General features: G+C 39.9%; 8 protein-coding genes across 8 annotated transcripts in view; 4 read left to right on the top strand and 4 right to left on the bottom strand.

Moving 5' to 3' along the window:
• The first annotated feature begins 10,525 nt into the window (after positions 1–10,525).
• On the top strand, positions 10,526–16,566 carry LOC116131267. The gene is made up of 16 exons (XM_031416927.1): positions 10,526–10,737; positions 11,976–12,097; positions 12,237–12,325; positions 12,423–12,458; positions 12,643–12,736; positions 12,876–12,918; positions 13,002–13,102; positions 13,373–13,437; positions 13,594–14,090; positions 14,174–14,261; positions 14,357–14,503; positions 14,737–15,311; positions 15,463–15,601; positions 15,686–15,754; positions 15,864–15,983; positions 16,149–16,566. Exons 1-16 carry the CDS (start codon positions 10,526–10,528, stop codon positions 16,260–16,262), a joined length of 2,511 nt encoding a protein of 836 aa, XP_031272787.1. The 3' UTR covers positions 16,263–16,566.
• Positions 16,567–17,172: 606 nt separating this feature from the next.
• Positions 17,173–19,099, bottom strand: LOC116131255 (reticulon-like protein B1). The gene is made up of 5 exons (XM_031416917.1): positions 18,739–19,099; positions 18,133–18,313; positions 17,909–18,050; positions 17,694–17,763; positions 17,173–17,587 (listed from the first exon to the last, which is right to left on the bottom strand). Exons 1-5 carry the CDS (start codon positions 18,950–18,952, stop codon positions 17,418–17,420), a joined length of 777 nt encoding a protein of 258 aa, XP_031272777.1. The 5' UTR covers positions 18,953–19,099; the 3' UTR covers positions 17,173–17,417.
• Positions 19,100–22,710: 3,611 nt separating this feature from the next.
• LOC116131276 (50S ribosomal protein L25) lies at positions 22,711–25,856 on the top strand. Its single transcript, XM_031416936.1, has 3 exons — positions 22,711–23,212; positions 23,305–23,434; positions 25,395–25,856. The coding sequence occupies exons 1-3, from the start codon at positions 22,793–22,795 to the stop codon at positions 25,607–25,609; spliced, it is 765 nt and encodes a 254-aa protein (XP_031272796.1). The 5' UTR covers positions 22,711–22,792; the 3' UTR covers positions 25,610–25,856.
• Positions 25,857–26,994: 1,138 nt separating this feature from the next.
• LOC116131225 (glycosyl hydrolase 5 family protein-like) lies at positions 26,995–28,810 on the top strand. The gene is made up of 3 exons (XM_031416867.1): positions 26,995–27,585; positions 27,690–28,290; positions 28,377–28,810. Exons 1-3 carry the CDS (start codon positions 26,995–26,997, stop codon positions 28,808–28,810), a joined length of 1,626 nt encoding a protein of 541 aa, XP_031272727.1.
• A 3,875-nt stretch (positions 28,811–32,685) lies between these two features.
• Positions 32,686–34,782, top strand: LOC116131280 (probable membrane-associated kinase regulator 2). Its single transcript, XM_031416939.1, has 2 exons — positions 32,686–34,096; positions 34,196–34,782. The coding sequence occupies exons 1-2, from the start codon at positions 32,782–32,784 to the stop codon at positions 34,285–34,287; spliced, it is 1,407 nt and encodes a 468-aa protein (XP_031272799.1). The 5' UTR covers positions 32,686–32,781; the 3' UTR covers positions 34,288–34,782.
• A 3,332-nt stretch (positions 34,783–38,114) lies between these two features.
• On the bottom strand, positions 38,115–38,753 carry LOC116131224 (late embryogenesis abundant protein At1g64065-like). Its single transcript, XM_031416866.1, has one exon. It carries the CDS (start codon positions 38,751–38,753, stop codon positions 38,115–38,117), a length of 639 nt encoding a protein of 212 aa, XP_031272726.1.
• A 2,343-nt stretch (positions 38,754–41,096) lies between these two features.
• Positions 41,097–41,732, bottom strand: LOC116131222 (late embryogenesis abundant protein At1g64065). Its single transcript, XM_031416865.1, has one exon. It carries the CDS (start codon positions 41,730–41,732, stop codon positions 41,097–41,099), a length of 636 nt encoding a protein of 211 aa, XP_031272725.1.
• A 14,781-nt stretch (positions 41,733–56,513) lies between these two features.
• LOC116131233 (respiratory burst oxidase homolog protein A) overlaps positions 56,514–60,948 on the bottom strand; it is a 6,713-nt gene continuing 2,278 nt past the window's right edge. Inside the window, exons 5-14 of the mRNA XM_031416877.1 lie at positions 59,991–60,413; positions 58,739–59,122; positions 58,555–58,650; positions 58,240–58,355; positions 57,883–58,050; positions 57,611–57,770; positions 57,282–57,476; positions 57,061–57,189; positions 56,847–56,925; positions 56,514–56,762 (exon numbers count right to left, since the gene is read on the bottom strand). Of these exons, the coding sequence (XP_031272737.1) occupies positions 56,653–56,762; positions 56,847–56,925; positions 57,061–57,189; positions 57,282–57,476; positions 57,611–57,770; positions 57,883–58,050; positions 58,240–58,355; positions 58,555–58,650; positions 58,739–59,122; positions 59,991–60,413 (1,860 nt within the window). The 3' untranslated portion in view covers positions 56,514–56,652. The remainder of the gene's footprint in view (positions 56,763–56,846; positions 56,926–57,060; positions 57,190–57,281; positions 57,477–57,610; positions 57,771–57,882; positions 58,051–58,239; positions 58,356–58,554; positions 58,651–58,738; positions 59,123–59,990; positions 60,414–60,948) is intronic.

Raw genomic sequence — 60,948 nt, 5'->3', positions numbered from 1 at the left:
AATAACATACGCATTTGGAGTGAGCTGCATTGGCGCTATCCCGAAATGGTCCAAGACTTCGTGACAAAAGGGTGGAATGGGATCAATCCCCCACCCTTGATGATCTCTTCGGAGATCGCGGCCAACCCATGGGATGGGTATCGCAACGAGTGGGCCACGTCGAGGAAAACGTCCTCGTCGATACCATGCTATTTTATCACCCTATCGAGCTCTTCCCCGGTAAGTACCGAGTAGACCTCAGGGGTCATACTCGAAGCACCCTGTGAGGACGAACCGGTTCCTTCCTCGAATCTGGTCATTGAGGGATCCATTCTGCTGGTCTGCAAAAGCGACAAGCAGGAGGGTCATTTAGCCATCGTACGCTACTCCGTACGATGACATGGAAGAAAACTCCCTAAAACCTAAAGAAAACCCTAACAGCATGATTCGAGTCACCATTCATGGCTTGAACGCGACATGGGGGTCTCGTCTCCAAAGAGTTATTAGAAGACTAACACCATTTAACCATGGGAAATAAGAAAACAAAAACAGAGGAAGATTCTTACCTCTCGGAGTATGAAAATGGCTTCTGCTTCGAATATCGGAAGAACGCTGGTTTGGAAGGCAAAGACTCCAAGCTTGCGAAAATCTCTTTCTCTCTACGAAAAAGACGAGTGTGGTGACATTGCCTGAGATATGAGTTTTTACAACGCTTGAAATGACGTTTGCTTTTTTTGGAACCAAAACGACGTTTGGGCGGCAAAATTTCTCACCATTGATCACGACCATGTGTCGCAAATCAGTGAGAAAGAGTGAAGGTCACGATTGAAGAAAATCAAATCTTCATCTTTTCCGTTGAAAAGCTCAAGTGACAGCACTCTTTCCCTCACAGCATTAATTGCACTCCAATTTGCATTTAATGCTCTGATATGGTTTGTCGTTTCAGCATGTCACACATTTAATGTTCTAAAAAATGGAACCGTGTCAACACGCAACGCATTTAATGCGCCTGGTTGTCACTTTCCACGCACAGGACACGTCTGCCAGCGTGGACTGCTTCATTAAATGCACCTGTACTAAAAGTACAACAAATAAAGTCTGACGAAGTCAGGTTGCTCGTCCTTAACAAGCATTGACCATGCGAGGTCGTGTTCGCAAAATAGCGCTACTCCGACCTGTTTTTAAACAGGTTGGGATCACCAGAGTTTCACAAAAGCATCCAGCCATGGCATGACTTGTAGTTTCCAAGGTTCGATCCTCAAACCTTAAAAACTAGGGGACTTCTGTTATGCCCAAAAAATATAGAGCTAACGTAAGGTCTAGTCAATGTACAAAAGTCAGAACATGGGTTCACTCGCAGCCTGCTTCTGTTAGAATAATGGGTGCGCGCCAGACCTGCCAGGAGCTGTGGTGATCCCACGTGTCCAATCCCTGCACCAAATCGCACAAATCACTATAGAAGATGGGCAATGTGACATAAAAAAGGATTTGCACGGATAATCCCACTAACTCACAGATTCAGTGATGATTGCCTTAATCCATCCCACTATAAATTGAGAGCTCTTCTCTCATTCAAGGGATTCGTACATTTTACTCTTGATTAGCTATTTTCTCTGTAAAACGAAAGCTTTCTCTTTCTTGTACCATCATTTGTAAGTCAGTCAGCTCATGCGACCTGACCTCTATCATTAATAATATCACAGTGGATGTAGAACTTGCTTCCTTAGCATCCGAACCACTTTAGAAACGCTTGTCTTATTGCATTTACTCTCATTATCCTTTATATTCTCGTGTGTCTTCTAGGCCAGCTCGACATTTCACACGTGCGTTTAGTTGGTGTAAAAATCACGCATCAACACTTCTTAACCATCACCACCCATAAAAAACTAGTGTGGCAATATTCTTCCTAAATTGTGCAAGTTATGGTGTTCATGAATTATATTCGTTGATCAATAAACGCAATTATCAAAAACATGCAATCTACTGCCAATTTTTTTTTTTTTTTTTTTACTGAACTTGTTGGTGTTATGGCCGGAGACTTACAAAGAAAGAAAGGAAAAATTGGAAGAGAAGTGGAATGCATTTCAGTACAGAGGACAGAAAATATATACATTAGTGCAACCTAAACTCTCACTGTTACAACAACTACAGCAGAGACAAATTACAAATTTAAATTTGAACTCTAACAACTAATTAAAGTATACTCAAAATAAATCAATTACAAGTACTCTTAATCACACCTAAACCAAGATTCAAAAATTGCACCAAACTGTAGCTCACACACACACCCGTTGCAGCAACAAATTCATTGGCGCCAAAATATTTAAACTGCAAACTTGAACATAATGCATTTCCAGCAAGGTATCACTTCAGCAACACTCCTCCTTGATACATTTGCTGGAAACACCAAGTTTGAGCCTAAGATGTTCAAACTTGGCTGAACAATGCTTTGGTCATAATGTCAGCAGTTTGTTCTTCACCGTTGCAATGAATTAAGCTTACTTCACCATTATACTTAGCTTCCCTCACTGCATGAAATTTTATCTTGATATGCTTGGTCCTACCGTGAAGCATTGGATTTTTTGCCATGGCAACTGCAGACTGGTTGTCACACAATATTGGAGTTGAACTTCTCTGGTTTTGCTTCAGGTCTGCCATAATTTTTCTAAGCCAAATTGCTTGGTTCATGGCTGCTACAATAGATACATACTTTGCTTCTGTTGTGGATTGAGCCATAGTTTCTTGCTTCTTTGACAGCCAACAAATTGCACCAGAGTTTATGTAGAACACATAACCTGAGCTATTTTTCATATCATCAAGAAAACCTCCCCAACCACTGTTGGTATATCCCAACAACTTTAGGTTTCAAATTTTCTGAACCAAATGCCAAGCCTAGTGCTTCCTTTCACATACCTCAACACTCTTTTGGCTGCCCTAAAATGCAACTTACTTGGATTACTCATGAACCTGGAAAGGTAGCTGGAAGCAAACATAAGGTCTGGTCGTATGGCTGTCAAGTACAGCAAGCATCCAATTAGGCTTCTAAACAGTCCCTCATCCACTTTCATTGCACCATCATCTTTGCATAACCTCAAATTTTGAACCAATGGAGTATGCACTAGTTTGCAATTTTCCATGCTAAACTTCCTAAGAACTTCATTTGCATACCTTTCTTGACACACAAAGACCCATCATTAGACTGATTTATTTCCATGCCAAGGAAATATCTCATCTCCCCCAAATAAGTCATTTCAAATTCCCTTTTCATGGACTTCTTAAACTGGTTTAATTGTTCAGTGTTGGTCCCTGTGATCAACAAGTCATCCACATATAGAGAGACTACAATCAAGTCACTTTAACTCTCCTTAACATAGAGTGTATGCTCATTAGGACTTTTAGCATATCCAAGGTTGTTTAGATATTCATTTATTCGGCTGTACTAGGCTTTAGGTGCCTGCTTCAGGCCATATAAGGCCTTTTTTAGCAAGTACACTTTATCCTCTTTACCCTTGACTTGATAACCTTCAGGTTGCTCCACAAAAATTTCTTCAATCAGTCAGCCATTCAGGAATGTAGATTTAACATCAAGCTGGAAAATTTTCCAGCTAAATTGAGCTGCTATAGCAAGGAGTAACCTGATGGTGTCATGCCTAGCCACCAGAGCAAATGTGTTTGAAAAATCCACCCCATGCTGCTGTGCAAACCCCTTAACCACCAACCTTGCTTTCTGTTTGTTGACTGATCCATCAAGATTAAGTTTCTTCTTGTAAATCCAATTTACTTGGATCAACTTCTTGTTTCCAGATCTATCAACCAGCTCCCAGGTCCTGTTTTTCTCTATCATTAACATCTCCTCCTGCATTGCATTTCTCCAAGCTCCTGACTCAACTGCTTTAGCATAATTCCTTGATTTAAGCACAACCATATTACTTCTTGCATAAATGTCAGCCAAGGTCTTGGTCCCTCTGACTGAAGGCTCTTCATCCTCTTCAGTTTCAGCTTCATCAACCAGTCTCTCGGTTGGTTGTTGCAATTTGCAATCTTCATCAATCCTTTTCTCCTCCCAATTCCAGATTGCTCTCTCATCTACCTTTACATCCCTTGTAATCACTACTCTTTTAGATTCAGGGATGTAGACTCTATAACATTTGGACTGATTGCTGTACCCTAAAAATATCCCAACTGCTAATTTTTCATCCAACTTGCTCCTCTTATTTGTTGGGATCATTACATAGGAAATACTCCCAAACACTTTGAGATGACTTACTGTCGGTTTGGCTCCACTCCAAGCTTCAAATGGAGTCTAATTTTTGACAGCCTTGGTTGGGAGTCTATTGAGAATGTAGACTCCTGTGTTCACAGCTTTAGCCCAAAACTTCTTGGCATTTTTTTCTCCACAATCATACACCTAGTCATCTCCATGAGTGTCCTATTTTTCCTATCACTAACTCCATTTTGTTATGGAGTATATGGAGTACTGAATTGATGCTTGATCCCAGCTTCTTTGCAAATGGAATCAAACTCCTTAGAGGTATAATTTGTCCCATTATCACTCCTTATAGTCTTAATTCTCAACCCTGTTTGATTCTCCACCAGCAGCTTGAAACCATTAAATACAGCAGCAACCTCATTCTTTTTCTTTAGGAAATACACCGAAGTCATCCGTGTGAGGTCATCAATAAATAGTACAAAGTACCTGCTCCAACTCATGGATTCAGCTTGCATAAGGCCACAAACATCAGTATGGATCAGCTGGAGTTTTTCAGTTGCTCTCCAGACCTGATCCGTGGGGAAGGGTGGCCTACTTAGCTTACCAAGTTGGCAGGCACTGTATAAGGTCTTCTTTTCTTCAATCTCAGGCAGGTCTAGAACCATATTTTTGTTCTTGAGCTCTTTGATGTCATTGTAATGACAATGACCAAGCCTTTTGTGCCAAAGTTCTGAATCTTCCAGCCTAAATGATAAGGTTAAATTTCCATAATTCTTCTACTCAATTGGGAAGCTTTTTCCCATCATTTTCACACACATTAGTTCATTTCCATCAGCATCTAAAATGACATAGGTCTGATTTTGAAAATGTAGAGAATAACCCTTCTCTAGCATTTGCCCAACACTTAACAAATTTTGACTGATTTTAGGTACATACAAAACATTAGAGATGATTTTAGTACCTGATGGTGTTTGGACAGCCACATCACCTAGGCCTTTGACCTCCACAAAATCACCATTTCCAATTTTAACTCTGGAGCTATATGTGTCGTCCAGGTTAATGAATTTTTGCAGGTCTGCAGCCATGTGGTTGGTGCAGTCACTGTCAATCAGTCAAGCTTCATTGCTGATCCGAGTTGTGTAACAAAAGGCCACAAAGAGCTGCTCAGCCTCTTGACGTTACGGCTGATCTTCTCCAACTTGAGCTTGCTGTGGTGGTTGACTTCCCTTGTTCTTGCAAACCTTTTCTATGTGCCCAAATTGCTTACAACCTCTGCATTGAATCCCTGGTCTGAACCAACACTTCCTCTCTGAATGCACCTTCTTTTTGCAGTGAGTGCAGGCTGGATACTCCTTCACTCTACCTGTTTTTTCCCATTGATTATTGCTCCTTTCTTTCCCCTTTTTATCTCCAACATACCTCCTGTTATATCCTTGTGCAGGCTTGCCCTTTTGATTTGCTATCATTGCTCCCTCACTTGTATCTTCTTGCCTCAAGAGTCTTATTTGCTCTTGAGCTTGGAGTGCATGAACAAGCTCAGTTAAGGAGATCTGAGACATGTCCTTAGAGTCCTCTAGGGAAGAGATTTTGGACTCAAACCTTTCGGGCAAACTTACTAAAACTTTCTCCACCACCCTTCTATCTGTTAACTCTACCCCTAACAATTTGATTTTGTTGACCACATTCATAAGCCTGTCAACATACTCCTTCATTTTCTCTGATTCTTTGTAACACCCCACTTGAGATACGTAGCCATTGTTTATGGTATGGCCTAAAGGGTTACTGAATTGCCTCTAAATGAGTTCGTATATTATTCATGTTGTTTGGTTGGCCCTTGGTTGAGCTTATGTTTTGGGTTTGGTTGAGTGTTTACCCTAGAATTGATCAAGACTTGACAGATTTTGGAGTTGCACTCTTCACCGGGGCGAGGGAGAAGCTTCGCCGCGGCGACGTTGGTTCTATGTTGGCGATGTCGGTTCTGGACTGTTTCGCCGAGGCGACAGAAAGTTCTTTGCTGCGGCGACGGGACGGCAGAAAAGTTCTTGAGGTTTCTAGAGAATTCTCCATAGGGGTAAAATGACCTTTCTACCCTTAATTAGCAGTAAAATTGGGGAGTAAAATGTAAGGAAATTTCATGGAGAATAGTGTAAAATGGGGGTGAGTTTGTAAAGAATTAAAGGATAAAGGTGGAATTTTTAAGAAAGAGTAAGGGCAAAATGGGAATGTTTGTGTATAAGTTGAGCTAAAAAGGGGTTAAGTGTAGAGAATCCCTTGATTTCACCCATTTCCACCGTCTCTTCATCTCCCATTTTCTCTCAATTCCTCACTCAATCTTCCAAGGGATTTTTGAGAGTTTGAGTTGGAATTTGACAAAGAAGTGATCCTAAGCAAGAAGAGGTAAGAATCCCTACTCTAGATATGAGTTTTATTTATGTAAGGGTTAAGTTCTTACTAAATTTATGCTTAGGAAATAAGGGAAAGCTATGGTCCAACAAGAGTAGAGAGCTTTAGTGGAGGCTACTCAAGTATGAGGTAAGTAAATCCCAACCCAAGTTGAGATTTGAGAATTCTTTTGAGTAGAGATTTAGTAGAAATGATGTATGCATGTTTTATGTATGTTATTGAGAAATTGAGTTGAGATATATGTCTACTTGTTGAGAAATAAATTGAGATAAGTATTCATGTTGAGTTGTTGACTACTTTCCCTTTATAAGAAGTGTGGATGTGTGATGAGTTGAGATGAAGTTAGATGAGAATGAGTATATTTTGGGAGTGTTCTTCTATGGAAGGGATTATGCCCATGGAAGGGAGTTTACTTCCAATTTTGGATGATTAAAAAGAGAAATAGAGTTGTAATTAGATAAGAAGTTTGATATGCACATGAGTTGTTTGATGAAATGCCTAAGAGAAGCATGAGAATGAGTTATGAACCCTAATTATTGCAACATTGCATAGTGGCATTTCCTAAGTGCATTAATGAGCATGAACCATCCATATGTATTGAGTGTGCATTGAGAAAGAACTTGAGAAAAAGTTGAGAAAAAGTAGAAAATTACCTTAAGAGTTAAGTTACATTATGATGAGTAGCTAAAGAAAGAGTAGAGGTCTTGTGCACAAGAGTTCAAGAAGAGAATAGAGTAAGTTGTGCGATGGGAAACCTGTGAGTGATGAGTAAAGTCACGAGAGTAGGTGCTTTGTGATCCCCAGTTGTGCCTCCGGTTAAATGAGGTCGTGACCGTCACGTAGAGTAGAACATGAGGTTCCAGCCGTGCCTCTGGTAAGAAGGGGTCGTGACATTTGAGAGAGATAGAGAGAAAGCATGTACACTCACATGGCCAAAGGTTCCGAATCCATGCATGACTAAACCCGATCGGTAGAGAAATAAGCGGAAGCCACGTAGAGTGGTAGCGCCCAGTCGTGCCTCCGGTTAGATGAGGTCGTGACATTTTAATGAGTAAGAATGAGAAAGAACAGAAATAGAAAGTACAGAGATGAGAAAAGCTAAGAGTTAAGCTATATTGAGAAAGGGATGAGCAAACATGAGAAAGAATAAAAGAGAGATAAGAGCATAGAGTAGGTTATGCGATGGGGAACCTGTGAGTAATGGGTAGAGAATTCCCGCATGTACGCCGCATTGAGAGAGTGGCATGAGTATGAGAAAGAGAAGTGGTGTAGCCCATGAGGGTGCATGCGGATGAGGGCTATGCCCGAGAGTACCCGAGAGAGAGATTATTCACTCACACGGCCAAGGGTTCCGAATCCATGCATAACCAAGTCCGATCGGCTAGAATGAGGAGAAGTCACATAGAGCAGGAGTGAGTCCCGGCCGTGCCTCCGGTAAGATGAGGCCGTGACTACTAAAGAGAGTTAACAGAAAAGAATTATGAGAAAGAGAAACAAAAATGAGAATGAGATAATAGAAAGAATTAAAGAATGAGAAAGCTTGAGAAAGAATGAGATAGAAAGAGAGAGAGAGTATGCAAAAGTTTGAGCTAATAAGAATAGAGAGTAAAAGAAAGAAACATGCAGTTCTTTTGTATTAATTGCATGTAGAGCTTATACAGCGAGAACCATGATTTTCCTTCATGGCGAGTATGATGAGAACAAGAGAGAACCATGATTTTCCTTCATGGTGAGTAAGAATAAGGGAAGGAGAACAGAGAATAAGAACAGAGAGAAAGAAAGAAAAAGAGCAGAACAGAGTTAAAGGAGAATAAAAGTATTAGAAAGAAAAAGAAAAACAGTGAGAATTAGAAATAGAAGAACGGTAGAGTAAGGAAAGAACCAAAGAGTGAGTTGTGGGGACAGGTAGTAGAGGATTTACTTACTGAGCATTGTTGTGCTCACCCTACTGTTCTTTCTTGCTTTGCAGGAATTAGGAGTAGCGGTCGGATGGACGTCTAGAAGCGGAGAGTATTGGCACTACTATCCACCAGTTATGATATTTTGTATTAAGTAGCAAGTTTTTAATACAGAGTATTTTGTATATGTGAAGAATTATATTTTATGAGTAAAGAAAAGTTTGAGCCCATTATCTTCCATATGCTATGTATATCTATAATTTGCATAGTATGCATTATCTGAATAGTAGTAGAGAACAGGTGTTACATTCTTTCATCCTCAACAATTCAAACTCTCTTCTCAAGTTTAGCACTTGCATGTTTCTTGTTGTATTGCTTCCCATGTATTCCTCTCTCAACTTGTCCCACGCCTGTTTTGGAGTTTCAAATGTCATGATCCTTGTGAACACAAGGTCGATTACAACTGCATGGATGTGAGATAGGGCTCTTGGTGTCTTGGCAGCTTCCTCTTCATGCATTCTAATCTGGTTCAAAGTAGGATTTGGCCCCAAGGATGCTGGCTGCCTATTCTCCTCTACATACTGCCACAAGCCCTGACCTCGGAGGAAAGCCTTCATTTTTACTGCCCATATGTGATAATGTTCTACATTGAAAATTGGAGGTGACATTAAGGTAGATTATGCAGCCATGTTCAAGTAGATGGTCTGAAACAGGAGAGTTTCTGGATGTCGGGTGGAGTTCTTGAAAATCAGAGTGAAGAGCTGATCTTGTGAGGAAGAGTTTTTAAATTTCTTAGGTTGGCTCTAATACCATTTGTTGGTGTTATGGCCGGAGACTTACAAAGAAAGAAAGGAAAAACTGGAAGAGAAGTGGAATGCATTTCATTACAAAGGACAAAAAATATATACATCAGTGCAACCTAAACTCTCACTGTTATAATAACTACAGTAGAGACAAATTACAAATTTAAATTTGAACTCTAACAAAAGATTAAAGTATACTCAAAATACATCAATTACAGTCTTAATCACACCTAAACCAAGATTCAAAAATTGCACCAAATTGTAGCTCACACACACACCTGCTGCAGCAACAGATTCATTAGCGCCAAAATATTTAAACTGCAAACTGGAACATAATGCATTTCCAGCAAGGTATCACTTCATCAACAGAACTCATTTCTAAATAAAAACGTTGTTTTACAATATAAATGTTCCTGGTTATTTTTTCCAGGCGGGATGTATGGGCAAAATCATATAAATTCCAGGGAGAGTTTCGGTAAGGAATCTTTGAACCCTACTTTCCAAGGCAAGAAATCTTCTGGGTCCATTGGTCTACGACACTGTAACAACAGTTCCCATCATCTAGACCATAAAGCGTCATCATATCTGTCTCTCTGATTTATGATGAACGGCTCAGATACATCTGAGCACGTGCAGTGTGTAAGCTTATCCGATTCGTATTTCGGCGCAAACAACGGTTTCTTTATGTTTTGTTTCGTAAAATCACGCCAAGTTCACTTAAGAGAGAGACTCTACATATGTTTGTGTGTCAAGTGCATTGTAAAAACTGTCCAAAACCGAAACATAAACCACCAAAATCCCGACACGTTTGCAGATTTGTAAGCACCCACCAACCCCTTTATGTCTTTAAAAACTCAAAAACCGAGGAATAGTCCATAAAAAGCGGGAACGATCACCACCTGTCCTTCCTCCTCCCCTTCGCCGCCTTCAGATTTATCAAAATTTCTCCCTTCTCTCAACTGTGTTCCGGCGACTCTTTACGTGTCGTTTGATCCCCTTCTTTCGCCCTTCTCTAATAACTCACCGTATAAGAACTTCCATAACAGAAACTAATTGTATAATAGCGGTTGTATGATAGTTCGCTTAAATCGGAGGACTTTCAGTTTAATGTCTGAATAAAAGATCAAATATATTTTTTCTTTTTGCGAAAATCTTGATATGAGATGTTAAAGAAATAACTTATCTTTATATTATTTATAAGACTCTGTGTTGGTAATTTTTGTTGAATAAAAATGGAGGCAAAAAACGTAGTATTGTCAGCATTGGGGGTGGGTGTGGGGGTGGGGCTAGGATTAGCGTCTGGACAGGCCATGAGCAAATGGGCTGGAAAAGATTTGTCTTCACACGCTATCTCTCCTGAGAGGATGGAGAAAGAATTGCTGCGACAGATTGTTGATGGTAGAGAAAGCAAGGTTACTTTTGATGAATTTCCTTATTATCTCAGGTCAGATTTATTTGCCCTGTAGTTTATTTTCATATTCATTTTTCTTTCTTTTTTTTCAGAGCCTTTATTCAACTTATACGATCTTCTTTTTGAACGGATAAAACTGCCTGGAAATTGATCAAAATGTTTTTGTTATCTTTTTTTCTTGTTTTCTCAGCAGGAAGTCCTGTAGTCAGTTTTCTTCTTTGGTTATGGCTTCGTTTTTGTTCTTGCACTGGTTTCATTTTCCTGGTTTTCTCTTTGTTTTTTGGCGTTGATTATTACGTCTTAGAAACCCCAACTTTGTTATCATTTTTTTTCCCTGCAAGTTAAAACGTAGAACATTCTAAAAGATTATAGCTCTGTTTTTGGTTACTCAACGTTCTTCAGGATTCTTTTTCCACCTTTACTTGTCTCCCTGTTTTGTTTATTTGTCATAGAAACTGCTTTTCTTGTTGCGGAAACTAAAAAGCATAATCTATAATGAATTAAAAAATAAATCTTAAGTTAGATAACTTCACTTACACCGCGAGGCCTCGGGAATGGAAGTATGGACTACAGATTACATTTACAGGGGCACATACGGAATTGTGTTTTGTTGGGATGTTTTGGTCATCCCTTTGTTACGAACCGAAACTTCTGACTGTCACGTGATTCGCTGATTTTTAGGTTTATGCATTGAATTTCTTGGTTTTCTTGCCTGTCTTTTATAATTCTATACATCCTTCTAGTGAAGTATAATATATAATTTTCCTTCCTCATATGGTAATTCCCTGTTACCAATATCAGTTTGGTCGTCAGAGAATTACATCCTCTTCGAAAATAGTTAACGTGAAGACTAGAGATTAACAGCGTTCAAAGACTTCTGTATAAATTCCGCTTGATGTCTTTATTTCTAGATCCACAAAAAAATTGCAAAGATAATGAGAATAATGAATGCAAATTACATTCTTTGATCATAATCTAAAAGCGTAGTCTTTGACTCAGTTTGTTTCGGGCCATCAACCTTTAGTTAAGAAAATTTAGGATGACTGGGGTTAAGTGGGCTACTGCTGATTTTATACAGCAACTGTGCTGAACTTAAGAATCGGGAAAAAAAAATGAAGGGTCTTTATACAAGGACTCCACGATGTAGCCAGTGTCTGAGATATGACAAGAAGACATTTGCAATATTGACTGTATAATGTTGCTGTTGATGATGATGGTCTATTGAATTGATGCATATTCTGATGTCATTGTCTTCTTGATTGCAATAACAGTGAGCAGACTCGAGTATTGCTAACAAGTGCTGCCTATGTCCACTTGAAGCATGCAGAAGTTTCAAAATTTACTAGGAATCTTTCCCCTGCTAGTCGGGCTATATTGCTCTCTGGACCTGCAGGTTGGTTCTCTCTCTCTCTCTCACACACACACACACACACACATATATATCTGAACTGCCATGAATTAATGATATCCTCCCATTCTGTTCTTGAAAATAATAATAATAACAATAACAATCGTTGCATTGTTTCTTGAAGAGCTTTACCAACAAATGCTTGCCAAGGCTTTAGCCCATTTCTTTGAAGCAAAGTTGCTGCTGTTAGATGTAACCGATTTTTCCCTGAAGGTGAGAGTTTGTGCAACTGCATTCTGTTCCTTTGTGTCAATGCTTTTTTTTTTTTCTAATTTCTTTGTAATGATTGAAAGGGATTATTTTGGTGCAGATTCAGAGCAAATATGGTACTACCAACAAAGAATCTGTAAGCTTTTCATATCTTCTTGTGGACTCATTTTTCTTGTTTGTGCATGGAACCTGAAGTTACTTCTCTTGTCATGATGATGCCGATTATTTATTTATGAAAATTTTGAACTGATTAAGTGAAATGAATTATCACTTCAACTTGGTGCTATTTAATTTTTAACTTACATGATATTGTTTTGTAGTCTTTCAAAAGGTCCACTTCAGAGACAACCCTGGAACGACTGTCTGGCCTTTTAGGTTCATTTTCACTCCTTTCTCCGAAGGAGGAACTCAAAGGTATTGTTGAAAAATATTTGCTTTTGGTTTTCAATCACTGGACATCAACTATATAATATTTTATTACCATTTTTTATTGAAACATCATGATTCTTCAATCTACCTAGAGCTTTTATGTAATAAATAATTCTAATTGCAGGCGCATTGCGGAGGCAAGGCAGCAGTGTGGACCTCTCATCATGGTTTGTTAGAATAGTTTTTTTGACTAATCATTGGAAATATGTAGATAGAGTTTCCTAATTTTCAGTTGTTGTTCTTGTTTCAGGGGATTTGAAGGTTCTAGTAATCCTTCACCACTACGTAGGAATGCCTCTGCCTCAGCTAACATCAATAACCTCGCTTCACTAAGCACCCCTGGAAATCCAGGTTTCTTTTCCCTTGAGACTCATATTATTGGAAGTTCTCATTCATAGATGTTAGACATTGTAAATCTGGTGCTACAACCGGAACTGGGGAGGCACTGAATTATGAGAATGTTTTTATAACATGTACCTTATATGATACCAATAAAAATAAGTATGCGTACCTCTTGATAATGATTTGTTGCTTGACTGCATTCCCTTAGAACTTCTCAATGTGGATGTGAAATAAGATCCATTTCCTTTTGAATCTTATGGTTTTTCTACACTTTTTCAGGTTCACTCAAACGCACAAGCAGCTGGTCTTTTGATGAGAAGCTTTTGATACAGTCTCTTTACAAGGTATTTGTCACTTAGGAATACATGGTGCACACACTCAGTTGAGTGAGTGCTCCTGCACATTTTCAATAATTCCTTTATCAGCATTAGAAATGACCTAATCAAGTGTATCTCCATGAATATTGTGATGGGTAAATTTAAATTCTAAATGACTTGCAGGTTTTGGTTTACGTATCGAAAACCAGTCCCATTGTGCTATATCTTAGAGATGTGGAGAAGCTCTTATCTAGATCGCCGAGAATATATAACTTGTTTCAGAAAATGATGAAGAAACTGTCTGGATCAGTGTTAATCCTGGGTTCACATATTGTAGACCTTGCTAATGACTCTAGAGAGGTGGATGAGAGGCTAACTGCTCTTTTCCCTTACAACATTGAGATTAGACCTCCAGAAGATGAAACCCACCTTGTCAGCTGGAAGTCTCAACTGGAGGAGGATATGAGAAAGATCCAAGCTCAAGATAACAGAAACCATATCATGGAAGTGCTTTCAGCAAATGACCTTGATTGCGACGATCTGGACTCAATCAATATGGCAGATACAATTGCTCTTAGCAACTACATAGAAGAGATTGTGGTGTCCGCAATTTCTTATCATCTAATGAATAACAAAGATACTGAGTACAGAAATGGAAAACTGGTTATATCATCGAAGAGGTACGAGTACTATTTTACCGTTTGAATTGGGTGCTTGCACCGTAGATATTGTATGTACTTATATTATGTCTGCTGTGAAACAGTTTGTCCCATGGATTTAGTATATTCCAAGAAGGCAAAGTCAGTGGTAAAGGTATATTGAAGTTGGAAGCAAAAGCTGAACCGTCAAAGGTTTGTTATACTTCTCATTCCCTGTAAGTATGTACATTAATTATTAGATAACTGGTGTGAATCAGAGTATGCTTCTTGTTGATTAATAACAACAGGAAGAAGGACGGCCAGGGGCTGTCGATGTGAAACCAGAAGCAGAAGCAGGAAGTGTGAAACCTGAGAACAAAAGTGAGGTAGAAAAATCGGCTTCAGTGCCAAAGAAAGATGTTGACAATCCAACGCCTGCGGCATCAAAAGCTCCAGTGAGTTTCTCACTTATCTCTTGCCCTTTTTCTTTTTCGCCCTAATATTTTAATGTTATAACTGTGTATGTTTCATGCACAGAACATAACAAAACAAGATTCTAATTGAAATTTTCTGACAAGAATAGGCAGTTAGAAAATGCTTTCATGCGACTCTTGTCTTGTCTTAGACTTCTTCTTGCTTCATAGTTATCTCATGCTTTTTGTTGTTGTTATGACTGATTTTGCTTTAGAAACAAGAGGTTCCTCCAGACAACGAATTTGAGAAGCGCATAAGGCCAGAGGTCATACCAGCGAATGACATTAATGTAACATTTGCTGATATTGGTGCCTTGGATGAGATCAAAGAATCTCTTCAGGAACTAGTGATGCTTCCTCTTCGTCGACCTGACCTCTTCAAAGGTGGGCTCCTAAAGCCTTGCAGGGGAATATTGCTCTTTGGGCCTCCTGGCACGGGGAAGACTATGCTAGCCAAGGCCATTGCCAAGGAGGCTGGAGCAAGCTTCATTAATGTATCCATGTCTACGATCACTTCTAAATGGTTCGGTGAAGATGAGAAAAATGTTCGAGCTCTGTTCACACTGGCATCTAAGGTCTCTCCAACTATTATATTTGTAGATGAAGTGGACAGCATGCTTGGGCAGCGAACAAGAGTTGGGGAGCATGAAGCCATGCGTAAGATAAAAAATGAGTTTATGGCTCACTGGGATGGACTAATGACAAAGCAAGGTGAGCGCATCCTTGTTCTTGCTGCTACCAACAGGCCATTTGACCTTGATGAAGCAATTATTAGGCGTTTTGAGAGAAGGTAATTCCGCTTATTAGTAATTCATCACCTTCCATGTTTTTGTGGTATAATACTAAGCCATTTTTCAAGTAGTATCAGAAGTTTGATAGGAAAGTATATGAGGTACTCATTGGATATCAAACTAAGAACTAATTCTTACTCTATTCAACAGAATTATGGTTGGCCTTCCAGGCGTGGAGAACAGGGAAAAGATTTTGAGAACTCTATTGACCAAAGAAAGAGTGGATGAAGTGCTAGACTTCAAGGAGCTTGCAACTATGACTGAAGGATATACTGGAAGCGACCTTAAGGCATGCTTTACTTGTTCTTCATTTGGATTTATGGTGCTTAATTTTGTGTTACTGATTTGGGATAATATCATTGCTTGAAAACAGAATTTGTGCACAACAGCTGCTTATCGGCCTGTGAGGGAGTTAATACAACAAGAAAGACTGAAGGATTTGGTTAGTGTCCTGTTTTTCCTGAGGGTTTTTTAACGTATTTACGAAGAGGAAATTCCAGGCTATATGTTTTTATGGAACCGATTTTTGATTCTCAAACTTTCCTTCGCAGGAAAAAAAGCAGCGAGCTGCAGAAGGGCAGATTACTAAAGAAGGTTCAGATGTGAAAGAGGAAAGAGTGATTACTCTGAGGCCACTAAACATGGAAGATTTTAGGGTGACAAAGAATCAGGTAAAGCAAAGCATCTTCGACCCTCTTGCTGAAAAATGATTTTACAGAAGAATGCACATTAATATCCTGCTGGTCACCACTATATAGATTGCATGACATTCTCTCAATTACAAATGTAAAAGTTACCTCATTAACACAAATATTTTATTTGCATTGTGGGTTCAGGTTGCAGCTAGTTTTGCTTCTGAGGGATCCATAATGGGTGAGTTGAAGCAATGGAACGAGTTGTATGGAGAAGGGGGTTCGAGGAAGAAGGAGCAGTTATCTTATTTCTTATAAGATATGGAGGTAGAACAAGCAAGAACCATTTACCAGTTTCATGAAGAATGTGTAACAGTATTTATAGCTAAAGCTTTTAAACAAGATTGTGGGGAAAACATGTAATGTAAGAAAAAGTAGGGAAACACCTCCCACGAGATCAGTCTGTAATGTGTCACAATTCTAAAAAACGTATTGTACTATCTTTAGTAGTTTGTTAGGGAGATGTATTGGGCTTGTTTTTAATCTCGGAGATTCATCCTGGAAATTAACAGTGGCAGCCACTGCAATAGCCAGTTGGTTGTTTGTACTTTGTTGGTCGTGCTGCCACTTAAGACACAACTTCAGGCTCAGCTATGTTGTTTGTAATCAACTAAAGATGTTTTAAAGATCTAAGAATTTGATTGATTATCTGTCATCTTTTTCCAGGAACTCGCTGTGAAAAGCCAATCCAAATTCCTCAGCTCAAGGACATTTATGATTGCAATTAGACGGCTAAGCGGTGAGGTGCCGCTTTTAGACATGTACATGAAACGTGCACTCACCTCTATATTTTAAAATGTACTTAAATAAGTTTATAATTACCTCTAGATTGTCGTTATTCTGTTATTTTATTAACCCATTTTGGGACTTCTGATTTCTTCCGGAAGTTATACATTGCCTGTGATTCGGTGCTCTAATTGCGCGCACCGATATGTAATACTGTTCAACATTATTATCATCTGAATCCTGTAAGGCTGTAACATAGGAAATGGGCATTGGAAACTCATCTAGTCCACGGTGCTTATAAGATTAATCTAAACTAGTGATGTTTTTCCGCGTCTTAAAGAAAAGAACTCGGAACAGAAAATAGACAAAAGGCAGGATATGTTAAGAAATAGTATCCAACGAAATGCAACTCACGAGCTCATAACTCTTAAAGCAAGTGCAAAACCATAACAATTTGCGACAGAAATTGGAACATGATGTACAATGCATTAATAGATAACCAACATAATAAAACATCACCATATCACTCGTAGCATATCCAAGGAAAAAGCTACCACATGTAGCAAAAACAAGTAAGGATGAAAACATGGTTGCAGCCAACACCGGATAAAGTTTCATAACACCTAAGATAAAACGCGTCTACCAAATGTATGTCAGAATCTACAGACTGCCATAACTTATACCATTCTAAACCTTCTTCTTATTCTTCAATGGCCCTCTAGGAATCTTACTTAAGACCTTGGCATCAAAGACGGCATATTGCTTCTTGATTTCAATCCATGCCTTCTCAGAAAATGAGTCCACCCGATCCTCATACTTCTCATATATCACAGGCACGGTGTGAAGCAGTACAAAAGCTGTTTTACCAAAACCATTAATTCCACATCAATAACTCATAAACCTTTCCCAAAAAACAAGAAAAATAAATCTTTTTCTTCAATACGAAAGTAAAAATTTCATTACCTATGTAGAACAAGGTCAAGAAATTGCAGTAGCTACCCACAATAGACAAAACCCACAAGCCAGCAATTACCTAATTAATGAAAACAGAATTCAAAGTCAAAATTTCATTATATAAGTAGTTATAAATTATCGCATTAAAATTCATGAAAATTACCAAACTATACAAACCCCATCGATTCATGCAAACCACAAGTACTTAACAAAGCATAACTTACAGATAGGAACTTCTTCAGGTCCCTTCCAGATGCGATGTCCCTCAGAATGGAAAAGGCCCAGTTAATTTCAATCCTAAGCGCAGAGGCTGCTTGTACAACGGGCTTCTCAGGGATACGAAAATCAGGGATGCGAGGAGGAGATCTAATAAAAACAATTAATGCTAAGTGATTCATCTAAACGAAAATATAACAGCAAAACTCTTGAAAAGGCATCAACGGCTTACTTGTTGATGAAAATGGTGGCGTTAGACCACAAGAAAAGCACAGCAAGTGCCACTATCAGGCAGTGGCAGACAAGCGTGAGAAGGTGGTATTCCATCAATTCAAACAGAATCCATGCTGCAGTTGCAGTAGCAAGTACTCCAACCGATATCTTCTTGTTCCTCCACAAGAAAACATCCGCCGCTGTACAAAATGTACCAAAATTAATTCATTTTTAAACAAAGATAAATCAACACAATTTTATCAACATTCACTATGGCCATTTACTTCAATTTTCAGCCACGACAATTAATATTAACCATGAAATCTTCAACGAAATAAATAAATAAAGCAAAAGAAGGTTCTAGTGGGATTTGTTGCGAAAGATAAAAAAGTAACTTTTTTTCCAACCAATCGCATCAACACCGTTAACCATCAAAAAGAGGAAAAATCCCAACTTTTTCAGCTAAAACATAATTTCATCAATCAACAGAAAACAAACTTGATCTATTACGAACCAGATCTACGTAGATCTTTTACTTAAACCAGAAAATTTAATTACCAAAATGAGAAATCACAGTAAAAACCAATTAAAAAAATTAAATAACAAATTTTAGAAATAAACATACGTTTTCCACCACCGAGAACCTTGTGAACAGGCCTCTCTCTTCCAAAAAGACGAAAAACCTTGTTCTTGATGGACGGTGATGGAGGTGATTTCTTGTCATCATCAGAGTCCGACGACGACGATGACGAACCATCATGTCCGTGGATCTTTTCCGTTATCTTATCCATCACCGATTCAGCGGGCGCTTCTTGGCGATTATGCTCAGCGTCAGCCATGGCTCTCTCTCACTCACCGTTTCGAAACCTCAAGTTTCAGAAATAAAAAAAATACTCTCCCAACTCCTAACAAATAAATTTCTAGTTTCCCCTCTCTCACAGTGTGTGTCGGAATAAATAATAAATAGAATTGTAAGTGACGGATTTAATCCTCACCGTCAAACTGAATGTCTTTCATCTCATCCGTTTAGAGGTTCGGATCCGAGACTGCAGGCTTGGAGTAAGACACGGTGGAAACGAGTGGATGATTAACGGCCGTTAGATTTGAGAGGTCTCTTATTGAATTTACTTTAGCATTTATAAACGTGTCCAAAGGAGAAGCGTTTGATGATTTGAATGCACGAGATGACATGTCTAAGCATATCAGTTTTGGACAGGTGGATTTCGTAAAGCCATTGATTCCATTACTAAATTAGGCTGTGTCTGGAAACAAACTTAATTGTTAAGTAAAATAATTAATTACCAGACTGATTAGCAATAACCTCAGGGTAATTGAATTACATAAAAACTGATCAAGTTAAGCCTGTAAATTCAAGGCAGTTGAACTGGGACCGTAATCGATAGGCTTTAAGTAATTGGCAGTTCCTTCATGGGACCTATCAAAACTCAAGTCTGGTCATATCCTTATCCTTCATGGCTAAGACGACTGTTTTCTTCAGAAAGAAGAAAACGGGATTTCCTAATTGTAGACACCCATCACTATATAAAACCAAACACCATGCACATGAAAATTGACGAATTTGCGAACCAACCCCACAAACTATGTGAATGAAACCACCATAGGCCCACAGGAAGAATTTTCTTATGGGTCCGGATAAGGGAATTGATTTCATCAGGTTCTTCTAAGTTAAAACCGACAAATACTTACTGATAATTAAGCAGATATTGACTCTCTAAAAGTATCAGTATGTTTAATCCAAATTCAAAAGCAATAGCAAGAAATGAAACTAGAAAACTGCAGTATGATATTTTGATGGCCCAAAGTCCAGCTTCTCTGTGGACACAAGCACTCATTAAAAAGTGCATTCATGCGTGAGTACAACCAGAAGAAGCAAGAATAGTACACCCAATTCAGGGTAAAGGGGGACAGAAATAGTCCATTTCAAGCCCCAAGGCTAATAGACTTTGATATTTTAACAGGAAAAAGGCAAATGCTACCATAACAAATTGCACCCATCTTGTAATTTTGACCAATAATAAATGATAAACCTAGAGTGATATCTTGTTCTCTATTTGTTGCCAGCTAACTAAAGAGAAAATTCTGCAGTAAAGAGATCTTGAACACAAGCATAGAAGATTAAATCACAGCTGTTTGCTCACGCGAGCAAAAAGTTGGCCAATCCATTATGAATTTGAAAGTGAAGAAATTAAACAAGACTATAAACTAAAGCCACATGCTGATAGTTAGTAATTAATTAAGGAAGATCCTTCTTGTGTGTCCCTACATGGTTTATCACAACCCAATACTATGGCACTCACCTTGTCTCTTTAATCTCATTGCAGAATTCACCTAGAGGGTAACAGAAATGATAGAAATCAAGGAAAGCTGAGGACCAGAGATGAAAATAGTTCATCTTAGAACCCATATATGTTTCAATGCAGAATTGCAGATCTGATTTTGATGAGATGGGTTGAAATTTAAACTTAAATTAACTCAACCAACTTGATTTTGCCAAGTGACAGATGGTCTTACTGGTGGTTGGCTCCTTAGAAGTGAAGTACAAGGAATATACGTTCTAGAAAATAATCAAGACTGTGACTGACTTTAAAAACAAGGAAAGCATAATCAGTCACTGTTAGCTAAACGATTTTGAGGTATTCCATAAGCTAAAGAAGAAGAAAAGCAGAAGATAGCTTATGGTAAATAGCAATAGAGGATGTAATGTGCAAAATATGTCAATGGTTATGAGAAATGACAAATTCCCTTCATTCTAGTGATCTTCTTTCTAGTATCTACAGGCAAAAATCCAAAAAATGATGGTTTATATGTGCTGTATCTGTGTAGTCAATTAACCAAGTGAGTGGTATGCATCATTTTGACTTGGTTCTCAGTGTTAATATGTAGATCTACAGGAAGCTGAGAAAACAAATCCTGCTGAGCAAGGAGACACAGCATCATCAAACTGACAGAGACCAAAATGATGGTTTAAATCTGCTGTATATCTGTAGTCTTTAACTGGAAATAATTGTAGGATCTATATTATGTTAAATTCATAGTCAATTTCAGGGTGGGTATTACTCCTGAGTCTCCAAAAAAAGTTGGAGACAGAAATCTCGATAAAAAAAACTCATAGCGGTTTTCTAAGCAACATTAGCGCATTCCAGGTGTCACAAAGTTCCAGTACAAGGTTACTCCATCAGAGAAAGCAATTCTACCCAAGAGGACTAAGTTTTCAACAGTTTCCAAAGATTCACAGCAACTCTACGGACTGCAGAAGAATCTTACTCATTCTCAAATACTTCTCAGACTTCTCATATTCCGCAATGCTACATAACATGATTTTTCAAAGCAATTATTGGACTTGCATCCAACTCCAATAGATTCCCTCACCAACATCTTTTGTACATATGTTCATTTTCAAATATTTGAAGGAAATCCTTGTTGAGGCAAAGAGGAAAAGTTATCCCCGTGTCAGTTAGCTTTCAAAACACTCTTGGGGATTCAGTTTGATAAATGAAGGCTGTTTTGTTTACTTTGCAATTCATTGATTGTCTACCAAAATAAATTTCGACTTCAAAATTTCAGAAGCATGATAGCATCAACTTACTTGAACATTTCCCATTCAATTCCATGAACAAGATAATTTCAAATAAACACACCGTGACAGGCGTCTGTAAGGTGTAGTCAAGCTATAAGCTCTTTTACCCAAACAAATCTTGCTGACAAATAAATCACTAAAATTACCAATACTGGAATCTCACAGCAAAACACATCATTTGAATATCTCTATGCTTTCCATGCCTGTGTCAATATGCAAACTTCTTGGCCATTAATCACATAGATGTTAAATCCAAGAGAATTAACCCATACATTTGCCATGGTTTTTCAGCAATCAAATAGAACTCTAGCATGGTATAGATAACATAAGAAAACATATGATAAATGAAATGGGCAAACAAAAAGCAGAAGCCACAGACATAAACAAATATAAACACAGGGATAAAAGCAAGCGTTGCAGTAAGGACTAATAAACAAAGAAAAGCTTAGTGGGGTTGTATGGAGATTACCTCATTTGACAGAGAAGAAAAGAAAGATAACTTTGAGCTGAATTTCCCATATATCAGAGCCTGGGGGGAATATGGAAAACTTCAGTTTTTGCTTCAACTTCAACGATTGGTGGAGGAAGCCATGGAGTCAACTAAAACTCCAAGCACTGTTTTTTCTCTTGACAAAATTACCCATATAAGGTGCTTGTAATTTACCGGGTATATAGTCAGAGTTTTGTCTTGAAAGGGTAATTGAGTCATTCAAACAATGGTGTTTTAGTATGGTTAGATTTGGATTTCGAGATGAGTCGTGCCAGCATATTAAAACGAATATGCGCTGGGTACCATGTGCGTCTGATGTTCTCCTTTGTTTCTATACGCATCAACTCCCTTAATGGGCCGGGCCAACCCTTTCGGCCTATTTCGTAATGGGGATGCTTACTGGACTAGGCCTGTAACTGTGAGAGGCCCGTGTTTTCTGTCTTTATTAGAAGCGAGCTGTTTGGAAATAAGAATAGGAATAACCATACAAACATACAACTCCTAAAACCCTCATTTTTGCTTTGTCCAGTAAACCTCACACTCGATACAAGACCTCCAGAAACCTCTGTTAACCCTCTCGCTGACACAACGATGTTGGTCCGTCGCTCTGCAGTCACCAAAACCCTAAACCTCCAACTCCGCTTCTTCTCTCAGGCCGCGTCCTCCGTAACCCACGAGGACCCTTTAGCTCCACTTACCTATCTCGACGGGCTCCCTAGACCCGACCCGAAATACGCCGAAACCATACTCGCAATACCTCGAGCTGCCTCCGGCTCCAACATTTCGGCCAAAGAGAGGAAGGCGGGTCGAGTCCCCAGCATAGTTTTTGAACAAGAGGACGGTCAACACGGAGGCAATAAACGGCTCATTTCGGTTCAGACTAATCAGATCAAGAAGCTGGTTACTCAGCTGGGGCGGTCTTTTTTTCTATCCAGATTATTTGATCTTGAAGTCCGACCTGAGTTTGAGTCAGATGAGATCATTGAGAAAGTCCGGGTCTTGCCTAGAAAGGTATGGTTCATTGGTTGTTTTTTGCTTTGGGGTTTTGGTTAAGTGATATCTTAATTACTCTTTTTTTCGTCAATGTTGTTAAAATGTTTCAGATACATTTAAACCCTGTCACGGATTTGCCGCTTAATGTGACATTTCTAAGGGCACCTTCGAGTGCTTTATTGAAGGTTAGTGTTCCACTTGTTTACAGAGGAGAGGATGTGTCTCCGGGGCTAAGAAAAGGTAAGCGTCATTAATTTAATTTATTTTTGAGTTCGTAGACAACTTGTTATTAATCTATGTGGTTTGTTTGTTTTAATTGCATTCTAAGTATAACTGATGTGGGTTATTAGAACTTTAATGAGTTTAAAAATAGAATAGGGCACCTATGTTATAGGCTGCAGAGCAGAACATGAAGCTTTAGTTCCAATTTTAGAGAGTAATTTTTCTGATATAGTTTGATCCTTTATGGTATTGAGTTTCATTGTGTAATTGATCCTGAATGTACATTGCACATTTCTGATGCTTCCAGTTTTATGCATGAAGATAAGTTTGCGTGATTGTATACTTCAATTCAGCGGAAAACCAAGTTAAAAAAGCGACTTTGTACTTCCATTTGAAAATTTCTTAGTTGTGTATGATTCATTTGTTGAGGTTTTAACCCGAATAAGTTGAATCTTGAGGAAGTTTTAGAAAGTTGATGGAAAAATCTTAAGCAAGGATATGCATGGTTTGATTTGTAAACTTGTCTTGTTATATGAGCATCTGGGAATAGATTTATGTTATGAAAAGTGTAATCATCATTGACAAAAAGCATGGCGTATACCATATATTTTTGTGTCCTAAAAAATCTCTTCTTTCTGGAGAAATTCTGTCTCTTCCTCTGTGCTCTTAATGCAAATTTCTCCTATACTTGTCTACTTTCAGTGTTCAGCTTATTCCATTTCTTCTGGACTTCTTCATTTAACATCAAACATTTTTCTGCCTTTGCAAAAAGCTTACAGAATGTGGTTTTTATCAGAACCTTTAGAAGTCTGGTGAGTATTGGGCAGTGTTTTAAAACCTGGCCCGGCCCGCTCGACCGGGACCGAGGGCTTTCACTAGGCCGAGTTACCCATTTGCCTATTCACCAGAAACCCTAGAAATTGGGATGATGATCGGCGAACAATTGAAGGTTAGGATGTTGGGGCTTTTGAAGAGGAACTGTTGGTGAGTGCAATGGTGGCAACGAAGGTGATTTTCGGTATGTGAATTGACCAGAAATCGAAAAAAATGGGCGGCAGCAACTGCGGGCTTTTGCTGGTGATTGGTGAGGCAAACAGGGGTTGGGTGAGATGGGTTTTGGTTAGGAGGCAGAGGAGAGTATTTTCGTGATGATGAGGTGAGTTGTCAACGTTGACAGTGGTGAGATCTAGCCTGGAATGTCCATGCTGGTGTCGGTAAGATCTGGCCGAAATCGAATTTCGGCCCGATCTTGGGTACATTTTCTAGGGAATGGGCTCAAGGGATGATTGGGATTGCATTTGTTGTGTCATCGCCGCCAACCAGTTGACCGCCGATTTGAATTTGGGGTGTGTTTGCTAAATTTCAAACCTGTAGGGAGTTATCTGTAATTTTCCGGGGTGTATTTGCTGAATTTTAAACTTTTTGACATCCAGTTTGACCCACCGGTCAACTGAAGACACGGCAACTTTGTTTGGCTTCTCCCCAGGTTGGTTATTAAAACATTTGTATTGGGAGTGTTTATGAGCAATTAGAATGTCATGGAAATGGAACTTAATAACTGTTTTTTCAACGTTTAAGTTTATGAACTTAGTATAAATACTAAGCTAGTTAAGCAATGTTGGGTACTTAATATGGTTGTACTGTACATTGGGTCATGTCATGAGTGTGTTAGCAACATAGGCACTAAGACAAGGAAGAGTTGTAAGTTCAAGATAGTTTCTTAGTTAGGACTTCAGATGTTGCCAAGTTCCATTGACCTTAGCAAGTATGCTGTTATATCTAATAGTGTAATCTTCTCCTTAGATGATTGAGTCGGCAATCTTCTTGCCTGCTGCTGCTTGATTACTCTTATTTAAGTTCTTACAAGTTTGCAAATCCTTGATTTAGTTCTGTAGACTTAAAATGCATTTTATTTATGTTTGTTTTATATGATCTGTGGAGACTTAATTGTTCTTTGTTATTTTTGTAAACATCACAGGGGCTTATTTTAATACCATCAAGAGGACTGTTAAGTTCCTTTGCCCAGCAGACATCGTACCTCCTTATATTGATGTGGATCTGAGTGAGTTGGATTTGGGGCAGAAATTGCTCATGGGGGATCTTAAGGTTCATCCAGCATTAAAACTGGTTCAGTCGAAGGACCTGCCTGTTTGTAAGGTAATGGGAGTCAGATCTTCTGATCAGAAGAGTTAACCTTTAGTTCAGATTCTGTGGGCCTACAGTTAAAATTAGGCCCGGTTTCAAAAGGGCGATGCCACAATGGCCAGTGAAGATATGTGTTTTCATTTGTTCATTAGGTAGTCATAATTATGTAATTCCAGTGGAGGACAGATCATGAATCTAGATTGACTCTTTCTCCCTTTTGAGTAAGATTTTGATGGAGGCCAGCATATATTGATTGAGCATTTTTCACTTAATAATACAGTTAGTGATTCCTTTCTGTTTCCTTTTAATCTTTCTACCATGCCCACTTAAACAATGAGATGCATTGTTCCCTTTGAATGCTTGTTTAAGAAATTGGAAATTAACCATTCCTACAGTAAGCATGCATTGCTAATCGAGACGTGCTTTTCTAGGGGTTACCAATTGAAGTTCTCTTAGACAAAAGTTTGCTGAAAATTGAGATCCCCATAATCCATAATTGATGTAATACTGGAAATATGATGTAAAGTTGCTTTATTTTCTTTTGGACTCTTCTGAGGATTGAAAGTGATATGTAAGTAATTGGTCACTTTTCATGCATTTTTTTTTTTTCAGTCCATCTTAAATGACAGCGTTGTAATAGTTCCCTGTTAAATAAATGGGATGTATTTAATTTTTTTAATTTTTATTTTCAATAGTGTAATTAAAAAAAAAAAGAGTTACAGTGAGACTGAATATCCATCATTTATGACAAAAGCTTTGAACCCATTCAAGATGATCTTGTCTTACTATAAGAGAGGCATAAATTTCATCATATCTTTGCTTCAACGACGAAGAAATCAGGTTAAGATGTGAAGCACTCTTGAATTATCAACAATGGCTGCTTCGATAGTTTCAAATTAAATGTCTCTTCAGCTTCTTGCACTAGTCAAGATAGTGGTTGGCTCCCGTTTCTTTTCATTACCTACTACCTGCACTACCAAAAAATCCATTCGCCATTAAGACAAACCGAACAATAATCCAATTTATTACATCTTTGCTTTGTACATTAAAACTTAAAAAATTCATATCATTAATTGTTGTTTACTAACCAGAAATGCATCATTTATTACTACTTACTAACGTACGATTTGGCTTGGTTAGCTCAAACTCAGCAGTTCATTTCATTAATTGTTAAGTACTTGCATACACCTGTACTAGATACGTTCAAATCCCTAGATATAATGGCTGTTTATTTAAGATAATTCCTTTTTAAAATAAAAAGATACAAAAACCAAAGATAAAGATAAAAAGAATCTCAAAATTATATATTCTTCAAGCTTGTGAAAATCTAAGATAAAGATGAAAACAAATTAATGATGAAATTTTGTGGGCGAGTTTGTTGCCTAAGTCCTATAAATTCATGTTCAAGTTCCAAGGTTGTAGCAAGTCCACCGATGGAGAAAATGCTGTTGAAAACTTTACAAGCCATCTTTCTTTTCTCACTGCTTTACTTTGCAATACCTTCTTTTTCCTATCCTCTCTCAACAAGAGGCAGATGGATTATCGATGAAGAAACCGGGCAACGAGTGAAGCTATCATGTGTCAACTGGGCATCACATTTGGAACCCATGATAGCCGAGGGCCTCGACAAGCAGCCACTCAGTAAGATCGTGGCTCAGATAGTTCAAAACAAATTCAACTGTGTCCGACTCACGTGGCCAACCTTCTTGTTCACTCGTGAAATTTTCGGTTCACGGACTGTCACCTACTCTTTTGATTCTTTGGATTTGAATGAGGCCAAGGCTGGCTTCGCTAAAAACAATCCTGCTCTCTTGAACATGACTGTAATTCAAGTCTATGATGCGGTGGTTGATGAACTCGGTGCACAAGGTGTCATGGTTTTGCTTGATAACCATGTTAGTCAGCCCAAGTGGTGCTGTAATAACGATGATGGAAATGGCTTCTTTGGAGACACCCATTTTAATCCTGATGAATGGGTAAAGGGTTTGGTTACGGTGGCCACACATTTTAAGCATAGAAAACAGGTACGTCATGAATGTTATATTTACAAACTACCTCTAAAATGATCTTTTCATTTCTAGTTTTTGTTCATCTAGAAAAACGTTTAATGAAATATTATTTTCTGAAGGTGGTCTCTATCAGCACGCGAAATGAACCACATGGTGCAAGAGAAAATGAAAATGATTGGCTGAAATATATTGGTATAGGAGCAATAATGATTCACAGGGCAAACCCGCATGTTCTTGTACCCGTTTCAGGGATAAAATACAGCAGAGATTTCAGCTTCTTGAAGGAGAAGCCTTTTTTATCGAACAATTTAGATAACAAGTTGGTTTATGAGGCGCATTGGTATAAATTTAGTGAAGAACACTCTGACATTTGGGACGTGCAGCCATTGAATAGAGTCTGTGCTGAAAGTAGTTTATATATGATGGACCATTCAGCTTTTCTCACTGATGGTGATAACCCAGTTCCTCTTTTTCTGGGTGAGTTTGGCCTTAACCAACAAGATCTTACTGACTCTGAACGGCGTTACATGTCTTGCATTAAGGCTTTCATTGCTGAGAGAGACTTTGATTGGGGGTTGTGGGCTTTGCAAGGAGGCTATTATTTAAGGGAAGGTAAAACAGGGACTGAGGAGACATTTGGAGTGCTTAATGGCAACTGGGACCAGCTCCGGAATCCTAAATTTATAGAAAGCCTTCATTTTCTACAAGGAAAGATTCAAGGTAAGAACAATAATTAATAATATAAACCATTCTAATACTTCATAAATTCTCATAGAATTGTATTTTTAACTCATTGTTTCTTTCAGACCCATTTTCAAACCAGTCAACCTCCTATGTAATGTATCATCCATTGAGTGGCAATCCAGTTCATGTAAATGGAAAAAATGAATTATATGTTACCAATAGTAGCGTGTGGAGCAGGTGGAGTCACGATGGAAATGGAACTCCAATCAGGTTGATGGACAGTGCTCAATGCCTTAAAGTTGTGGGTGATGGACTTGAACCAATTCTCTCAACCGACTGCTCCACCCAACAATCTGCATGGTCGGAAGTCTCACATTCCAAGCTTCAATTAGCAGCTAAAGATGTAAATGGGGACTTATTATGCTTGGACAAGAAATCTCCCGATTCTTCTCAAATTTTGACTACAAAGTGCATTTGTATAGAAGATGATGATTCTAGCTGCCTGGATGATCCACAAAGCCAATGGTTTAAGCTCAGTAGGACAAATATAAAGTAATTAGGCATTTACATGTTTCTGTTCTATGGTTATTTAATGCTATTTTTATAATATAAGATAACCCATTAGTGATCTATTCAATATATATTATCACATATTTGCCATTTTTATTTCTTTGTTTTGACCAATTGCAAAGCATTGGGCTTATGGGCCTGGGTAGTCCATATCTTCTGAAAAATGTTCTTAAGCAAGCTGTCTTTCCTGCCAAGAAAAGAATTGGCTAGGGCATAGAATCCAAAAGTGTCAAAATTGGGACCAAATAATCAAAAACCAATTTCAGAAGAGTCAAGATTTACGAGAACTAATCACCACTGGATGGTCTAGCGGTCAATTAGGATTCTACTCAAAAGATATTAAATTCGATCTACTTGGTTTGCTAATAGGGGTACCCATTAAGGGAATTTACTCGACTGTCAACTTCAAGACCCTGGAAGATTAGTTAAAGTTTGCGCAAGTTAACCTGAACAACTTCTATTACCCAAAAAAAAAAAAAGATTTATGGGGACCATAAACAACTTAGCTTGAGCAAACGTGTTGTTTTGTGTGTCAAATGCCCTATTGTGCTGGTTGTACTATGGAACCCAAAAAAAGAAAAAAAAGAAAAAAAAAAACTCCATATTATTCTAACATAAAGCACAAAGTACCAAAAAAATTATGGAGCCGGACCTCGAAAACTATTATTGCGGCTCCAAACCATAAAAAGGAAGAGGGAGTCTCATTGTTGTCGACAATTAAAAAAAGATGAATAAAGAAGAGAAAAGAAAAGTATTAATGGGCCATCGTTGATCCTAAAAAGAAAGTAAATCCCACAAATAATACCGAACTTGTGATTACAATAATGATGATTTTCATACGAGTTTTTATCTAAGACAAAAATAATATTCTTTTCAGAACATTCGTTTTTATTTAATGTCCAATGTTTGTATGAATTGTGGGGCAGATTTCTGGACTTTAAAAAATTCTCTACCTATAAACAAGACAAACAGTTGAAATTAACATCTGTTAATGGGAGGAGATGGAAAAGGTTTTCTCATTATAATAACTTAACTTGGTCTTTCTGCACAGAGAATCCAAGGTTATTAATTAATGAATGCAGTAATCCTGTTATCAAATTCTGTCTTGACGCAGTTCATTGGAACATGTAAAGGCTTGTTTAATTGTTATGTAATTTTTTAAGGCGAAGGACACTTTCCCACCCAACATTTGGCGAAACTTTAAGTTTCAAAATGTTACTTTCCCACCTTTGGTTAGATAAGACGAAAATATTTTAAAATAATTTATTTTTTAATTAATTTATTATAAATTAAAATTTAATTAAGTTAAAATCTTTATTCGGTTATTTATTAGTTTAAGTGTAAAATATATTTTTTCCTTTATCTATTTAATTAATTAAGAACATTGGTTCTTTATGTTAATTAGTAAAAATAAAAAACATTATATTATGAAAAACAATATAAATTTAGTAGATTATTGAATAATAGTGATAGATATTAATGATATTATAAATAAATAAATATTATAGGTCCGTTTGGTTTGTTATTTTAGATAAGATTTTGGAAATAGTATTGGCTAGTTGAGTAGGGTGATTATTATGAAGTAAAATTTAAAAATTAATAAAAACCCCATAGGTTTGCTAATTTAACTAAACACCCAAATATATAAAATTTTTGTAAAATGACAAAAACATCCCCATCCATCCACAATGCCATATTTCGGCCACCATTGTCGGAATCTAGCGTTATGACGCAGATCGGTCAGATCTGACCGATCGTGCATCGATCTGACATTTTTCGGCCAGATCTAGCCGTCAACAGCCTCAAAATGCCAGATCTGGCTGTCAGAGATGGCCAAAGAGATGGCCTTTTCCGACCAAATCGACGAATTACTGGCCAGTTTCGGTCATTCTTACGCCGTTGTGACAGATTCCAGCCACCATCGACGATGGTTGCCAAAATTTGGCAACTATGGATAAGTGTTTTTGTTAATTTTTAAACTTTTTTTAGAGGTGTTTAATTAAATTAATAAATTTAAAGGGTCTAAAAGTAATTAAATAAAATATAATAGTATTTCCAAAATAATGAAACAAACAGTAATTTTGAGAATATGGTCATTTAACTTTTTAAAACAATTTTATAACATTACTCTAACTTGTTAGGAAGAACTAACTATTTTTTCTTTTTTTGAATTTTTAATATTTGACTTTTTGGCTTATTAAAAAATTATAAAATCAAATATTTAAGAATATTTTTGTCTTTTTAGTAAAACATTAACAGAAAAAATAACAGAACCTAACAAAGGGTGAGAAAGTGTAATTTTAAAACTTGAAGGGTGGGAAAGTGTTGTTTCACCGAACCTCGGGTGGGAAAATGTTGTTCTCCCAATTTTTTAAGGCCAGTTGTTGCATGGTTAAGCCCAAATTGTTGCAGAAGGCTTAAATTGGGAAGTTAGTGAATAGAGTCTTTGACTTGCTTTTTGAAAGAAGGCTACACTTTAGAAAAGTTTCAAAGCATGCATATAGACCTGCCCACTTTTACTTCTTTTTAATTAATTAAAACTTTAGTTTATATATGGTAAAGTTAAAGATTATATACCATAACCAGAAAACTTCAAGCTCTGATGTGCATATATATCATGATTGATAAATTGGTAAAAGAATAGTCTATGAAGGGTGGGTAAGGATTTCGAATCTGTACATACAGTGTCAATTAATGGTGTTTTTATTGATCAGCAGGCAGGCTTTTTCATTTTTCAAACTGACTGGCTCTATTATTGTGCCAATGGGGTCTTTTCTGAGGAGGACATGATTGAAACCAGGGCTGCTGCATCTCTTTTTTACATCAAAACTTGAATTAGCATTTCACCAACCAGGGAACAAAATAATTTCTAAAAACCATCACTCATTTAATCAAACACTAAAACCAAGTTGCTGTTTGTATTAATATTCAATAATCTTAATCTTAAATATCTTTATCTTATTATGGCGATGTAAGTTGAGGTCTCAATTCTTGGGAGTCTTTTATCACTTATCTTTAGCGTTAGACGCTTAATGGAAAGGGTCCACTCTTGTTAATGAAAGCCATGGTGAATTGTTGGAGTTTAAGGGTGTTGATCAGTCACTTTTCTGGGTACCCTATTAGTATACTCGTGGGAAGTTAGATGATCATGAGTTTGTCCAGTCCACTCATCAGACGTTTCCTATCAATTAATAATATCTCACTCAAGAATCAAGAAAACCTTTTTGAAATGGGATACATAGAAAGTACAGATATACATTTTTAAAACGAAAGCAAAGAATCAGTCATTATCTTTCAAGTGTGGACCGTTTCTCTGGTTTGATTATAACATTTCTGTAATGGAACTGAAACTCTTCAATTTCAAGTCAAAACTTTATGAAATCAGGAACTAAAACTAGTTACAGGTCCCCCCCACCTGCATGTGCCTACTGTGAATGTATTAAGCAAATATTTTTTAGATGCCCATTTCAACCGTAGTATTTTTTTCCAAGTAAAGTAAATACAAGTAGTATAAATATACGGTTGAAGTCGTAGAGTGTACATGTACATAGTACTTGCCCTGTTGCCCAGTTATTATTACTGTATCGTCAGTCTGAAACTTATATCTGACTCGCAGACTGCTCTCACATGACTGACCTGCAACCCCGTATTCAAAACCAGACAAATTAAAAGCGAAACCTGGAGCCTCAACCTCCTTTCCTTCTCTCTATCTAAATAGCTTTACCTAATTGCCCTTCTGGTCTCTGGTGCTGAGTCTGCTGGCTCTTTCGTCTGTCACCCATTTTCAGTAGTACTAGTCTGCACTCTGCATTAAGCCGAGGCCCTCCGAAACCCAGTCTTTTTATTTTTTTTATTTTTTTTTTTAACTTACTTTCCCTTTTACCCTCTCTAAAAAGCAACTACCAGCCCAACACTTTCCTCACTTTCTCACTCATTATTATTCTGGCTCTCCCAACCATGGAAGCTTTCAGCTTACTCAAGTACTGGAGAGGTGGTGGCGGTGGTGGTACTGGTGGTGCTGCTGCTACTGCTCTTGTTAGTGGCGGTGTTGCCGGTTCTGGTGATAGTGGTTGTGGTGGTGCTAATTTACGAACCACCGCCACTATAGTCACCGCCGTTACTCATCAGGCTACAGAGACTGACGATGATGACGACGATGATGGTCCCTTTTTTGACTTGGAGTTTGCGGTTCAAGACGAGGCTGAAGAAGAGGAAGAGGAAGAGGAGGAGGAGGAGGAGGGTAATGATGCCAAAAATGATGAAGAGAACGAAAACGACGACGTTGACTCTGAAGACGATGATGGTAACGAAGTGGAAGTGGAAGAGGAGAGTGAGTTTAAATTCACGATTTCTTCAAACTCAAGCGGCAGCAACAACGACAACGAGCGTACGGATCCTAACCTCACTCTCTCTCCATCTGATGATTTGTTCTTTAAAGGCAGACTCGTGCCCATTGAGCCTTCTTCACTTGTGTTCAATTCAAACGAGCCTAATTCCAAGCCCCAATTCCCAGTCTCTCTGTTGAAATCCGCCACTAAATTTCGAGTCTTTATGTTAGGCTTCAAGAAATCGAAACAGCAAAACAACGTTTCTGAAAAAACAGAAGCAAATAATGGATCTGTTGCCACTGCCGCTGCTGATTCTACTAGTACTACTACCACTCCCAAGCAGCAACAGAAGCCAGAAACAGAAAAAGAAAAACAAAGCAAGTTTTTCACTGTGAAATTCAAAGTGGAGGAAGTTCCTATTGTGTCCATGTTCACCAGAGACAACAGTAGTTCAAGAAAGTCACTGAAAACACAGAGTGTTGAAGATTCAACGACTTCTGACGAGAAGAAATTTTCCAAAGATGTCATGCAGAAATACTTGAAAAAGGTTAAGCCTCTTTACATTCGCGTCTCCAAACGTTACGGGGACAAATTGAAATTCTCAGGTCAGTTAAACTTAGGGGGCTCCGTGGCCAACAAATCCGTTCAGTCACCACCGTCAACGGCCGGTCAAAAGTCAAATCCTCCTAAAGTAACTGCTGAGAAGAGAGAGACTGAGACAGAGGCTAGTGAAAGTCAGGTCAAAAGTCAAAAGCAAGCAAATATTCCGGAAAGGCTGAGAGTTGTGTGTAAGCATTTGGGGAAAAGCCGATCGGCTTCGTCTGCAGTAGCCGCGGCGCCAGCCGCGCCTGTTGTTTCCAGGAGAGATGATTCGCTGCTGCAGCAACAGGATGGAATTCAAAGCGCCATCTTACATTGCAAAAGATCCTTCAATGCCTCTAGAGGTAAATCACTAAAAAAAAATAAAAAACCCAGTTCCATATTCTTTTTAAAATGTATTTTTCTTCTGAAAATTAAACTTAGATTATCTATTTTGTTTACAGATTCGGAGTCTTCTTTGTTACCAAGATCTGTAAGTGACCCGTCTCATCAGAAATCAGCCATTGAAGGGAAAGAAGAGAGCTTTGAGGGCTAAACCAAAAAAGCGGGAAATCTGGTTCCAAACTGATATTAATATCTCCCATTGATATCATTATCAGTAGTGCAGTGTATCTTGTTCTCTGTAAATTAATCTAGTTATAAATTTTATTTTATTTTATTTTTGTTCAAGGACAAGTTCTAGGTAGGGTAATTATAATAGTAGTTTGGAACTTTGGATGTTTAGTGATGATGACTGGTAAGTACTGAGTAGATGAAAACTCGGCTAAAATTTCTCTCACAAGTCACTACTGCCAGTACTAATAGTATTGTAAAGCTCATGTATCTTTCTCTCTCTGAAAGTGAAACAAGAATCAGATCTTTGTATTTATCTAAGCACCTGCGTTCCCATATCAGTACAGTGATTTGATTCATGTTTGTTCAAATAATGTGGGTTTAAGAGGGTTGATTGGATCCTTGTTTATGGGTAGTCGAGCTGGTTTAGGATTAATCAGTGTCTTTAATGGTCAGCGAAGTTGGGAAAGCGGAGACCAGAACAGTAAAAAGAAGATTTTCTCTTTTGTTAAAGTAAGTGAGAGAACGATGTAAAAGATGGGTGAGTCAGAGTAGAGGAGTGGGATGCCCTGAACCTGAACCACTCTCTGATTCTCTCAATTGTCAAATTTTTACAGTGAAATCAACACGCAAGAAAGGCTCCCTATGAGTTATTATTTTTATGTTTAGGCTGTGTAGGTTGTATATATGAATGAATGATCAATGGTCATATCATCTCTTCGGAAATCGGGACAAGTTATTGATTTTGATGAGATGATGCCATCCAAATTAACAAGTAACTTCAGAGATTCAATTTGTCTCCTTGTGGCAGCGCTTGGGGCCTACAAAACCGCTGCTACCTTGCTATTCTGCTACGTTATGGCTAGGCCTTTTGTCGTTTTAGTCACTCATCTTATTCTTCTTACTGTCAATTTTTAAATGGGTTTTTTTTCTTGCCAAAGTTACTTTGAACATGCTTCATTGTTTCCCTTTTCCCTCAAATCACACCCCATAATTTCAAGCAAATTAGTTAAAAATGAGTATATATTTACGTTTTTTTTTTTAATCACACGGGTGTTTATAGCAGTTTACGTATATATTAATTAATTCTTTAAAGTTGTAGAACTGTTCGATCGAGTAAAAATTCAAATGGTATTAGTTCTTAAAATAACTTGAATTTATGAATTAATAAAACTTGCTTTTGCTCTTTTCAAGCCACCCAATTACTTAATGTGATTGTAAATCAACAATAAAAAAAGTCATAAGTTTGATTAATCTCGACCTCTAATAGAGGTAACTATTAAAGTTCTTACTGATTAATATTTTTAAGATTTTAATAGATTAATTGAAGTATACGTAAACTAGATTAGATACCTCAATCATTAAAACAACAAAAAAAAGTTGTTGGGCATCGATTATTAATTGGGTTTTGACTTAATATTGTATAAAAGTTACCTTTGACCCTAAAATTCTTCCTCGTGAAGCACTGCATGTGTGATTATTCTGGCATTCCAGAGCCCATAATCATAATTTTTTTTCTCATTTTTTTTTTCCAACGCATGTGACTGCATATTTTAAACCTGTTAAACATTTCAAGCCACAACGTGTCTTCTAATTTTCTGTCCAGCTAGCTCCTGCAAATAATTAACCTCCTCTGTTCTCATACTGCTACCATTATCATTCATTTTCAAATCGTTCCTGTTCTCCATGTTGATTATATTATCATAGTGCTTTAACAAAATGGGTAACATTCAAGAATCAAGATAATTGTTTCAGCAAGGAAATAAACTAATGAATGATTCAAGCTGAGAAGTAAGAGGGGATGAACAGAACAAGATGTTGTAAGCCATGACATTAGGACCAAGATAACTCTTAACAGAATCCCAATTTTCAGGCTCAAACTGAGCCAGTCATTTATGAATATAAAAACATAATAGAGTTCCAATTACTGATCTCACTTCAAAACTAATGGGAAAAAATCACATGGAAAATTAAGGAGGCCATGGTAGGTCACAATGCACGCAGTAACCATAAACAAAACATTATCTTTGCCTTTTAGGTGTTCTAAAGTAATGTTCTTCAGAATACATACATTTTAGCAAATCTTGGTAAATGTCACTGTACAAGGGGACAGTTGCCTTGCCCGAAAGCCTGCATTTACCATGGACGATTTTACTAATTCATGAACAAGATAATTTATTTGCCTTTTGGAAGACATAAAGGGATGTTTGGTTCAGAATGTTCGAGCCATGCATAATGGTAATTGTGATGGCACAATTAACCCCATCAAAAGGTTTTTTCAGAAATGAATGATTCATGCACCGTTTGATGAATTAATTATTTTTGTGAGAGGAAGGGAAGGGTAAAGTGCTTCATTTGGCAGTTTTAAAATGCATGCACCAGTAGGCATCTTATAAAGAGTTGCTCAACATCCATTGCAGATCCCCATGGACAACAGATTGGCTCTTGTTTCGGGGTTGATTCGGAATATATATGTTGATTCGTCTCAAGCTTCTATTTTGATTTTGGATGATTTTGTTATTACATACATGTATATGAGGTTCTATATACCTTCCCTTTTGTGACTTTATCTTTCTAGTAAAAATTAGAGGGAAAATGATAGAGTTATCGAAAAGTTTATACCGAATTTGTGCATCGAATGACGTAGTAAAATCCTGACCATTGATTAATATTAACTGATAATAAATCAACGGTCAGGATTTAGTCACGTCATTCTGTGCATAAATTCGGTGCACATCCGTCGGTAACTGTAGCATTACTCAAATTAGAGTTAACGACTTTTCCCCACCTAATAGTAGCGACTTTTTCACCTATAAACTTTTAAAATACCATTTTATTATCTAAATCTATATTCTAACAACGAATAAAGAGTAAACTCGGTCCAGACTGTTAAGACTTTTGAAGAGAGGATACCAATGAATTTTTTGATGGCAAAAAATTAGATTTAAATGGTTAGGATTGATCGAAATCTGACTTGAAAGGGGCAACTTCGTAAACCTTAATCGCTCGATTGTCGACAATGATGGGGTCAATGAGAGTAGAATTTGAAGAGTTTTTATGAGTATTGATCGAGAAAATGAATGATAATGATGTAAGGTCTCAATAATGTTAAAATAGAAAATAAAATAAAAATTTAAGTAATAAGATTTTTAAGTGAAAAAGTATTATTAAACTTAATAATGTGTGGAAAAAAGTTGTTTATTCTAAAAATTATATACAAATGGTTACTAATCAAGTAGTTAGGCTTAATTTGGGGTAGCTGTATTATCAAGTAGTATGAAAATTGGAGCCCGAATATGGCCTCAAAAACTTGGCAATAAAAGCCAAGTAGCAATACAATCCTGTCACATCACATTTCATAGTGTTTTCACTTAATTTCAACCATTCGTGTGAAAGCAACCCAGTCGACATTGTCACGATAGCACATAAATGGCCAACTCACTCACTCGGAAAGCAGTCAAAAGTGGAAATATAAAGAAGATTGCTCGTAAATCTTTGTCACAATTATTTCACACATGCTCTGCGACTCAATAAATGTACTGGGTTGAATTTTTTTTCTGAATCTCATTGTTTTGTGTAGCTCTTATACCACCCAAAATACCAAATCATTTAAACTCAAATACGTCTCAAAATATACAGAACTCATTTTTTTTTTTTTTTTTATTAGATAATAAATTTGAATTTACAAATCGAAGTACACAATCACAATTCACAAAGGAACAGTATTTTTCATGTACATTTATACATGGAGACAACTGTTTAGGGGCATTGTAAGTAATCAACTTCAACTTGCTCGTCAGGATGCCGCAGCTAATGGCGAAGCTTGCAGTGGCTTTGAGCGGTCTGGCTCGAAATTTTATACGTGACCGTACAATTCAACTTCATCACCACGGTTACTTTGATGCTCTTCAAAAGTTTGACCTTACCCTGAATCCTAGTATAAGTGCTCATATTCAATGCTCCAGAAATCAGGTCAGTCGTGAAGGTGGGAACGGCCATTAATTTCTTAGGAATTACATCCATGGAAACATTCAGTCGCAGGGTTCGTTTTGACTTGGACACTGCTGCAGGAATCCGCCCTTCGCCCACCACTATGCCACCGTAGTAAATAGTGCTGGTGCTGTTACCGAGTTTTATGGAAGCCACGTTAGGATTTTTCACAGAAACGTCAGCTACAAGTGTGATGTTCAGTCCGCTTGGAAGGCCACCATTAGTAATATTAGCAAACGCAATTTGCTTAATTGTAACGGAATTCACCTTGATATCTGGATCCTTGATCTGAAAAACAGTTAATATGAGTATGATTATTAAGGCTGTAATTGTTAAAAGAAGGGCAACACATCCCCAAAGCCAAAGCTTTCTTTGAGGCTTGCCCCTGGCTTCTTGTTTTTCATCACTGCGGAGTTGATGAGGAGACAAGGGCCTCATTGAGTCACTCCTCACGGTCATGTCGTTACCTTTATGAATGGCCATTGAAGGTGGATCTCTGAATTAACTAGTTTGTTCAGAGTATTGGGGGTGTTCAAATTATGTCCAAACTCTTTGACATATATATAAGAGCATAATAGAGTCGGGAGTCCTTTGCACGAGTTTCGCACCTTCTTCAAAATCTTGCTTAAAAATCAGATAGCTTGGATTTTAGTAATATTATAGAAAGCTTCTCTGAGTATATGAAAGATGTTTATGGATTCTACACTCTACTGATGAATACTGGAGAGCAAGGTGAAGTCAACTTCACCACAAGATCTTGGAATATGGCACGATTAGAAAGCTAGTTATTTAATTAATTTAGTCTTATCATATGGTTTTATTTTAAAGTCATATTTTTGGGTTCCTGTAAATTAAGTATTGAATTTTGCATGTTTTGTATCATGCGGGTTTATTTTATAGCGTTAACTACGGCTTCTCCAATGGTTTTGGATTATATTATATAATTTCATCGAATTTTACAAGTGACATTACTTTATGGCCGCGTTTGGTTGGGGGTAATGTGATATTATTAGAATTATGTCATCTTATATTATTGTCAAGTAATATAAGATTCCGGTAATCTTCAAATACCAATAATAGTTACTGTTGATAATATCAGAAATAATCTGATTACCTTTATTTTCTTAAGTATTATAAGATTATCAGGGTAATATTTTTTTTGTTATAATTTTATCTCTTATTAATAAAATTTTAGAACAATAATGCCCTTATTTTTAAATTTATTTACATGAATGTTGCTTTTCCTATTTCACCCAAATTAATTAACTTTTTAGACAAAATTACCCTTGAATTCAAAACAAATTGCAACCCACTCAAGCCACCACCCCCACCCACCTGCAGCCAACAACCACCGTCATGACCAGTCGCCTCCATCGGAAAGGCGCACGAAAGGCTGAAAATGGCTGTCGTGCGCCGATCTGGCCATTTCCGGCCAGATCTCTGGCTGGAAAAGGCCATAAGGCGTACAAAGGCCATTTCTGACCTTCCGTGCGCTGTTAGGTTGCCGGTGGCCGGCAGTGACTGGGTTTTGAGGGTGCTTTGTTGATTTTCCAAACTTTTATTATAGGGCTGTTTTTGCTAAGTTTTTAAATGCAGGGGGTTATAATGATCCAAATAATAATCAATATTAAAAAATAATATAATAATAATATTTAATTAGAGGACAATTCATTAATTTAAATAATATACCCACTAATTTATTCCAACTAACCAAATATATTTTCCTAAAGATTTCCAGTAATCTTCAAGGTAATCTAACTTTCTAGTAATCCAATATTCCCTGAACCAAACACACCCTATAGTATTATCTGTGATTTTCCTGATCAATAATGTTAAGTTTACAACCTTCTCTTACAACCCTCAACGTAGGAGCTTGTCTTTAGTTAGCTTGCAAATGGGCAGACATGAGTGACACATGACCCATACAAACAGATAAGACCCAATTTGCAAGTTGACCAATGACAAACAACCACCTCGAGGATTGTAAGAGAAGATTGTAGACCTAGCATTACTTTTTTCCTAATTGCAAATAGGAGACTGCTAGTTTACAGAATTTAGAACAATTTTGAATACGTCAATACTGTTCAATTATCATTTGCCTATTATACTTAGGATCAAACAACTTATTATTAATGAACAAATTAATAAACTTACAGAAAATGCTTACATTAAAAATAAAAGTTGGAGCACCTAAACACTGATTGAAGTTGGGTTTTCCTTATTGATCTTGTTGGACCAAAACAAGTATGGGCCTATAGAGATCCTACAAGCAGTCCAACTCTGTAGCCATAATTTAATTAGGCCAATGGGCTTGCTTAAATTTGTTAAGAACTATAAAAGAATACAATTTAAAATAAACTTATAAAAGCCAATAAGTTTACAAAGCTTTAAGCTTTTCCAGTTAACTTTGATGCTTTGTGATGAGGGTTTTATAACAGTAGAAAAAAGCTAACAGGGTGGAACCAGCCATATTGCTATCACATCTAACCTGTACCATTTATTTATCCCCTTCGATGGAAAACGCCTCTCAAGTGCAAAGCCTCTAAGAATTCCACCAATTCATATTCTATAATCTATGGTCTATCACAATCTCTTCAGGCCTAAGTTAACTGATTTCTTAATGGAGAAGTTTAGCCCCCATTAATATCTATCTATCAGAACTACAAGAAGACAGAAAATAAATTATATAGCAAGAACAACGATAGAATGAATAAAATAAGATCGATATGTATACAAAAATATTTAAAAAAAATTCAACTCTCAAATCAAAACTGAGTATAAGAAATAGGGGGGAAAAAAAAATTAGTTACAGACTAAATCCTGTGCAGCATGACTTGTTAAATTTAAAGTCATGGAACAACTCATCTCCGGGCTCTTCTTCTTCTTCACAAAATTAAACAAGTTCACTCTGCCATGCAATTCCGCATGGCTACTTAGCTTCAACATCCCAGAATTTATATCACTTGTCAAATTTGTATTATTCAACACCCCGTTTGATCCCACTTGAATATTAATCTTCATCGTCTTTGTCTCCCGAGCTCTCACCAGCCCCTCGCCGATCTTCATGTCACCAACTGTAACTATACCATACCACAGGCTCCCAGAGCCATTCTGGAATTTGAAAGAACCAAAGTTGTTGTTCTCCATCGTCAACTCAGCGACTAGCGTTGCATTAAACGAAGGCGAGGATGCGTTGCCATGAGTTAGACGGTTTACCATGACTGATTTTATTTCAAATTCAGGAGTCTTGGCACGCAAGAAAATTGATGCCAAAATTAAAACAATTGCACCCAGAGAGACGATTAGGACCAGAAAATACACGAGACACTTACTGCTCTTCTCTTTGCGGAAGGGTTTCCCTTGTTTAACTGCTGCTGCGTACTCTTCATCTCTTCTACGGGGTGCCGCACGCACGATTTGATAATTTTCTTCTTTCATGGTGATGAAATTTTTATTCCAGGTTTTGGTGTAAAGAGTCTGGAAGGTGTAAGGAGTTAATAAAAGGGGTTTGAGCGTTATGGTTTTGTATAAATCTATATAGGAAAGACATGACGAACCGTGTTGAATTGTGAGTGGGTTAGTGGGCGAGTGGACGAGTCAGTCTCGGTATGAGTCAGCGCCAGCCAAATTGATTTGTGTGGGGGGTCTTTTTACATTGGCAACATATTTTTATTAATTTATGTTCACAGAATGGCATGGAAGAGTTAGAATTTGATTTTGTTTTATTGTTATTGTTATTGTTTTTTAATCGAGGAAAGGAAGAGCAGACAAATTTTACTTGGTCATAATTTCTAGGTGTGTGACTTAATCGTTTTTAATTAATGTATTCTTGTGCATTAATAATGGAGTTTAAGAAATAAGATTTTTTACATAATTTATAATATATGATAGTCTCCTCAGCGTAGGCACCATTAAAAAGAGATTTGAGACATGGAACTTACTAGTTTCGAAGGAAAGTCTTACCTACTGTAACAAAACGAGTGACGATGACTGGGACTGAGTCGTGAGAAGACAAAGAACATGAAAGTCCCGGCACTTGCCACCAATCATGCAAGCTTACCTTAAAATGGAAAACTATTAATTTCATGAATATTCTTTAATTTCCTTTGGTAATGAACGACACATCCCTACGTATATTTTCACAAGAAGAATTAATTGAATTCGGTCCGAATATCAAAAATGGAATTCAATGTGGTGCTGGCCTGGCAGGACGGATGATTTGGCTTGTCTAATGCATATTGCTGAAATCCCCTTTATAGTTTCATCACGTAGCTGGACTTGTCCAGGTATTAAAGCAATATACCGCATAAAAGAAGTGGATTCCTAATAGTGCTTTTTCCTATTACTTGTTATTTATTATATAAACGAATTTTTTTTCACCCAAAAAATTTCAAAATACTATTTTTCCGCCCAAAGTTTATATTCTGTTAATATCCAAAATATACTTCACTTTCTCAACTGGCGTTCAGCGAGTTATCAAGAGCGAGAGTAAGAGGGTTTTGTAGGGTGAAGGTCGATGGATCAAATGGTGATTACTGCTAGGGCAAAAAATCGTCCTGGGCCCAAATAGGAAAACAGGACCACCGGTAAGGAAGAGACCAGGCCCAATCCCAAAGAGGCCCAAGCCAAATTAGTGCCATTTGATACAAGATATGGCCTGCCCAAACCATCTAGGCACGGGCCTCCCAGTTGCAGCTCGCCTCCTAGGCCAATAGGCGAGTTCAGAGTCCATGACTGCCATTGATCACTTTCCTGTTCCTGTTCAATCTCCTATTCGAAGTCACCTTCCTAATCAGAATCACTTTCCTATCCGGACACTAGAAAGACAGATTAACACAACCCTAATTCTTCTAGGGTTTGCATCAGAGTCACATTAGGACTCCTACTCCCATCAGGATTGGGAGACTAGACAGTCACTATATAAACAGAGGCCAACCCTCTCACAAAGGACACACTACATTACACCTTCACACCAGAAGCTCCTACTCGAGAGCTTTACATCACCGCCATAGTCACAGTCTCTGACTAGACTTCCGGTAACCTCTCTATCCCCTAGCCCTCACTATACTAGCCTCTTTCAGCCTTGCTGACTTGAGCGTCGGAGTGCCTACGGCAAACACCACCCCGGTATTTCTCGTTCGCTTCACTCATTTGTTTTTCTACGTGTGCAGGTGCAGCGGATCGCTAGTGGCCTCAACCTCACGGGATCAGACCCTCCTTCCGTACAGGTAGATTTTTACGTCTACAGTTTGGCGCCCACCGTGGGGCCTCTAGTAATCACTCGGCTTGACAAACCCTGCTGCATAGAGGAACTTTTCATGGCTGACAACTCCGATAACGCTAATCCCGGCCTCGAGGCCAAACTGGAAGCTCTAACCGCTCTCATGCAACATAACTTGGACAATGTGGCTGCATTGGAAGCTGAGAACAATGCGATCCGAATGGAAAATGCGTCCGTCAGGTCAGAAAACCAATCCCTCAAGGAGAAGGTAAGTCAATTCTATGACCTAGAGTTCCCGCCCGGCCAAGCACCCCTCAATCAGTTCCGCACCCCTGTTCTACCCATGCAACCTCTCCTTACGCCAGAGCCCCGACCCTCGGCCTCTGGCAAAAGGCCGTATCCCTTAAACCCGTCTACGGTCGACAATTCTGTCCTAATTCATGGAGATAAAGATATGCATGTAGAACACCAATCAGCTGATTCATCCCAACATCAAGACCAAGACGATCTGGTGGCAGAAAGCCCTCATCCATAAGACCAGCTCAATCTAACCATCCCAACACATACTCCACTCGGCTCGGCCTATCCTCGCGGGATGAATGGCCAAACTAAACCAACAGCACCCGAGCCCATCCATCCTGACCAACCAAATGACTATCAGAGGACTCCCATGACCATCCATGTAGGGCGAAACCCAGAACAGTTACCATGGGAGTCATCCAACCGGAAGGAATGACCGAAGATCTATGCTATCAGGGAACGCACGAAGGGACTCGTCAGACTACCCCAAAAGGGGTGACCCAACGGAATGTACCAAAGTTAAATGCAAAGGCCGACCCAATCATGCGGGATGACCTAGTGGTGTCCCATTCTCCTATGGAACAGGTACTAGCCAAGAGATTGGCCGATGTGGAAGCAGTGATGCGACGCATTCCAGGAATGCCGATCCCAACCAAGAAGAGCAGGCCCCATTGTTACGCAGATTCACCCTTCGTGGACTCGATCACCCTAACCGACATGCCCCAAAAGTTCACTATCCCCAACATGAAAATGTACGATGGCACAACCAATCTGGACGATCACATAGCCTCGTACAAGCAGCGGATGTTTACCGTCTCAATACCCCGACCGCTTAGGGAAGCTTGCATGTGCAAAAGTTTCGGTTTGAGCTTATCCGGCCCAGCACTACAGTGGTACACGAACCTCCCGAACGGATCCATCGATTCGTTCGCTCAACTCACTGACACGTTTGTGGAATAGTTCACCAGCAGCAAGAAACTTGAGAAGCTGTCAGCCGACTTGTATAGAGTATACCAGAGAAGGGACGAGCCATTAAGAGAGTATGTCAGTAGGTTTAACAAAGAGAAGATTTTCATCCCTGCATGCAACCCTAATACAGTCGTAGATACCTTTAGGAAGGGTCTCCTCTCGGACAGAGAGCTGTACAAAGAACTTACAATGCTGGGATGCACAAAAATGGAAGACGCCCTGGCCCGGGCAGTGATCCAAATCAGGTGGGAGGAGGATGAGATAAATCGAACGATTCACTCCAGATACAATTCAAGGTGGAATGATGGGAAACCAGAGCACAGGCCAGCGGAGCACCGCTACCAACACCTAGCATGCAATTCGAGCCGTATGATCGTCAACCAACAAGAACCGAGAGCAGACAGTTCAAATCGAACCGGTACAAAATACCGGAGTACAGCCTCAATGTCGAGCCAACCTAGGTGGTCGCGATTATGAAAGGAATGGGATCCACCGTCAAGTGGCAAGGCAAGCTCAATCCCGAGGCGAAGAGGGACAAGACCAAATGGTGTGAGTTCCACGGTGATCACGGGCACCACCGCAGACTACATCGCTCTACGACTGGAGGTCGTTGAACTTCTAAAGAGGGGACACCTCCGGGATCTGCTAACTGATAAGGGGAAGAACACCATCAACCATAAGAGTTCAAAAGAACCATCACCACCTCCGCAAGAACCTACACCGAAAGGTTTCTGTTCTCTCATCTCTGGAGGATCAGAGATCAGTGGGGTAAGTTACTCATCAACCAAGCGATATGCCAGAGCCAACCACCACCATGAAGTCCAGTCCATCCATCCGGCCTCACGATCGCACACTCATCAGGTAATTTAATTTGAAGATGACAAGCCGGTCACCATGACCGCTCCTCATCACCATGCCCTAGTCATCTCCCTACACGTAGATGGAGGCTCCTCAGCAGACATCTTATTCCTCGAAATAGTGAAGACTATGGGAGTGGAAGAGGCAAACATCAACAGGAGACCGATGCTACTAGTTGGTTTCAGCTCTGAGCGGAAGTACACTATCGGGGAAATCATCCTCCCTATCTACGTTGGAGGAGTGAACAAACAGACCATCTTTCTGGTAATCGACTGCCCCTCGCCATACAACATCATCTTGGGCCAACCTTGGATCCGCGATATGCAGGCAGTCCCATCTACCTTCTACCAGACGATCAGATTTTCAACCAAATAGGGGGCACGAGAGATCAAAGGTGATCCCAAAACTTCCAGGGATTGCTACAAGAATGCTTTCAAAGGCAGGGGTAATTCTTCGTAGCAATTACAGATTCATCCAACCCCACCAACCAAGCCAGATCAACCATCTATAGAAGAGTCGGATGAAGTACAGATACATCCGGACGATCCCAACAGAAAGATACATATAGGATCCCGCCTCAAGCCCGAGACAAGAGAAAAGCTGATAGAGTTCCTCAAACAGAACTAAGATTGTTTCGCCTAGTCGCACGCCGACATGACCGGAATCAGTCCAGAAGCAATGGTCCACCAGCTTAAGGTAGACCCAGATCACCCACCAGTGAAACAGAAGAGAAGGAAATTCGCACCAAAGCGTAACCGAATTGTCAACGAAGAGGTCGAGAAGCTACTGAGCAATCGTATGATCAAAGAAGTCCACTACCCTGAATGGCTAGCGAATGTCGTGGTTGTAAAGAAAAAGAATGGAAAATGGAGAGTATGCATTGACTTTACGGACTTGAACAAAGCCTGTCCCAAAGATTCCTTCCCACTCCCTCATATCGATATGATGGTCGATGCAACCGCAGGTCACGAGCTCCTTAGTTTTATGGATGCTTTCTCAGGTTACAACCAAATCTTGATGCATCCGGACGACCAAGAGAAGACAAGCTTCATCACGAAGAGGGGAACCTATTGCTATAAGGTGATGCCATTCGGCCTGAAGAACGCTGGAGCCACCTACCAGCGGCTAGTCAACAAAATGTTCGCCGAATACTTAGGGGACACCATGGAGGTATACATCGACGATATGTTCGTCAAGTCACTGATAGCCGAACAACACCTCAACCACCTCAGCCAGGCATTTGTCGTCCTCAGGAAGTACAACATGAAGCTAAATCCAGCCAAGTGCTCATTCGGGGTCTCGTCAGGAAAGTTCTTGCGCTACATGGTGACTCAGAGAGGGATAGAAGCCAACCCTGACCAAATCAGAGCAATCCTTGATATATCGTCTCCAACTTGCGTGAAAGACATCCAGCACCTCGCAGGACGCATGGCTGCCTTGAGCCACTTCATCTCTAGGTCAGCAGACAAGTGCCATCTCTTCTTTCATGCCTTCAAGAAGTCCAAGAAGTTCGAGTGGACCGCCCCCTGCGAAGAAGCTTTGCAACAGCTGAAAATGTACCTTACCTCCCCTCCGCCCTTATCCAAACCTGTGGACAGGGAGAACCTCTACTCTTACTTAGCGGTCTCAAAGATAGCTATCTCAGCAGTACTAGTTCGAGAAGAAGAAACGAAGCAGTTGCTGGTTTACCATGTGAGTAAGTCGCTCATTGACGCGGAAAGATGATACAGTCAGCTGGAAAAATTAGCCCTCGCCCTCGTCCATGCATCCAGGAAGCTCAGGCCGTACTTTCAGTGCCACTCAATTGTTGTACTCACCTCCTTCCCACTCAAGAAGATACTGCACAAACCAGAACTGTCAAGCTGACTCCTACAGTAGACAGTAGAGCTCAGTGAATTTGACATATAATACCAGCCTCGCACCGCCGTCAAATCCCAAGCCTTGGCCGATTTCATTGCTGACTTCACCCCGAATATCACCACCCAAGCAGAAAGTGAGTTATTATGCATGAACGGTGGATCACCCTCCAAATGGACCCTCTTAGTGGATGGCTCGAGTAACGTAAATGGAAGCGGACTTGGAGTAGTACTGATTACGCCCGAATGAGACATCATCCAACGGGCAATACGGGGTGGTTTCAAGTGCACGAACAACGAAGCCGAATATGAGGCCCTCATAGCTAGACTTTCCTTGGCCAAAGAAGTTGGAGCAAAGAAACTAGAGATAAATTCTGATTCCCAGCTCGTGGTCAATCAACTGCAAAGCACGTATCAAGCACGCGACTCGAAGATGACATCCTACTTGAGCATGGTCAAGGAGATGCAGGCCCAATTCGATGAGTTCTCTATCGTCCAAATCCTTAGAGCGGGGAACTCCCACGCTGATGTTCTTGCCAATCTCGGCTCAGCCCTCAAATGCTCTTCCCAGTCGTCCATCCCTCTATTATTCATGCAATGGCCTACCAACTGGGAGGGACAACAACCAAACAAGCTGCCCGAGGAAGCCACGGGGGTTGAACTAGCCGACTACTGGATGACTCCGATAGTGAGATACTTGGAGCACGACGAACTCCCGGCCGACAGGAATGAGGCACGATGACTAAAAACAAGAGCTGCCAGATTCACCATACATCAGGGCCAACTCCTTAGAAAATCATTCTCGGGCCCCTACCTCAAGTGCACAAGCCTAGAGGAGGCCCATCGTGTCCTTGCCGAGTTACTTGAAGGCGAATGTGGAAACCATGCTGGGGGACACAACCTTACACACCGAGTAATCACTGCTGGATATTACTGGCCGACCATGTGTGTCGATTTGGCCGCCTATGTGAAAAAGTGTGACAGTTGTCAGAGGTTTGCTCATGTCTTACACCTCCCACCAGAGCAACTCTATTCCATCCTCACCCCTTGGCCCTTTATGAAGTGGGGAATGGACATCATGGGAAAACTACCAACTACACCCGGACAGCGAGTCTTCATGTTAGCTGTGACAGACTACTTTACCAAATTGATTGAAGTCGAAGCCTTCGCACAAGTCAAGGACCGAGAGGTAAAAGCCTTCATCTGGAAGAATGCCATCTGCAGGTTCGGCATACCAAAGGAAATCATCACCGATAATGGATCCCAGTTCATTAGTTCAGGCTTCAGGGATTTTTGTGACATGTGAGGAATAAAATTGAGCTTCTTGACCCCCCTCAACCCCTAGTCTAACGGCCAGGCCGAGTCGTCAAACAAGACCATCATTCAGATAATAAAGAAGCGGTTACAAAAAGCCAAAAGTGCATGGGCAGATGAGCTACCCGGAGTCCTTTGGTCATACCGAACAACGGCTCGCTCGTCCATGGGCGAGACCCCCTTCTCCCTCACTTACGGTTCTGAAGCAATCATCCCAGCCGAAGTATCAGTCCCGTCCACCATACTTCGATGGGCGGACGAGGAATCAAACGACCGGAACCTTTACAAGAACCTGGACACCATCGATGAGCTACGTGAACGGGCGAGCATCCGTAACGTAGTCTATCAGCAACAGGCCGCCTGACATTACAACCGCAACATTAGGATCCGGACTTTCAAGATAGGTGACTGGGTCCTCCGCAAGGTCTTCCAAAACACCAAGGAGATCAACTCTGGCAGACTCGGCCCCACTTGGGAAGGCCTCTATAAGATAACCAGAGAAGTAGGGAAGGGCGCTTACAAACTCCAGACCCCCGAAGGCAAAGACATTAGGTAACAGTTGGAATGCCGCTCACCTCAAACGCTACTACCTCTAGGTGAACTTATAAAAGGGACGAGTGGGCCTATCTACCTCCTTTTAGACAATCGGCCTCATGGCCAAACATTAATGAAGTATTATTTAGAAATCTTTCATCTCCAAATCGACTATGGTCGATCAATTATTGTTAAACACCATCAGATCGGCCATGCCCGACCCACAAAAATGTACCTTCGAATCGACTGAAGTCGATCAATTATTTTTAACACCTTTAGATCGGCCATGCCTGGTCCACGAAATTGCATCTCTAAACTCGACTCCCGTCGATCGATTATTGTTTACACCTTTTAAATTGGCTCTGTCCGATCCACGATTTCGCACCTTCGAATCAACCAAGCTCGGGTCATGAGAACACCTTCGAATCGAACCAGCTCGACTCAACGCCTTAGAATCGACCCCATTTGGTTCACGAAAACACCTTCGGATCGACCTTGCTCGATCTACGGAATCGCACCTTCGGATCGACCCTGCTCGATCCATGGAATCATACCTTTGGATCGACCCTTCTCGATCCACGGAATTACACCTTCGGATTAATCTTGCTCGATCCATGTTATCACACCATCGGATCAGCCCTGCCCGATCCACGAAGAAACACCGTCAAATCAGCTCAGCCCGACCTACAACTCTTACATTCGAGTCGGACCAGACCAGACCGACCCAAGAGCTCGTACCTCTGGGTTGACCTCACTCAATCCAAGAGACTTCGTACTCGGTCAGCCAGACCGAATGAACGGTTTTTATACCAGCAATACGCAAAGAACCAAACTAGCCCAACATAAGGCTTACATACCTTAGCCGCTAGGCCACTCTAAAGTAACATACACGACATAGTGCACCTATAAGTAAAAAAAACAACGAACAGTTCGCTCATCCACGAAGACAGCACCAAAAGTCAAAATAGTCAAAAATATTATATATGGCATCAAACAGCCCAGTTCAGAATACAAAAAGTGGCACACACGCCAGGCAAAAGGGCATCGCATGCCCCAAAGTATATAAACAAAGAAAAACGCTAAGCATCCTCAGCATGAGCCTCATCCTCCATCACCGAATCGGTCACCATGTCCGCACCGCTAGCGCTCGGCCCAGCAGCCTGGTCTCTCACATCCCTAACACCCGGTGGCCTCGACTGGCTAATGTCAGGCATCTGCTGCTCGTCCTGCCCCCCCAAATGACTATCTCCTTCTTCCAGCAACTCCTGCATGAACTGGATATCTTCATCCGGTTCCCAATGAGAGGTCCGTCCTTCCTTAAACTCCAGCATGAGCTCACCTCGGGCTTAATGATAGCATCATCAGCAATGGAGATGCACTACTCCCTGAGAGACTCGACTTCTGCGGTCTTCTCGGCCAACTCACGCCTCAATCTCTCGACCTCATGTTCACTATCCTTGAGGCGCTGCTGACTTTCCTACTTAGCCTTTTGGGATGCTGCCTCCCTCTGGCGCAAGCTAGTATTGGCCTTGGATACATCATGTATCCGTTTCTCCTGCGCTACAACAGACTTCCTTAGATGAAGACTACTGGTGAGTACCTGCACAACAAAACATTGCCATCAGAACAAAATTCAAAAACGAGAACATCGAATGATACTGTCATACCTGAATGGCGTGGGATACCCCCCAATCAGCGGCAGCAACTGCACCCATTTGATTCAGACGTGCCTCGTCTGCCGGGAACAAAAAGAGTCGGCCAACTTGCTCATAGAAGTCGCATCGGAATAAGTCGATGCAGTAGCCAGAATCGTGAATGTAATCATCCCGGTCTCCTCATCTATAACTGCAGAATGGGACGACCCCGCCCCGGTTGTAGGCTGCTGACTCGGCGGCGTCGCTAGCACATCATCTGCTCTCCTGTCCTCCCTGGCTAAAGACTCCCTCCTCCTCTTCTCGCGAGCAGACTGCTTTCTTAGTTCTCATTTTATTTATTAGAAAATTTCTATCCCCTACTGTGGTAAGTCTTGTTTGCTGCAAGTCTTGTTTGCTGCTCTTCAAGTTAGAGAAGGACTTACACCATCCGGGGACCGGCTTCGCGAGACCATTTCGGTCCACACTGGAGAACTCGTCTCTCGAGCTAGGCTCTATTGGGCGGAGGATCACCTTTCTTTACTAGAAGAGCAGGAAACAAGACACTAACATACGTAATTAGAGAGGTGAACCAGATTGATCGAAAACATAGTCCGACTTCCCTGTGACCCGCCTCCACGTTCTCAAGTAGTGCTTGGGACTGTCAACTTCTTCATCAGTGACTCTGCAAGTGCAAACTCTCCAACGGTTAGTGGGTTCAACCCGGACTCACCAAAAATGATATGATTGCAGTATCGACTCAGAAACACACCCCAAGTTTGCTTCAGCGAGGGGAATGGAGTACCTCTCTATATCACCTCTACTCCGGCCCAAAGAATGCTGGTCCTCAGGTTGGACTCTGCTAGCACTATTCGCCAATCCCTCTGCTCTAATGGGATGGCTAACACTCTCTGGGTTGCTACGTCCAAGCTGTCCCTGCTCTGCCCAGCCCGATTGAACTCAAGCTCTGCAAACAAAAAACACAATCAAGATTTAGTAATCAAAAGTATGAAAGAAACAACTAAGTTCTCACTAGTAGCTCGCCATCCGATCGGGATCTCGCCCTGGCCTCTCTCTCCAAAAATAGCTTGACCCCTCAGGTAGAAATATCGGTCCTTCCAGTTCTTATCACTGGACCGTAGGTCGGTCACCAAGTGAGACCGATCATGCCTCAAGTTCAACAAGTAACAACCCTTCTCTTTATTGTTCTCTTTCAAGAAGTACGAGTACAACAGCTTGTGCAGCCTGACCTCACTTGGTTCCGAACACAGAGGTCTTCCAAACCATTAGCAGTCTCCAAGCATTCGGCATAAGCTGAGACGGGGTAATCATGAAGTGGTTGAGTACTTCCCACACGAGGCGAGGGACGGGCAACCTCAACCCATTATGAAACCACTTCTCGTAAACACTGATCCAGCCCTTTGCCTCCTAGTCAACCCGCTCGTACGACTACGGCATCCGGACATCGATCAAACTCGGAATGTGATACAAGGTCCAGATGCGCCACACATCATTATCTCTTAGCACGGGCAGATAATCTCTAGTCAAAATACCGCTGCCCTGTCGGCTTGGCCCTTCCTTAGAGCCACTACCAGAAGAGGATGGACTACCAACTCCTTTGTAGTCTTCCCCACTTCCCCCATGCCTACCCAAACCACTCGGGCTGGGAGTACTTGTACCTGGGGCAGCTACACTAACTCTAGTTGGCACCCCAATCGGGACACCCTCTTCAGGCATCATCACTATGGTGGGGGCACGTCCATACTCATCCCCAACATCCACCCCAATCTCACTTGAGCTTGCTGATTCGGTGTCTGACATGACGACTCAATCGCCCAGCCCGACCGACCGACCAATTGACTCCGTCCTATCTTCGGAATTCCCAAAAAACTAATTGTCAAAGAACCACTCGCCCTGAGTGAGCAACCGACCGAAGGAAGATACTCCACACAACTGTCGCTAGCCCTTCAGCACCGTTTGACCTACTCGACAACTCGTCAACTCCTAAACATCGGTTGACCTTTGCTATCGACCGACTGGCCAGATCCAACCTTTGAAACTCAAAGAGGCTAAATGTAAGATAGTCGCTCACCCCACCTAACCGACCGATTTAACCTTACTCTTCGAGTCTTAAATGTTAAGTGATCGTTCACCCCGAGCTACCGACCGAATCAGAACAGAACAACCAATCGCCCTGTAACACCCGTCAACCAATTTATCAGATCCTAAACCTGGTCGACCCTTGCTATTGATCGGCATGACCCCAGGTTCAACAAAGGTTTTCTTCGCTCGCCCCAGGCGACCGACCCACTTCCAAGCCCAAACCTAGGAGTCTACTCGCTCTTGCTCACCAATTCACCAACTTAAAATCACCCACTCGGTCTGGATGACCGATCGCCTATTCAATCCACTCTGCACGCCCCCTTACCACTCAGTCAAACAGACCGACCGAACCAAACAATACTTAATTAGACTTCATCTTCCCGATTCTGTCCAAAACGCCCAGAAAAACACCAAAAAACCCGCCAACTTGCTGGAAACACACCGACAATCCAAAAATCTGAGCCTATTCTAGAAAACCAAAAGGCCAACACTTCTAAACTCCTCAAAACCAATCAAAACTACTCAAAATTTTCAAAAAAACTTCACCCTATCATCCAAAAACCCAACAAATAATGAAAACAAATCAAAAATCAGCCCAAAGGAAAGAAGATTTACCGTAAAACGATACACTGCAGAGAGAAGGCCACTACTGCTCAAAGAAACCAAAATGAAAAGAAAAAAGAAAGAGGAGAAAATTTTCAAAACGCAGATAAAGGGAAAATGGAAATGGAAGACGAAGAGTCTGCGAACTCGTTTTTATAAAAGAGATCTGACATGTGACGACCCGCGAGTGGCCGAGGATCAGAGAAACTCCTCGTTTTCCCACCTCCAGAACGAGGATGGATCAGCACCGTACGCGTGGCAGGAATCCAAGTAACCTAGGAAACTACAGTGTCATACGAAAGACACGTTCGATCGCTCGAGCACCCCGGCCGAGCCAGCACATGACCGCCAAAGTGGACCCAACATGCACCCAATCTTCACAAGCTCAGGAGGTCCTCCCAGTTAGCCGATGAGCTTGGAGTGGCCTGACCTGCACTCGTTCTCCAGACGACCAAACTAGGATGCCTCGCTCATTTGTTCTTCCGTAGCGAACGAGTAGTCAACCCCTGGTCGAGACCCGCATTTTACATCTACTCGATCGCCCATGTACTCCAACACCGAGCGAACCTTCAATTCATTATGGTCCCTAACTCAGTCGACCTGGCATGCCGAGCAAACACCCCGGCTATAGTACTACAGCTCAGCTTTCTAGTCGGTCGGACGTACCGAGTGAGCGCGTGAGCCCTCGGAGCCTGGTTGTCTCTTTCCCTTCGGCCCCTCACACCGATCAAGTACACCACTTTGTAATGATGGCGTACTCCAGATCAAGAATGGATACCGAACGACACCCGCCCAAGAGTCACCTGCAACGAATCGGATTATTCATGCCGACAATCGTTTGTCCAGGAAGGAAGACCGAGCGCACCTCGATCGCTACCTACTCTCTGACTTAAGAAACTCTTAACTCAGAGAGTAGGGGACAAACTGTTAGGGCCAAAAATCGTCCTGGGCCCAAATAGGAAAACAGGACCACTGGTAAGGGAGAGACCAGGCCCAATCCCAAAGAGGCCCAAGCCAAATTAGTGCCATTTGATACGAGATATGGCCTGCCCAAACCATCTGGGCACGGGCCTCCCAGTTCCAGCTCACCTCCTGGGCCAATAGGCGAGTTCAGAGCCCATGACCCCCTGATCACTTTCCTGTTCCTGTTCAATCTCCTATTCGAAGCCACCTTCCTGATCAGAATCACTTTCCTATCCGGACACTGGAAAGACAGCTTACCACGACCCTAATTCTTCTAGGGTTTGCATCAGAGTCACATTAGGACTCCTACTCCCACCAGGATTGGGAGACCAGACAGTCACTATATAAATAGGGGTCAGCCCTCTCACAAAGGACACACTACATTACATCTTCACACCCGAAGCTCCTACTCGAGAGCTTTACATAACCGCCGTAGTCATAGTCTCCGACTAGACTTTCGGTAACCTCTCTATCCCCTAGCCCTCACTATACTAGCCTCTTTCAGCCTTGCTGACTTGAGTGTCAGAGTGCCTACGGCAAACACCACCCTGGTGTTTCTCGTTCGCTTCACGCATTTGTTTTTCTACATGTGCAGGTGTAGCGGATCGCTAGTGGCCTCAAACTCACGGGATCAAACCCTCCTTCCGTACAGGTAGATTTTTACGTCTACAATTACCAATTGAATATTCATCATCAGAATCAGTCAGAAATCAGCTAAAAATAAAAAACTTCAGCTTTGTGGTGACTGACAATCGGTAGGAAATCAATTGCCAGAGTGAGATGGGTTTTATAGAGAAGAATTGGAGGATAAAATGGTAGTGACGGAAAGAATTTTTATTGTCGAAATCAGCTTTGGGTATTAATGAAATATAAACTTTAGGTGAGAAAGTAATATTTTGAAACTTTTTGAGAGGAAAAAAACCAAAAAAAGTCGTTTACTTTTATTATATATGAATAATGTTAGGTCCACAACTTTTGTTATAACCCTCAACGTGGCAACTCAACTCGTAAAATAGCCCCGCTTACTTATATGGGTGAGCCGACGATATTATTGATTATATATATATATATATATATCAATTATCTCTTGGAGATTTAAAATTAAAGTTTTCCGAGCGGCCCATATGTGTTTGATAGCAACTTATAAAACAATCCCGTAACTTGTAACTGTTAACTTCTCCGTCCCCAGTAAAACTCTATATTCACATGTAGAGGATAAGAGGAATTAAATCAAACAAAACTCTATTATAAATAACAGAATGAGCCCATCTACTTTCCAATGGTAAAGCTCAAATCTTCCAAAATAATAACCACCTCTCTCGCACGTGTATATGACCAACATAAAAAAGAAAAATTACAAAGAGAGAAAAAAAAAATGAACAAACTAATATAATAATATAATCTTGCACTGGAAGTCTGCGTCAGCTTTGAAGTCTGGATGGAGTCTAGATGGATTTGCTCAGCCCACTCCAACGAAAATTATAAAGTTGAAAAAGACAGCCAACCCAGATATTCCCAATCCACCTTGAAAAAATTCTTTTTTCTCCAATTCAAAATTGTCTTTTTCTATCCAAACATGCATTGGATTGTATTCTCAAATCCACTTCAGCTTCAGTCTCTCCAATGTAGCTAGAACAAACCATTACTTCTGTACTAAGACCATTTGCACGATGCAGAACATTTTTACCTTTGAATTCCCCAGCCACTTCACCAACCAGAATGAATTTTTCAGGTTCTGTTTGGTGTTTATCACAATAACTACTAGTAATATACACTGTTTCCTTTTCTCCATTTTCTACAAGACTGTACATTGCTACCTAACTACTCACTTTCTTGTTTAGCTTATTGAAAATTTTCTTATTTGGGGTTTATGAAGGCTTTTTTTTTTTTTTTTTTTTTTCCATTTTTGGGTGGGTGAATAAAGGCGTTAAAAATGGGTTTTTGAAAGGTGAGGTGGATTCTAATAGAAGGTAAACACAAAACGCCTACAGGGTCCAGAGTTATTTTTAGAAATGCTCCTTGTGGAATTCAAACTTGGTGGAACCCTTTTGATTGAAATCATAGCAAAGTTTGCCGAGTTCCTTAGCCAAGACTGGCGCCCCACAGTAAAAAACTCCTGCTCCAGAAAAGTAAAACCATAATGAGATTGGAACAGAGAAAAAGTTTATTGTTTATACAAAGCCGATGGAGATGCACTTACCGATTGTTGCATTACAATGCTTGGAACTTAATTTAGAGAGAACCTTCTTCCAATTAGGCCTTGCAAAATGGGTTCTCACCTAATGATAGAATGCGGAAACTGTTAGAATCTACTTACTTAGCTTGAACTATAGAGGTGAACATCAAAAGATACTATAAAAAGAAGGGCCATCGAATGGGTCCCTGACTGTTTTAGGTTGTTGTCAAGGTCTTACTCTGGTCCCAGAAACAATGTCAACTCCATTCTTGGCATGGTTAAGTGCTTGGACCATGGTGATAAGAGCTGATCGAGCATCACCTTCCTCATACACACTGGTCAAGTAGTTGTGCATCTCAATGACACCCTGAAGTCCACAACAACCAATTTAAAATCCACCAACTTTAAATCAGCATTAAACAGAAACCTTAACGTAATTGGAAAGCATATTTTTTTTACCCTCTGATCAAGCTCTGCAATTTCATTCATGACTCCTTTGAACCAATCAAATGAACCTTGTTCCCTTGTTACCCAATAGAAGTATGCATTAGTGGTCCTCAGAGGCCTCTTCCGTTTTGGAGAAACCCTATTGTGAGTAGAGTCATTGCTGCCAACACTCATGTCCGATGTCCTACTAAGGTCTGAGGCCGAATCCTGAAGAAGAGCAATCAGAAAATGAGATATGATTCCATTTAAAAGCACTATAGGAACTATGACTAATCAGGAAACTTTAAGATGTAAAAGAAGATGAGTGGTAGTTTAATCGGCATTGAAGCACTAATACTTACTGCTTGCTCCTCCTGTTTGACAATGTTATTAAGCAAATCTTTTAGAACGCTGATGAATGGCGTTGCTCCAATCCCAAGACCAACAAGTAAGAGGACATCATAATTCCGGTAGTCTTGTGCTGGGGCACCATATGGCCCGTCTATTAAGAGCTTTGGCAGACTGTTACCAGATGAAATGATGCTTAATAAATAGATCAATAACCTAATGCTCTGCCTTAAAAGGAGAAGAAAATATAATTCCCAGCAACTATAGACATATGTATACGGTATACCTTTTCTTCGTTGATTCATCAGCCCTAAGAAGCCCACTTTTCCCAGCTACAGGAGGTTCACATGCCTCGGAGAATACCCTTTTAAGCTCTTGAGTCCAGTCTCCCAACTGCCGGATGTGAACACTAAGGTAGTCATCGCCAGGAGCAGAGGTGATTGAAAACGGATGCCTGACATTCAAAATTAAGCAGTTAGTACCAAAAACTGACTAGCAGAGTATTGTTGTAAGCACATTAGATGATCTTTTCCAGTTCTCCTCACTAAACCTTTCTAGCAATTGCTATTATAGAAGCAGTAGGTACAGCCATCTGCAATTCTACAAAGCATGATATAATTCAAGAAATTTAGAGGTGACTTACCATTCAAAAGGAGACACAGCAGGGCACTGAACAAACATGTATTGTCCACTCTTGTACCGAAACTGTGGAGGCTTAGACATTTGCAATGTGAGAACATTCCCGGGATATATGGCAACCTAAGCATTTTTCAATAAAAGAAACAAAAAAGAAAAGAAAAGCATTAACTAATGTTAGAAGAAGAAACTTAATCAGGATAGCAACCAGAGTAACTTCTAGTGTAGTAGGCCTAAAAGTTCATAGTTAGATGCACATAACCACATTACATGTCTAAATATTCAATGATTAGAAGGCGTATTCAATAAATATTGTACTAACCTTAAGAAGCCGGACAGTAGAGAAGCCAGAACGAAAGAATCTCAGAGTTCTTTCTCCAGCATATACAAGAACTGGAACGGCAAGATACATCCATGTCTGCATACAAGAACTCAAATGTCAAAAATTACAATGCTTATAGTTCTGGAGATATTAGAATTCAGTTAGAATAGAATCATTTGTATACCGTCTTTTTGTACCATCTATGAACCATGTAAAGGAAAACGCCATGAATGACGAGCAAGATGTATACAATCACGAATAGATGGTGTGAATACCAGAAGGCATTGAAACCTGTGAGCCTGTCAAAGGGCTTGGGTAGCTTAATTTGGTTCCGCCTGAACCAGCGAGTTGCTAGGGTAAATGCAATCGCCATGAATATCACCATCAGGATTCCAGTGACACCCTCTGGCCCTTTAGTCAGGTCCCAGTATGTGGGTTTATGTTCCCCGAAGTCATGGATTAGTTTATCGTAATGGTCTTCAGAAGCATTTATAAGCCTCGGAAAATCACATGCAAGGTGGTTACCAGCATGGAGAATGACACCAACTACAATTGCTGCAGCAATCGTCTGCACGTATGTCATAAAGTATGAGAAATGTAAGAATCAGATTATAAGATATTCACATAGAATATAACAGTGTACAGTCTCCACTAGCAAGCAATTTAAATATGTCAAATTGTGGAGTTACAAATCACAGTGTAGTTCTGTGAATTCTTAAATGAAAACATTATCCACCGGTTTTTACAAGGGAATTCCAGTGACAACAATTACATTCTACAAATAGTCATAAAGGCATCATATGTTCATCAAACAGTAGAATAGGTGAATATTGGAGGCTTATAAGAAACCACAAACATTGATTAGGATGGGCACCGACGTCAGTTGAAGCAATAATAGAGATATAAGGTAAAATCTAGAAAGAAGACTTGAATTAGAGTGATTGTGTGGAGACATAAGAGCATCCACGACTAAAACACCAAAAATTTGAGGTCCATATCACTTTTCTGTGAATTTGTCGGATCAGCTTTTCATAAAGCACTCATTTTCTCGTTTCTCTTTTTGGTGCATTTCCATAACACGTTTATTGTAAGGGAAAAACTGTTCGAAGCTCCACGTACAAACAATGGCAGCCAAATCCATTTTTCAATTATTTTATTTATTTCATTAAAGTAGAAAAAAAAATAAAAAACTAATTCCCTTTGATGAAAGAAAAAGAAGAGAAAGTTAGTTGGTTGTCAATTTTTTGCTGCGTGTAGAGGCAATATGAGTGTCTTTTGTATTCTCTCTTCAGGAATAAATAAGTGGGCCTATTCTTTTTCATGTTGGTGACCGTGATCAATCATAGTGTTGACTTTGATCAGAGAATTTTTGTGAGGGACCCAAATTCTTAAGACGCAATCGTATGAAACAAGCAACAATAATAGGACTCACACACCTTATGGAAGTTGATGTTGTCGTCAAAAGGCACGAAGAAACCCAATTTGGTGGACCTTAGCCACGTAATAGTATTTCTACACACAGGCATAAGGACAATAGCCATGTTGAACTTCAATGTCTCAGCTGCACCCTTTGCAGTAAGAAGACAATAACCCATGACCTGAAACGCGGCTTTCTGTTTGTATTCAAAAAACTTCCATGTAAATAACCCAATCAAGATCAAAATCCACAATGACAAGACCCAAAGCCTCCTCCAATTCTCTTGCAAATAGTACAGCAACTCTGCGCTCATCCTTTTTAATCGGCTCCTCTTTCTTAAACCTTGCAGGTTTTGACTCAGGGCTTGACTCGTGTAACTCAGTGCTTGACTGTAGTTGAGATACGTATCTTTTTGTAACAGAAGCGTCTCTAGTTGCCATAGCTGCATATCATTGTCATAGATTCATCACCCATCAAAAATAATCAAAGAAGGAAAAATTACAAAATTAACAGAGACTCTAGATAATGCAAAGCGACAGGAGCATCTAGAATTTGTTGATCATGTCAACCTATTTACATTACAGTTGTTGGCGACTGATGCACTTGCACGCGTGATCATGTAGTGGGTATGAACAGTACGCGTATTGATGAGAACTATATAACAGAAACTCACATGGGAAATCAACTTTGTCTGTCATGACTCGGGACCGCCACTTCAAACGGTCATTAATAGAATGCAGTAGGTTTGGACCTCACCACAAATAATGGCATATACATGTATATTATTTTCAAACAGTTAATTAGAAAAAATGTGCATTGATTCAACTGTTTGGATATTTAATTAGCAAGATAATTAAAGGTTTCATAATTTAAAGAAGGAAGAAATTAGAATATAAACTAAAAGTATGCAGATTATTGTTCTACCTCACTATACCTAACTAGTATTTTTATACCTTAATGTTGTAAGGCAAGTGATT

This window comes from Pistacia vera, unplaced genomic scaffold (genome assembly GCF_008641045.1).
Source record: "Pistacia vera cultivar Batoury unplaced genomic scaffold, PisVer_v2 Contig230, whole genome shotgun sequence".
NCBI classification, from domain to species: Eukaryota; Viridiplantae; Streptophyta; class Magnoliopsida; order Sapindales; family Anacardiaceae; genus Pistacia; species Pistacia vera.
The sequence above is the reverse complement of the archived record's forward strand: the minus strand, read 5'-3'. Positions and strand labels throughout refer to the sequence as shown.

Excerpts from the sequence above, each read along its gene's own strand:
- LOC116131222 (XM_031416865.1), bottom strand. The coding sequence starts at position 41,732 with ATGAAAGAAGAAAATTATCAAATCGTGCGTGCGGCACCCCGTAGAAGA.
- LOC116131255 (XM_031416917.1), bottom strand. The coding sequence starts at position 18,952 with ATGGCTGACGCTGAGCATAATCGCCAAGAAGCGCCCGCTGAATCGGTG. Across the intron at positions 18,051-18,132 it reads GCCACCATTTTCATCAACAA|ATCTCCTCCTCGCATCCCTG; the intron begins GTAAGCCGTTGA and ends TGTTTTTATTAG. Across the intron at positions 17,764-17,908 it reads ACCTGAAGAAGTTCCTATCT|GTAATTGCTGGCTTGTGGGT; the intron begins GTAAGTTATGCT and ends TTCATTAATTAG.
- LOC116131225 (XM_031416867.1), top strand. The coding sequence starts at position 26,995 with ATGGAGAAAATGCTGTTGAAAACTTTACAAGCCATCTTTCTTTTCTCA. Across the intron at positions 27,586-27,689 it reads ATTTTAAGCATAGAAAACAG|GTGGTCTCTATCAGCACGCG; the intron begins GTACGTCATGAA and ends TATTTTCTGAAG. Across the intron at positions 28,291-28,376 it reads TCTACAAGGAAAGATTCAAG|ACCCATTTTCAAACCAGTCA; the intron begins GTAAGAACAATA and ends TGTTTCTTTCAG.
- LOC116131224 (XM_031416866.1), bottom strand. The coding sequence starts at position 38,753 with ATGACCGTGAGGAGTGACTCAATGAGGCCCTTGTCTCCTCATCAACTC.
- LOC116131280 (XM_031416939.1), top strand. The coding sequence starts at position 32,782 with ATGGAAGCTTTCAGCTTACTCAAGTACTGGAGAGGTGGTGGCGGTGGT. Across the intron at positions 34,097-34,195 it reads ATCCTTCAATGCCTCTAGAG|ATTCGGAGTCTTCTTTGTTA; the intron begins GTAAATCACTAA and ends TTTTGTTTACAG.
- LOC116131276 (XM_031416936.1), top strand. The coding sequence starts at position 22,793 with ATGTTGGTCCGTCGCTCTGCAGTCACCAAAACCCTAAACCTCCAACTC. Across the intron at positions 23,213-23,304 it reads TCCGGGTCTTGCCTAGAAAG|ATACATTTAAACCCTGTCAC; the intron begins GTATGGTTCATT and ends AAAATGTTTCAG. Across the intron at positions 23,435-25,394 it reads GTCTCCGGGGCTAAGAAAAG|GGGCTTATTTTAATACCATC; the intron begins GTAAGCGTCATT and ends TAAACATCACAG.
- LOC116131267 (XM_031416927.1), top strand. The coding sequence starts at position 10,526 with ATGGAGGCAAAAAACGTAGTATTGTCAGCATTGGGGGTGGGTGTGGGG. Across the intron at positions 12,326-12,422 it reads TAACCGATTTTTCCCTGAAG|ATTCAGAGCAAATATGGTAC; the intron begins GTGAGAGTTTGT and ends ATTTTGGTGCAG. Across the intron at positions 12,919-13,001 it reads AGTGTGGACCTCTCATCATG|GGGATTTGAAGGTTCTAGTA; the intron begins GTTTGTTAGAAT and ends TTCTTGTTTCAG.